The 61,183-nt window shown below is 39.8% G+C and overlaps 2 protein-coding genes across 2 annotated transcripts; both read left to right on the top strand.

Moving 5' to 3' along the window:
* The first annotated feature begins 23,644 nt into the window (after positions 1–23,644).
* Positions 23,645–29,363, top strand: LOC121135317 (killer cell immunoglobulin-like receptor 3DL1). The gene is made up of 4 exons (XM_040733841.1): positions 23,645–23,942; positions 25,060–25,365; positions 28,174–28,467; positions 29,317–29,363. The coding sequence occupies exons 1-4, from the start codon at positions 23,645–23,647 to the stop codon at positions 29,361–29,363; spliced, it is 945 nt and encodes a 314-aa protein (XP_040589775.1).
* Positions 29,364–44,137: 14,774 nt separating this feature from the next.
* On the top strand, positions 44,138–56,982 carry LOC101842560 (killer cell immunoglobulin-like receptor 3DL1). Its single transcript, XM_040733842.1, has 8 exons — positions 44,138–44,298; positions 47,922–48,202; positions 49,354–49,659; positions 51,650–51,943; positions 52,677–52,727; positions 53,867–54,037; positions 54,446–54,492; positions 54,595–56,982. The coding sequence occupies exons 1-8, from the start codon at positions 44,138–44,140 to the stop codon at positions 54,736–54,738; spliced, it is 1,455 nt and encodes a 484-aa protein (XP_040589776.1). The 3' UTR covers positions 54,739–56,982.
* Positions 56,983–61,183: the final 4,201 nt, after the last annotated feature.

Raw genomic sequence — 61,183 nt, forward strand, 5'->3', positions numbered from 1 at the left:
TTAAGTGGGCTGACGCCTTACTAACATCATGACCCCATGGGACACTGCCTTCCTGTATGTCAGTGAGTCCTGAAATGAAACTAGATTAGCAAGAAAGCAGGCTTCCCACAAGAGCTAGACCCTCTATTAACACGAACACTAGCTAATTTTACTAGGATCCAAGGACAGACTAACCTTCTTAGCATTCTGTTGAGGAGGTTGTAACTGGGACTTGAGCTTGGAGCTTGGGTAACACTATTGAATCCATGACTTACTGTCAGGGTTTCATACTGACTGCTGGAATTCTGGAAAAGAGAGACAGAAGGCCATGAAACTTAATGGTGACTCTCAATACTGTGCTTATTTGGAGGGGAAAGTTGCTTTTGGATATACAGACCAACGAGAGCTAGAAATAGATAAAAGAAAGGAGAGACAGACAGGCAAAAATAGATGGCCTACAATGGACAGGCAGAGAGTAGCAAGGCAGAAGTGTAGACAGGTCTTCCAGACTAACAGGTGTCTGGGAAGAGGAATGTAGAAAGTTTGTTGCCAAGGAGATGTCATGCAGCAACCAGAAAGGTGGAACAACAAAATATTCTTCACTAAGCCAAGGCTATGTGGAGATATATGGATTAATAAAAATGGGTTAAGCTGGGTGTTGGTGGCTCATGCCTTTAATCCCAGCACTTGGGAGGCAGAGGCAGGCAGATCACTGTGAGTTCGAAACCAACCTTGTCTACAGAGTGAGTTCCAGGACAGTTTGCAAAGCCACAGAGAAACCGTCTTGATAAACCAAAAAAGGGTTAATAATTAAGAGAGAGCTAGCCAATCAGAAACCTGAGACATTGGCCAAACAGTCAGTTTTTAATTTAAAAAATAAATGACTTATAAAGTAAATATAATTGATAAATACATTATTGAAATGTAATTTGATAATTACCAACACATAAATGACTGTATGCAGATTTGTAGATAGATTGAAGATGATACATAAAGCATGATCAACTGATAAAAATAGTTATATATGTAGGTAGAGAGACATGATAGATGGATAATATTTCAATCACTGAGCCATCTATCCAGTATCTCAGGAATTATTTTTAAAACAATTCACTGTGAGACACTGGACCTTTTATATGCAAGGAAAATTACCAGGAAGCTATTGCTGATGCTTCTGCATTTAGGAAGATGAATGTTTGAGAACTTGTGTAGTCTCTTCGTGTCCTGCATGACACAGTAACTCTAAGGATGGAAGCAAGGCAAATAAATATTAGGTGGATAACAGCTGTATAATTCAACTGAAGATTGACTCAAATACAAGGAAATATTGCCTGGTTCTGGAATCTAGCAAGCTATCCAAAGCTAATGAGATCATTGATTTTGGAGAAATCTACAACTGCCACTTTACTAAATAAGTATAATTCCAAATTCCACCTAAACACAGGTTACACAATGCTTTACTAACGTTGAATTTTCTTAATGCTGATGAAAAAGGACAAACTGCAGCAGAAAGACACTGGACTATAGAGAAGACTTCTGAACTGAACCAACCGGTGTATTTTAAGGATGTTATGACCTCAGTCTGGAAACCAGGATATGTGTTACGTTGGGGAAGGGGTTAGGCTTTTGTTTCCACAGGAGAAGAAAAGGTTGGGGTTCCATCAAAATTAATTAAAATTCGATCAGAACAGAAAACATCTCAGGAGGAGAAAGATAACAGCCCATCTACAAATTCATAGTCCACCATGGGTAAAGTGACCTCCTAAAAGGAAAGAGAAGTGTTTTGTTTTTTGTATTCACAGGTAAACTCAGCAAAGAATACTGGGCATATGGATTCCTGTAGAAGAATGAATAGCTACCCTGAGGACCATCAAACAAACAGTAACTCACTGTGTGGTATCAAAGTCTAAATCTCTCTATATTGTTTTTTCATAGTTCCCTTTTATCTTTATTTCTTCACATACCTCAGTCCCCATTCATTTAACTGAAGCTGGCTTTGGAGTTGGATTGGCTCTCCTACTCTAAACTCAAGCAGGCTTTTCTTTGCTAGCCGCTTTGGTTTATCACCCGCCAGTCGCCTGGGCTCTGCCGCTTTTTAGTCCCCAAATAAACACACAAGACACTGTATTAATTGTGAAGCTGTTGACCTTGCTTGTTTCTTACTAGCTAGCTCAGGCTTAAGTAATTACCCCATAATTGTTAATCTAAGTATGTTTCTTACCGGAGAATAGTTCCAGGCTTCCTACCCCCATGGCGTTACATGTTGACTCTCCTGTGTTTCTCCTTCCCAGAATCCTCCTGACTCCTAGCCCCACCTATCTAGATTACTATTGGCCAGCAGTAATTTATTGACATATACACAGGACTTCCCCAACTTCTCCTCTTTTCTGTTTAAACTAAAAGAAAGGTCTTAACTTTAACATAGTCAAATTGTATATGACAGAACAGTTATCAAGTAAGAACACAGTTACAACATTTTGTCTATTAACATTTAGCAAGATCTAAAGAAAATATCATCCATCCCATCCTGGTGAGTCCAAAGTCCTATATGTAGATTATCTTTTATCATAACTAAGGAAAACTATGATTATAACTATATGTCTTCAACTCCGTCAAAGACCACAGAAGGATAATATATAAACACTAGGATTGACAGAGACATCTTACTGCCTAGACAGTCACCCAAAGTTCCTCTGTAATGTTGGGGCATCCATCTTCAGCCCATAGGCCACAATGTGTCCAGAAGATTTCTCAGCAAAGCAGGAAATTTCAAACTGTCCATCTGCATTGGCAGTCTGTCAGTCATTTTTCTTTGTTCTGTAGAAAGTCTCTTAGACTCTTTCATGAAGCAGGAACCCTGTAAGACTGATTTCAGCAGTCACTTTCCTGTGAGTCCTGCATGTCCAGTTTATACAGCAACAGTCAAGCAGTACAGGCAAGAGCAATTTCTTGCCCAAATGGCTAATCTTGCCATGTTAAAAGCAAACTCCATAACAAGTTTCTTCGATGCCCAACTTCCTCTCAGACGTAATTGGTGCTGCCAGGAGCAGACATTTCTCATTGTCAAGAAAAACCCTAAACCCTTTTAAATGCCATTTTCTGAAGGTCTTTGAAAGGTTTGAAGACTATCTATCTCAAATATATTTCTGTATATCTAGAAAACCTAACTTACCTATCTATAAGTTCTATTATATCTAACTATCTATAGTCTGTATTTAATTATGCATTACGTTTTAAAAGATCAGTATAAGCACAATACTTAATCAAGAGGAAAAATACACATCAAAAAATTGACCTTGAATTTGTATCAATAAATGAAAAACAATACCCATACCATAATTCCCTTTTTTACCATTAAAAAAATATTGGCTGTGATCATTAGCCAATTATAAACAATCCCATTTAAATGAAAACAAAGATTTATAAACAAGATGGGAATTGGGATGTCGCTCATTCCAAACTGCTTCCTGCCGGAAGAGGGCACTGTTCATACCATGGGGATCATGACAAAACTCAGAAACCTGTATAAGTCCGTATTTTCGGGGTCTGTAAAGCTGCATCATCTTAGCTGTCTCAATTGTTGGAACACCTGGTCCACTGCTTCCGGGGGTCTTGGTTCTTCAAACCACAGTAGGCTGGAAGGAATCCTCAGCTTTCCATTTTCTGTAAAAACATAAATAAAAATTTCTTTCCCAAGTAACATATCCTTATACTTAAATTTTGAAGTCAAGGCATTTTTAAAAGATAGAAGTTGGATTAATTTAGCAGCATTTATAATCAAGTGTACTTTAGCAGCAGTTCCTTCCTGAGCAATGAAAAAACTGAAAAACACAATAGCATACAGTATCCAGACTCTCTGAGTATTTTCCATCTTTGCGTGGCTTATTTATTTATCTATTATTACTTTATTTTACTTTTATTTATTTTTCTTTGAGACAGGATTTCTCTTTGGAAATCCGCCTGCCTCTGCCTCTGGAGTAAATCCTACCAGCGTGCGCCACCACAATGCCGGCTTTTGTATTTATATACCACTTTGCCGTTTCATTTTCTCTCTCAATCTCACGTATATTTTTAAACACACTGTAAACCTTTAGAGATTTTCTTCATCCAAGTCTGACTTTACTGTAAATCTTTATGTTTTTCTGGCCACGTGTCTTAACTGTAAAACCGCGGCTGTTTTAAACTGCCATTTCAAGATGGCGGGAGTAAGGGTGATTCCAGCTTACCGCCTCAGTCCATGCCTACATCCAGCAAAAGCTGCCACTTCCAGCTGTACGTACACACTTTTCAATCGTTAGCAGAGTCTCTTAAAACAACCTTGTTGTCTTTGTATTTTTTTTTTGGAAGTAAAACTAAGTATTTATTGTAGAAATTACTCACAAGATACCAAACAAGTAACCCAGACAAGACAAGCAGTTTTCCTCTGCCGGAAAGCTGAACTCCAGGAAAAGAGACCGAGACATCCTGTGTGCTGTCTTTTATACCTTCCCCCGTAACGCCCCCTAGCCATGCCTAAAAGTGGGCCTGGCTAGTGACGTAGTTCTCCCTATGTACGTATACTTCTTTACGTCCAGCCATATATGTCTTTAGTCCTGCCTAAAGTGGGTGTGGTTAGCGGTGTGGTAAACCGCCCTTTTATTACCTCATCTGTATGCGCCTCTGATAAGTCACATGTTTAATGGCGGCATCAGACTTCCTCCTACAATTCCCCTTTTAGTCTAAAAAGGAACAAAATGTATCAAACATCTATTCTATCTAAACCTAAACTTATCTGAAAGAAACACCCAAATATGAACATCTTCCAATCCCAACTCTAAAATAATTGAAAACTAACACTAACAGGTGTAAACTATCTTATAATATCAATAGTAGGGAGAGGGGGCGTGGAATTCTCAAAACTACTTCCTGCTGAGATGGGACGATGATAATCTCATGGGGACCTGTGAAAAGAAAATGTTAGTATAACAAAATCTCAGTAGATCAGACAGTCTCAGTATGGCAGGAGATGCTTGATTGAAGTTCCTGACTGGGGTTCTTGTGTTGATTGAAGCTCTCATCTTGAAGCTCCTGCCAGATTGTAGAAGATGTGCTATTTCAGTTTCTTGGTCCGGAGTTGTGTAGAGTGATGTAGTTTCAAGCCAGTTTCAGGATAGTGCTTGTCAGGTGGAGGGCAGTTCAGATGCCTCCAGTCGACTCAGGTGAAGTCAAGGAAGTGGATCTTCATTCTCTTTCTGAAGCAGTTGAAGATTGCTGTCAGGAAATCCCTTGTTCTCTGGAAAACTCAAACATTAATGTTAACAAATATTTAACTTTCATATGTATGCATACAGAAGAGGTGACAATAGAGAAGATGGAAAACCTGGAGGAAATTAGACTGTTCAGAAAAAGAAATCCACAGATAACAGTCCCTCATTTTATTTCTTCTGTCTTATATCAGCTAATGAGATCATTGATTTTGGAGAAATCTACAACTGCCACTTTACTAAATAAGTATAATTCCGAATTCCATTTCAAATATCTAAATATTTTCCTTGTATCCAGAGACAAAAGTAGTTCTCACACCAAAAAAGAAACTTCAGTTAGTCTCAAACACCATTACAAAAACTGAAACCAATAAAAATACAGAGAACAAGAATTATGCAGTGTCCAACTCAAGATGACGCATCTACAACAAACGCATGCACCTATGGCTGTGAGAACATCATACAAGAAGGGGTGTGAGGATTGTAAGAACCAGAGGAAAAGGAAGTACGCTGTGAGATCGTAATCTCCTAGTATTGTGGTCAACTCTATAATTAGATACATAGGAATAGCATTATGCAGATTAATCAGATTGTGTTTATACTTAAGAATAAATGCGTGCAGATACATAGAGGTGATCAAAGATAAAGATGTATTTGATGAACAAAAGAGCTATACAGAAGAGACTGAATGAAGTAAAAACTAACAGAAATTGTATAAATGTAATTTATTTGAAAAACATATATAAGTAAAAGTTTAAGTTTAAAATATAGAGTAATATATAGGAAAAATGCTAACAATGCAATAAAATACAGAAGAAAATAACTGCATGTGTATATTACACGCCCTCAGTTTGTGCAGTCAGCAGTTATTCCTGTTTAAAGTGTTCCCAATTAATTGAGGAGTTTTTCAAGTTCTTGTTCTCTGAGTCTTCCACAAATACATCATAATATTGGTGTTTTTTATCTAGGTTAAATGTCTTATATTTAATGTGTCCTACTTAATTAAAATATAAGATCTATATAATCAGGAAACCACCTTGTAAAAAATAATATCTGAAAATGCAAAAACACAACTTGTCAAATTGCACATATCAAACATTCTCAGATAATTCAGTTAACCACTCAACTATGAAGGGAAATAAAGTGAAATATTAAATATATGTCTGGATTTTGGGGTAAATAATGTTAAGTATATAGAGTTGGAAAAATAACACAGTGGGTAAGAGTGTGTTCTTTATTGCAGAGGACTCAATATTAGCTCCCAGTGGCTGCACCAGAAGCTCACAACTGTCTGTGACTACACCTCCAGGGGACACAATTCATGCCCACTTTGGGCCTTACAACTCACCAAAACTAACATGCACATAAGCATACAGACATAGACATATTCACACATATTTTAAAATGAAAAATTTCAAAGAATCTGAATGATAGGTCTTGAAATAAATTTCAGTTAAAGCAAAACCCACTTACTTTATGTTTTTAGTTTTGAAAAGAAGTGGAATTTTATTATTCTAAAAAAGTACACAAATAATCACGTAAGAAATTGAATAATTATGCACTGACACTGGATTATCACACCATAACAATTTTGATTGACACACTAGTATTCATGTTATAACATAAATAATCATTGGACATGTTGCACAGAAAGCCAATACATGCATTGAGACTCAGATATTAAAAAGCAAAAATATGCAACTATTTAGCACAACAATCAAATTTGAATATTTGGAATAAAAGGTGTTGGGTCCAGCACTCAACACAGTTATAGTCATGGTGAATGCTGTGCCTGAAGAACTTAGGTGTGAACACTTTCCAAGAAGCTTTGGACCTCTACTGCCTTAGTAAGAGGATGTGCACATGTGATGCCTCCTTTGGGAAAACACACCCTTAAAACAAGCATATGGGGGGCAATCTACAGTAGACCATTGCAGCCAAAGCCAGCCTGGACTTTCCAGGCTAGCCAGGGCTCCAGAGAAACCCTGTGTGAAAAAGGGTCCATAAACATGGGGTGAGGGCAGATGTGCTCTGATGCTCAGCTTTCCGTGCTGTGGTCACGTAGATGCTTTAGCCTCTCAGGACATCCTGTAAGTTATTATTCTGACTCTGCCTCTTGTCAGCTGAAGCAGCACGATGCTGTCTGTGCTCCTAAACATTTTGTGCACTGGTGAGTCCTGCTGGGAATAAAGGGTGTGGAATAGCAAGGTGAATATATCATCTACGGAGGCTGTATTCATCCACAGCAGAAACACTGGATTCCATGGTGGGGTTGGTGCTTGAGTTCACCTTAACTTAAGTGATCTCCGATTCTACTGTACAGAGGCTCTACGAGGATGGGTAGGTCAGATCACCAGGTTATTGGAAGGAGATAGATCACTCATCATGAATTTTTCTTTCCAGGCTACTTCCTAGTCCAGGGGACATTGGTACAAGAAGGTGAGTCCATCCTTAAAACATTGATTTATACTACCCATTGCAATAGATAGGCTGGGTTCTAGCAGAAGAGGGGATATTATGGGTATTGGCTGGTGGCTTATGTGAGTGATTTGTTGGTGAGTCTTCTGAATTTTGAAGTTAGGAACCTGCAAGTCTCTCTCGCCCTTCTCTCCCAGACCATCACTGACTCTGCCCCTGGCTGAGTTAGACATCAACTTTGGTCAGATAAACATTTCGGTTTTTCAAGAGAAGGCTTCTCTGTGCAGCTATAACTATTCTAGAACTCACTTTTTAGACCAGGCTGCCCATGAACTCAGATATCCACCTGCTTCTGTAACCCAAATGCGGAGACTAAAATAGTGGGTCGTAACACCTGGAGGATAATCAGTATTTCAAATAAAACATACTCCTCCCCTTTGCTATACTCTTTCCTGACAACCCCCAAATATTTTGAGAGGATTTTGATAATATAATTTATGATTTTGTAAGTCTGTATTTCACTTGACAAACCACTGACATTGTTATTTTTGCCTTCAAACATCAACACTGAAGACATAATTTGTTTACCACCAGCACTCTATTGTAACCTCTTGTTTTGACTCACTTTTAGAGAACGATTTTTTCTTTTTCTACAAAATATTTCATGTAACTCATTAGTAACCTTCCCTTGAAGCGTGAAGTATGTACCATTTTTGTGCTTATGGTAAACTCTATCTGGGACTGTTTTCTGAGAAATTAATTATCTCCATTTCTGATGAACAGTGTTGCTGACATTTTAGTCAGGGTTTTTCTTTTTACCACTCACTTTATTGAATGCACCCTCCCGGGCTAATGTGTCTTTAGGTCTTTGCTCAGAAGTCTACCATTAACTGTGCTGGAAGTGCCCTTAGTGTTCTTTGCTTCCCTTATCATCCTGAATCAAGGAAGTCTTACTATAATAATATAGTGTGTATTCATGACTATGTGGAGTGAATTTGTTTTGTGTCATTTGACCCTCTTGGACCTGACCATGTTCATTTTATTACAAGTTTCAACGGTGTTTTATATATATATATATAAATCCATCTCTAAGGGACATTTTTAATCATTTTTTATTTTAATTTTAAATAGCTTGCTTTACATGTCAATCCCACTTCCCTCTCCCTCCCCTCCTCCAGCACTCCCCTTCCCCCACAGCCTCCCACCCTATTGCCAAATCCTTCCACATAGGGGATATCTAGAGTCTGTCATTTCACTCTGGGTAGGGTCCAGGCACTCCAGTAAGAGTCCAGGCTGAGAGTGTATCCCTCTTTGTGCTATGGGCACACGATGACTGTTTGTATTCCAGGGATAGACACTGATCCACAGCTCAGGGCCCCATAGGTTGCCCAGGCCTTCTCGCTGACACTCACATTTGGGGAATCCAGATCAGTCCCATGCTTTCCTCCCCGCTGTCAGTCTGGGGTCCAAGAGCTCTCCCCTGTTCAGATCAGCTGTCTCCGGTGGTTTTGCCAGCCCATTCTTTGCCAATTTGCTCATCACTCCTCTCTCTGTCACTGGGTTCCTTGGGTTCAGTTCAGTGATTAATTGTGTGTTTGCCTCTGCTTCCATCAGTCACAGGATGAAGGCTCCCGGATGGTTATAGACATCAAGTTCATTATTAGGAATGGGCATTCGAGGTGGTCCCTCCACTATTGTTTAGCTTGCCAATTGTTGTTATGCCTTTAGATCACTCGAGGTCACTCTGGTGCCTGATCTGTCTTCTAACCTATGATTCCCTCTTCCCCCTATTCTACACCCACCCTCTCAACTTCCTGCTCTCCCATGAACTACTCTCTCTTCCTCTTCTCCCCCTCTCTTCTTCCCAGCTCCCACTCCCCCCCAGCCCTCGCCGTGTTCCCCATTCATTCAGAGGTTCTTGTCTCAATCCTCTTCTCTTGGGTACTATGAATATATGCATATCTTTTAGGTTCTTTCCTATTTCCCAGACTCTCTATCAGTGGAAGTGCAGACTGGCACTATCCTGATCCATGTCTAAAATCCATATCTGAGTGAGTAAATACTCATTTCAAGATTCCATTGTTTTTTTCTGCTAAGTAATACTCCATTGTGTAAATGTACCACGTTTTCTCTATCCACTGTTCAGTTGAGGGGCATCTAGGTTGCTTCCAGGTTCTGGCTGTTACAAATAATGCTGCTAAGAACATTGTGGAGCAGATGCCCTTGTTGTATGAATTTGCCTCATTTGGATATATGCCTAAGAGTGGAATTGATGGGTCTTGTGGTAGATTTATTACATTTTCCTGAGGAATCTCCATACTGATTTCCAAGGAGGCTGTATGAGTCAGCACTCCCACCAGCAGTGGAGGACGGTTCCCCTCTCTCCACATCCTTTCCAGCAGAAATTGTCTTCGGTGTTTTTGACTTTAGCCATTCTGACAGGAGGAAGATGGTATCTCAGAGTTGTTTTGATTTGCAATTCCCTGATGGCTAAGGATGTTGAGCACTTTCTTAAGTGTCTCTTGGCCATTTTAGCATCCTCTATTGAGAATTCTCTGTTTAGTTCTGTACGCCACCTTTTAATTGGATCCTTTGGTGTTTTGGAGACTCGTTTCTTGAGTTCTTTGTAAATTTTGGAGATTAGCCCTCTGTCAGATGTAGGGTTAGTTAATACCTTTTCCCATTCTGCGGCCTGCCTTTTTGTCTTTTTGACTGTGTCCTTTGCCTTACAGAAGCTTTTTAGTTTCAGGAGGTCGCATTTGTTAATTGTCAATCTCAGTGTCTGTGCCACTGTTGTTATGTTCAGGAAGTGTTCTCCTGTACCAACTCGTTGAAGAGTATCTCCCACTTTCTCTTCTAAAAGTTTCAGTGTGGCTAGATTTATGTTGAGATCTTTGATCCATTTGAACTTAAGTTTTGTACATGGAGATAAACATGGATCTAACTGCAGTCTTCTGCATACCAGTACCCAGTTATGCCAGAACCATTTGTTGAAGATGCTTTCTTTTTTCCATTGTACAGTATTAGCTTCTTTGTCAAAAATCAAGTGTTCATAGGTGTGTGCGTTAAAATTAGTGCTTTCAATTCGGTTCCATTGGTCTACCTGCCTATTTTTGTGCCAATACCAAGCTGTTTTCAGGAATATAGCTTTATAATAGAACTTGAAGTCAGGTATGGTGATGCCTCCTGAAGTTCCTTTATTGTATAGGGTTGTTTTGGCTATCCTGGGCCTTTTGTTTGTACATATAAAGTTGATTAATGATCTTTCCAGGTCCTTGAAGAATTGTGATGGAATTTTGATAGTAATTGCGTTGAATCTGTAGACTGCTTTTGGCAAGATTGCCATTTTTATTCTGCTGATCCTACCAACCTAGAGCATGGCAGACCTTTCCATTTTCTGGTATCTTCTTTGATTTGTTTCTTTAAAGACACAAAGTTCTTGATATACAGGTCTTTCACTTCCTTGGTTAACGTTATCCCCAGATATTTGGGGCTGTTTTTGGCTATTGTAAAGGGTGATGTTTCCTGATTTCTTTCTCAGTCACTCCATCATCTGTATATAATAGGGCCACTGAGTTTTTTGAGTTTACCTTGTATCCTGCCACATTGCTGAAGGTGTTTATCAGCTGTAGGTGTAACCTTGCAGAGTTTTTGGGGTCACTTATGTAAACTCTCATATCATCTGCAAATAGTGAAATTTTGACTTCTTCTTTTCCTATTTGTATACTCTTTGTCTCCTTTTGTTGTCTTATTGCTGTAGCTAGAAATTCAAGTACAATATTGAAGAGATATGGAGAGAGTGGACAGCCTTGTCTTGTTCCTGATTTTAGAGGAATTGCTTTGAGTTTCTCTCCATTTAGTTTGATGTTAGCTGTTGGATTACTGTATATTGCTTTTATTATATTCAGCTAAGTTCCTGTTATCCCTGATCTCTCTAAGACCTTTATCATTAAGGGGTGCTGGATTTTATCAAAGGCTTTTTCAGCATCTAGTGAGAAGATCATGTGGTTTTTCTTTCGCAGTTTGTTTACATTGTGGATTACATTGATAGATTTTCTAATGTTGAACCATCCCTGCATTCCTGGGATGAAGCCTACTTGATCATGGTGGATGATTTTTCTGATGTGTTCTTGAATCCGGTTTGCGAGTATTTTATTGAGTATTTTTGCATCGATGTTCATGAGGGAAATTGGTCTATAGTTCTCTTTCTTAGTTGTGTCTTTGTGTCGCTTGGGTATCAAGGTAATTGTAGCCTCGTAAAAAGAGTTTGGCAGTGAGCCTCCTGCTTCTATTGTGTGGAATACTTTGAGGAGTATTGGAATTAGCTCTTCTTTGAATTTCTGGTAGAATTCTGCACTGAAGCCATCTGTGCCTGGGCTTTTTTTGTTTGGGAGACTTTTGATGACTGCTTCTATTTCATTAGGGGTTATAGGTCTGTTTACATTGTTTATCTGTTCTTGATTTAGTTTTGGCAAGTGATATCTATGCAGGAAATTGTCCATTTCCTTTAAATTTTCAAATGTTGTGAAGTACAGATTTTCAAAGTATGCCCTGATGATTCTCTGGATTTCCTCAGAGTCCGTTTTTATGTCCCCTTTTTCATTCCTGATTTTGTTAATTAGCATGCTCTGTCTCTCTTTTGGCTAGTTTGGACAGGGGTTTGTCTATTTTGTTGATTTTCTCAAAGAACCAGCTCTTTGTTTCATTGATTTTTCTCAGTGTTTTCCTGGTTTCTAAGTGATTGATTTCAGGCCTCAATTTGATTATTTCCTGGCGTTTGCTCCTCCTGGGTGAGTTTACTTCTTTTTGTTCTAGAACATTCAGCTGCGCTATTAATTCTCTAGTATGACTGTTCTCCAGTTTTTTCATGTGGGCACTTAATGCTATAAACTTTCCTCTCAGTACTGCTTTCAAAATGTCCCATAAGTTTGTTTATGTTGTGTCTTCATTCTCATTGAAATCGAGGAAGTCTTTAATTTCTTTTTTATTTCTTCCTTTACCCAGGGATAGTGCAATTGTGCATTGTTCAATCACCATGAGTTTGTAGGGTTTCTGCGATTTGTGTTATTGTTGAATTCTAATGTTAATGCATGGTGGTCTGATAAGATGCAGGGGGTTATTCCAATTTTTTGTATCTGTGGAGATTTGCTGTTTCCTATTATGTGGTCAATTTTAGAGAAGGTTCCATGTGGTGCCGAGAAGAAGGTATATCCCTTTGTATTTGGGTGGAATGTTCTATAGATGTCTGTTAAACCCAGTTGGGTCATAACTTCTATTAGTTCTTTTGTTTCTTTGTTAAGTTTCTGTCTGGAGGTCGTGTCTAGCGGTGAGAGCAGAGTATTGAAGTCTCCGACTATTAGTGTGTGAGATTTTATGTGCATGTTGAGCTTTAGTAATGTTTCTTTCACGAATGTAGGCGCCTTTGTATTTGGGGCATAGATATTTAAAATTGAGAATTCATCTTGATGTACTTTTCCTTGGATTAATATGAAGTGTCTTTCTTCATCTCTTTGGATTGATTTTAACTTGAAGTCTAATTTGTTAGATATTAGGATTGCTACACTCGCTTGTTTCTTGGGACCGTTTGATTGGAATGTCTTTTCCCAACCCTTTACTCTGAGATAACGTCTGTCTTTGATGTTGAGATGTGTTTCTTGTATGCAGCAAAAGGAGGGGATCTGTCTTCCTATCCATTCTGCTAGTCTGTGTCTTTTTATAGGCAAGTTGAGGCCACTGATATTGAGGGATATTAATGACCATTGATTGATGATTCTTGTTTGTGCTTAATTTATGGTTAGTGAAGTTAGTTTGTGTACTTTCACCTCCCTTTTTCTTTTGGTGTTTTGTAAAGTGGGATTATATTTTGCCTGTGTCTTTGTGAATGTAGTTATCTTCCTTGGATCTAGGTTTTCCTTCTAGCACTTTCTGTAGAGCTGGCTTCAAGGATACATATTGTTTAAATCTGGCTTTGTCATGGAATATTTTGTTTTCTCCATCTATGGTAATTGAGAGCTTTGCTGGATATAGTAGTCTGGGCTGGCATCCTTGTTCCCTTAGCGTTTGTAGGACATCTGTCCAGGATCTTCTGGCTTTCACCGTTTCCATTGAGAAGTCAGGTATAATTCGGATAGGTCTGCCTTTGTATGTTACTTGGCCTTTATCTTTAGCTGCTCTTAATATTTTCTCTTCACTCTGTACGTTTGATGTTTTGATTATTATATGGCGAAGTGACTCCTTTTTCTGGTCGAGCCTGTTTGGTGTTCTGTAAGATTCTTGTATTTTCATAGGCATATCTTTCTTTAGGTTAGGGAAGTTTTCTTGTATGATTTTGTTGAATATGTTTTCTCTACCTTTAAGTTGTATTTCTTCGCCTTCTTCTATACCTATTATTTTCAGGTTTGGCTTCTTCACGGTGTCCCATATTTCCTGGATATTTTGTGTTAAGGATTTATTGGTTTTGATATTTTCTTTGGTTGACGACTCTATATCCTCTAATGAGTCTTCAACACCTGAGATTCTCTCTTCTATCTCTTGTATTCTATTGGTGATACTGATCATTTACCCAGCTTTTCTATTTCCAGCATCCCTTCATTCTGTGTTTTCTTTATCTTTTCTATTTCAGCTTTCAATCCTTCAACAGTTTGAGTTCTTTCCTTCATTTTTTGGTTGTTTTTTTCTTGGTGATCTTTAGATTCTTTGAGAGATTTGTTTATTTCTTGAAGTTTAACCCCATTTCATGGATTTTTTGTTTGTTTTTTCTTCTATTTCTTTGAGGGATTTTCTGGTTTCTTTTTTGAGGGTCTCCATCATCTTCATGAAATAATTTTTAAGGTCTGTCTCCTCTTCTTCGTCTATGTAGTGCTTTTTGGGTCATGCTGGTGTTGGATCCCTAGATTCTGGTGGGGTCATGTTGGTCTTTCTATTGCTGAGTGAGCTCTTGTTCTGTCTTCTTCTCATCTCTTCTTCCAGTGGGTGCTGGTGGGGTCTTTCCGTCTCCACTGGTCTCCTTCCTTCCTAAAGCTGAAGCTGGGGATGCTGACACGGAGTTTGGGGCCTGGCAGGGCTGATGTCTTTCCTGAAGCTGTACTCGCTGGGGTTGGGGTCTTGGAAAGGCTGATGTCTTTCTTGTGTGGGCGGGTCCTCTGGATGCCAGGAGCAGCCCCGGAAGATCAAGGGGATGGGTGTTGGGCGGGGTGTCCCCACCTGAGACCCCATCTCACCTGAAGCTGTACTTGCTGGGGTTTGGGGCTTGAAAGGGCTGATGTCTTTCCTGTGTGGGCAGGTCTTCTGGATGCCAGGAGCGGCCCGGGAGATCAAGGGGATGGGTGTGGGGCAGGGGTCCTGCCTGAGACCCAATCTCAACTGAAGCTGGACTCGCTCTCCCTAGGGGATTTTTGCTTATTCTTATTACCTCTCTTATTTCTGTCTTATTGTTAATATTTTACTGATTCAGAATTTTATATTATGCATTTTAATTACATTCATTCCTCTGCCTAAAGTCATCCTAGTTCAAACACCTCCACTACAGACCCAAAGAAATCTCTATAATACTTTACTTTTTCATGAATTTTTATAACTGATAATTTGGTACTGGGGTGGTATCCAAATATTCTGTCGCACTCTGTTATTGTATTTCACACAGTTTCTGTATTTACCCATCAGGTTACAAAATGCCTGATATCAGCTCACTTATTGTTCTACTTAATCAAGCATTCTATCGAAACATTCTATTAACATTTTGAAATTTTGCATTCATATGAGGCACACATGTGTGCACATGCACATGTGTAAGTGTGTGTGTGTGTGTGTGTGTGGTGAGTGGAGTGGGTACATGTTCTATGACACAATGGTGAAGGTCAATGGACAACTTTCTGCATCAATTTTTTTTACTTTAACCACATGTGTCCTACTGATGGAGTCCAAAGAGTCATGCAGGGCAGCAAAAGCCTTTATCTAATTAGACAGCAAGATGATGCATACATTTTTCCAACTCAACAATTGTATTCTTAACAGTGATGTTGTCAAAATTTACTGTTATTCAATGATTAATTTTTAAAATTCATTGAATATTTAGAGAGTTTCTTTTTATGTGTAGATCGTTTGTTTTTCTTTGAACAAATAGACTTCTTTTTACATTTAGTTTCTTGAGACCTGCACTCATGAGTACTCTCATTGCTCACTATGAGGGTCCAGCTCTGTTTCAGCACCAGGCCATGTGAACAAAATTCAGGGATGTGACAATAGATTAGGAAAAGTACTTATCTAACAGTTATACCTTTTTATCTGATGGAAAAATAAGGAAGCACAGACACTTTTTGATGGCGATTTTTTCTATATTTAACCTAGAAGCAATTGTCTCTGAAATATTTCTCTTGTTCTCCTCCCAGTGATCTATTCAACAGCTTTCCTAGTTAGTTCTACATCTTTCTCTGTCTCCATTTCCACTGCTACACTGCTGTCTCGGCCATTCTCTCTACCTCCATACTTCATTAGCTCTATGTGGGTGAGGTTTCCCAGAAAGATGACATTGGAAATCAAGACTGAACAATAACAATTAGTTAGCTGAAGCTTGAGTGGTAAAGAGTATGTGAATACTAAAGTTGCTTCAAAATCTGACCATGAATCAATCAACAACACCTGGAAGAATGACCTTGTGTATTTGTCTCTAGGGGCAACCAGCCACCTAGCAATCAACTGAGGTCTTGGTTAAATATGTGTGTGAAAGGCTGGCTTTGTAGCTAAGAATTTTCCTATGTCAATCTGAGTTAGGAAAAATACCGCTGTATTATTTCTGTTCATCAATATTATATAACTTAGGTAGACTCATCCTCTCAATCATCCACAGCTATATATTAGACAAATAAGCTTGAAATACACCACCAAAGGGCTGTGTAAAGAACCCCACAGCTGTTGTTATTAGGGAGGCATAGCAATGGACCTGAGAATGTTAGACAGAAAACAACCAGTCATTCCATGCCAATAGTCCCACAGTTTTGTCAAGTGGGGGACCCAATAACAACTGATGAGTCAGCTTGGCAAAGAAGGATTCTCCAACAACTTCTAGTGGGCTGACTAGTTATCACTGATGTACAGTCCCATGGTCCTCTGCACACTATGTTTGTAACATTTTTACCCATTGGCATCCTATATCACAGATGCTTCCCCAGTCATTTTTTTGGCAACTCAATAGCTAGGATGAAGAAAAACCTGAATGTCCTTCACTTAAACAATGGATGATAAAAATGTGTTACATGTACACTGTGGGGGTACTACTCAGTGGTAAATGACAATGAGACCATGAAATTTTGAAAAAAAATGGAACTAGAAAATATTATCCTGAGGATGATAACCCAGAACCATAAAGAAAATGCCACATTTTCTCTCTCAGCTATGCTTCCTAGTTCCAAATATTTTTCATGGGTTCTTACTATCCTGTGGCATAATAAAAAAGACTACTGTGAACATATTACTTGTACACCATGGGCCTTCCTTTCCTCTGTGTTTACATACCACAGCCTCACCACTGTTTTCTGCTATGTTTTATCTTTCTGATTTTCGTGCTTAAGTTCTTACACAAAGACACATGCACATTGAAGAGAACCACATCTTCTGTCACATGAAAAAATTTTGGTTGCAGATGCACCTTTACCATTTAGTATAACGTGAGAATGAAGTCGGGCCAATTTATAACCACCCTACATTAGATTATCTTGGTGATGATTTCTCTTGTTTGACTAGCCTGCTTCCTCTGTTTTGATGATCAGATACTGTAGCTATCTCAGCTCCCTAAATCAATAATAAGACTGACCACACTCCACATATGGGACAATTTCATGCTAGGTCCCATGATGTTCTCTGTTTGGGCTGTGTTGCAAGATGTCCAAACTGGCTGGAGTCTATGTGGTCTTCACTGCAGTGTTTTTCTACTGTCCCTTTTCTCAGTAACATCCACCATTTGGATGCAAGATTCATGGTAGGGCAATCAAGAATCCAAATGCTTTTTCTCTCAAGTGAACCAAGTGGCAGAAAAATTCTACATTGTTAATGTTTCATATACAAGGAGCCTTGAAATGGTGGAGAAACTGTATGTCTGCCCATAACTTTTCACTATTAGTGTAGAAAATGAGCCAATAGGAATGCTGTGAATGAAGTTAAATGTATATCAAGAACTTTGAGTCTTTAAAGAAAGAAAACAAAGAGGATGCCAAAAAATAGAAAGATCTCCCATAAAATGGCAATATTGCCAAAAAGAGTCTACAGATTCAATGTAATCCCTATTGAAATTCAGGCATAATTCTTCACAGACCTGGAAAGAACAATAATCAACTTTATTTGGAAAAACAAAAGGCCCAGGGTAGCCAAAACAACCCTATACAATAAAGGAACTTCAGGAGGCATCACCATACCTCTCTCCAGGCTCTATTACAGAGCTGTAGTCCTGAAAACAGCTTGGTATTGGCACAAAAATAGGCAGGTAGAAAAATGGAACTGAATTGAAAACACTGATTTTAACCCACACACCTATGAACACTTGATTTTTGACGAAGATAAAACCATACAATGGAAACAAGAAACAATCTTCAACAAACGGTGCTGGCATAACTGGGTACTGGTATGCAGAAACTGCAGATAGATCGATGTTTATCTCCTTGTACAAAACTTAAGTCCAAATGGATCAAAGATCTCAACATAAACCCAACCACACTGAAAATATTAGAAGAGAAAGTGGGAGATACTCTTCAACGACTTGGCACAGGAGACCACTTCCTGAACATAACACAAGTGGCACAGAAACTGAGATCGACAATTAACAAATGGGACCTCCTGAAAGTAAAAAGATTCTGTAAGGCAAATAAACAGTCAACAACACACAAAAGCTGTCCACAGAATGGGAAAAAATATTCACTAAACCCACATCTGACAGAGGGCTAATCTCCAAAATTTACAAAGAACTCAAGAAACAAGTCTTCAAAACACCAAAGGATCCAATTAAAAGGTGGGGTACAGAACTAAATAGAGAATTCTCAATAGAGGAGGCTAAAATGGCCAAGGGATACTTAAGAAAGTACTGAACATCTTTAGCCATCAGGGAAATGCAAATCAAAACAACTTTGGGATACCATCTTTGTCCTGTCAGAATGGCTAAAATAAAAAACACCAATGGGAATAAACCTACCACAAGACCCAGCAACTCCACTCTTAGGCATATATCCAAAAGATGCCCATTCATACAACAAAGATGTCTGTTCCACTATGTTCATAGCAAGTTAATTGTAATAGCCAGAACTTGAAAGCAACCTAGATGTACCTCACCCGAAGACTGGATAGAGAAAATGTGGTACATCTACACAATGGAATACTATTCAGCAGAAAAAAATAATGGAATCATGAGATTCGCAGGCAAATGGATGACACTAGAAGAAATCATCCTGAATGAGGTAACCCAGTCACAAAAACAGAAACATGGCATGTACTCTCTCATATATGGATTTTAGACATAGATCTGGGGAGTGCCAGCCTACAATACTATGGCCAGAGAGTCTGGGAAACAGAAACTTCATTTAGTGGCTGATCGAAGAAGAGGCACACTCCCTTGGTTAAATACTGAGCTGAACTCAAGAAAGCCAGTAACAGAGAGGGAGGACTGATGATCAAAGGGATTAAGACTGGGCTGGTTTAACCCCCAGAAACAGCTGACCAGACAAAGGTTAACTCTTGAATCCCAGGCATCAACCTGGGAATCCAGCATGGGACTGATCAAGACCCCCTGAATCTGGGTGTCAGTGAGGAGGCCTAGGGAATCTATTGAGCCTTGGGCAGTAGATCAGTACCCATCCCAAGTATACACACGGACTTTGGACTCCCATAGAACAATGTGAGGTGCACTCTCACCCTGAAATCTTGGGGGAAGGGTCTAGGCCCTGCCCTATATGAAATGACAGACTATGGACACCCCCATGGAGGGCCTCACCCTCCCTGGGGGAATGAGGGGATAACGGGGGGGGGTTTGGGGGAGGGCACGGGAGGAGGGGAGGGAATGGGAGAGGGACCTGGAACTGACTTGTGAAGCAACCTCGTTTCTTATCTAAATTTAAACTGGAAAATAAAATAAAAAAAAACACCAATGACAATTTATGCTGGACAGGATGTGGAGAGAGGGGAACACTCTTCCACTGCTGGTGGGTGTACCAACACATACAGCCACTTTGGAAAGCAGTATGGAGATTCCTCAGGAAAATATGAATTAATCTACCACAAGACCCATCAATTCCACTCCTAGGCATATATCCAAATGAGGCAAATTCACACACCAAGGACATCTGCTCCACGACATTCATAGCAGCATTATTTGTAATAGCCAGAACCTGGAACAATCTAGATGTCCCTCAACTGAAGAGTGGATAGAGAAAATGTGGTACATGTACACATGGAGTATTAGCAGAAAAAAACAATGGAATCTTGAAATTCGCAGGAAGAAACCATCCTGAGTAAGGTAACCCAGTCACAAAAAGAAAATGATGGTTATGTACTCACTCATATATGGATTTTAGACATGGATGAGGATATTGCCAGTCTGCACTTCCACTGACAGAGAGTCTGGGAAACAGGAAAGAACCTAAAAGATATGCATGGTACCCCAGAGAAGAGGAATGAGGCAAGATGCTCTGAACAGATGGAGAACATGGCAAGGCGTGGAGGGGAGTGGGAGCTGGGAAGAAGAGTGGGGGAGAAGAGGAAGAGAGAGTAGGCCATGGGGGAATAGGAAGGTTGAGGCGGGAGTAGAATAGGGGGAAGATGGAATCATAGGTTAGAAGACAGATCCGGCACCAGTGTGACCTCTAGTGATTTGGCACGCTAAGCAAAAGTGCAGAGACCACCTCGAATGCCCATTCCTAATAATGAACTTGATGTCTATAACCATCCTGGAGCCTTCATCCAGTGACTGATGGAAACAGAAGCAAACACCCACAATTAAACCCTGAACTGAACCCAAGGAACCCAGTGACAGAGAGAGAGGAGCAATGAGCAAATTGGCAAAGTATGGGCTGGGAAAACCAGCAGAGACAGCTGAGCTGAACAAGGGGGAGCTTTTGCACCTCAGACCAACAGCTGGGAGGACAGCATGCGTCCAATCCAGACCCCCTGAATGTGAGAGTCAGTGAGGAGTCCTGGGAAAACTATGGGGCCCTGAGGAGTGGATCAGTGTTTATCCCTGGAATACAAACAGACATCCTATGGCCATAACAGAAAGAGGGACGCTCTCTCAGCCTGGGCTCTTAAGGGAGTGCATGGACCCTACCCTGAGTGAAATGACAGACTCTAGATATCCCCTATGTGCAAGGAATTGGCAATAGGGTAGGAGGCTGGGGGTATGTTGAAGGGGTGTGGGGAAGGGGAGGGAGAGGGAACTGGGATTGACATGTAAAACAAGCTATTTAAAATTAAAATAATAAAAAAGAGTACATAAAGGACAGAATAGTAAAAATGACTCATTCCTCCTGTTTCATTGTCCATTTTCTTAGTTCTTTGTTCCTATGGGCTGACACACCCTAAACCCTAAGGTCTGAAATATTCACAATGTCATTCTAATCTGAGTATTATTTTTACATTTCTAGAGTCAGTGAGTATGAATCAAAAGCATTGTGGAAAGCACAACTTTTTTTTCCGTGTGTAACTAAAAATTTAATGGTTTAATTGCTTATCATTCTTTTTGTTTTATCTTTACTCTTTTTTTTAGGTAACTTGTTAACTTTATTGGGAAAGCTAAAAGAACTTATATTATTTAAAAACAAACAAAGTCCTCTTAACAAACATTTTCAGAATCCCATCTGGGAAAAAAACAAAAAAACCTAACCATACTACAATTTACAAATTTGACCTTTTATTCATTATTACCTGTTTGACTTTCTAAATGAGGGTTCGTTTTTAGTTATTTTTTTTATCTTCCAGTTTATATTTAGATAAGAATCGAGGTTGCTACACAAGTCAGTTCCAGGTCCCTCTCCCATTCCCTCCACTCCTCCCGTGCCCTCCCCCTAACCCCCCTCGTTATCCCCTCATTTCGCCAAGGAAGGTGAGGCCCTCCTTGGGGGTGTGCATAGTCTGTCATTTCATATAGGGCAGCGCCTAGACCCTTCCCCAAGAGTTCAGGGTGAGAGTGCACCTCACATTGTTCTATGGGAGTCCAAAGTCCGTGTGTATACTTGGGATGGGTACAGATCTGCTGTCCAAGGCTCAATAGATTCCCTAGGCCTCCTCACTGACACCCAGATTCAGGGGGTCTTGATCAGTCCCATGCTGGATTCCCAGGTTGATGCCTGGGATTCAAGAGTTAACCTTTGTCTGGTCAGCTGTTTCTGGGGGTTAAACCAGCCCAGTCTTAATCCCTTTGATCATCAGTCCTCCCTCTCTGTTACTGGCTTTCTTGAGTTCAGCTCAGTACTTAACCAAGGGAGTGTGCCTTTTCTTCGATCAGCCACTAAATGAAGTTTCTGTTTCCCAGACTCTCTGGCCATAGTATTGTAGGCTGGCACTCCCCAGATCTATGTCTAAAATCCATATATGAGAGAGTACATGCCATGTTTCTGTTTGTGTGACTGGGTTACCTCACTCAGGATGGTTTCTTCTAGTGTCATCCATTTGCCTGCGAATCTCATGATTCCATTATTTTTTTCTGCTGAATAGTACTCCATTGTGTAGATGTACCACATTTTCTCTATCCAGTCTTCGGGTGAGGTACATCTAGGTTGCTTCCAAGTTCTGGCTATTACAAATAAAGCTGCTATGAACATAGTGGAACAGACATCTTTGTTGTATGAATGGGCATCTTTTGGATATATGCCTAAGAGTGGAGTTGCTGGGTCTTGTGGTAGGTTTATTCCCATTTTTCTGAGGAATCTCCATACTGATTTCCAAAGTGGCCGAACCAGTTGGCACTCCCACCAGCAATGGAGGAGTGTCCCCCTTTAACCACATCCTCTCCAGCATAAATTGTCATTGGTGTTTTTGATTTTAGCCATTCTGACAGAAGTGAGATGGTATCTCAGAGTTGTGTTGATTTGCATTTCCCGGATGGCTAAGGATGTTGAGCACTTTCTCAAGTGCCTCTCAGCCATTTTAGACTCCTCTATTGAAAACTCTCTATTTAGTTCTGCAGTCCACTTTTTAATAGGGTCCTTTGGTGTTTTGGAGACTTGCTTCTTGAGTTCTTTGTAAATTTTGTATATCAACCCTCTGTCAGATGTGGGATTAGTGAATATTTTTTCCCATTCTGTGGGCTGCCTTTTTGTCTTGCTGACTGTGTCCTTTGCCTTACAGAAGCTTCTCAGTTTCAGTAGGTCCCATTTATTAATTGTTGATCTCACTGTCTGTGCTACTGGTGTTATGTTCAGGAAGCTGTCTCCTGTACCAATTCGTTCAAGGGTACCAACCACTTTCTCTTCTAAGAGGTTCAGTGTGGCTGGATTTATGTTGAGGTCTTTGATCCGTTTGGACTTAAGTTTTGTGCATGGCGATAAACATGGATCGATCCGCATTCTTCTACATGCCAGTCTCCAATTATGCCAGCACCATTTGTTGAAGATGCTTTCTTTATTCCATTGTATATTTTTAGCTTCTTTGTCAAAGATCAGATGTTCATACGTGTGTGGGTTAATACCCGGATTTCCAATTCGATTGGAAAGCACAACTTAATGTGGTTGATTATCATTAAAGCCCCTAGAGCCCTCTGCTCTTCTTGTAGGCAGCTAGACAGGTCTCAGATATCTCATCTTGGAATTCAGAACGCCCAGTAGCTTAGTGTTTCTATAGAGCAGGAATCTGGTGAATTTTAGCTTCCTAGTACTTATGTTTGTTTACCTACTGATTGCCCTGAGCTTTCCAGCTTCTCACATTGAAACAGGGATGTTTCAATTCAGAGTAAATTGTTCTAAAGCTACCTGAAGAATTAAAAATTGGAAGCTTAACTCTCAGGAATGAAGGAAGATCATTAAATCATTTTCTGTATGATTTCTCAAGGAAGCCATCACAAATATTCACTGTCTGCCTGGCCAAGCCCTGTTGTTGCACTGGGACAGCATGTGGAGCTTCGATGTGACTCTCATAGAGAGTCTGACTTGTTCCAGCTGCACAAGGAACTTGGAGATTTTATTCCTCAGGTCCATGAAAGAATATTCCAGAAGAGCATTCTCTTGGGCCCTGTGACACCAGCACATGGAGGAACCTACAGATGCTATAATCCCTATCATCAAAACCCTAATGACCTCTCATTACACAGTAACCCTTTGAAAATCATAATCTCAGGTCAGTGATCATGTTTGAAGCGTAATTTCATTGTCCCAATTCTCCTCATGTTAGAATTTTCAGAACAGATTTTAGCCAGAGTCTCAATATTGTAAAGGAATATTCAACACAGAAAATTAGACATGCTCTTTCCATTCCTAAGACTTCATGGGTGTTAAGGAAGAGGTAATAAGGGTCAAGTCAGGGAAAAAGTGGATTTGAAAGGAGAATTCAGGTACTAACAGGATGACATCAGGATGGGAGAATGTCCTTATTTGTACTGGGTCTGCAGAATCACCAGGGTTCATATAACAAAATGAGGAAATTTCATTAGTGGCAGAACTAAGAATAATGGGGGTACACCCTATTTCTAATTCTGGCAATGGACGAACGACGCCAGTGCTGAAAAAATGCATGATGCCTCTAGAAGCTAAAAGGCAAAAAAGCAATGAACACTTACCTAGGAAATTTTCTAAGTAACATGTCACTGCCTATACCTGATTTATAATATTAGGCTTGTTTCAGAGTTCTGATGTCCATTGTGCCCTTTTGAAAGATCACATTTGTGACAATTTGTTATGGTACTCATTGGAAACTAATACAGGAATCTTTCTCAAAGGCAAATTAAGAACCAGGAAAGGACTGCACAGAGAGCAGTAAAGTCAGGTTGGTAATGAATCATGTTGTCAGGAAGCAAATCTGAAGTGTCGGATCACGAATGCCTTATAGAACTTTGATCCATGGAGAAGATCAGAAGAGTTTCACTAGTACCTACCTTCATTCCTAATTGTTTTATCATGCCATGGTTTATATTTATTCCAAAATGGGATTAAAAAGACACTTGAATGAGCATGGCATAAAGCTTGCCATACTATCTGCATTCCTCAAATTTTAAAAGGGGCATGGTGGCTATGGTAGACAGATTCAGAAGAAACATTCTCACAGCAAGTCAATGGGAAAATATCGTTCTGCTGCCAAAGCCCAATAAGCAGGATATAGTCAGAAAAAGATGGACGAGTCTGTGTATACAGAAAAGGACACTGGGACACAGACAGGAAGGACAATTTAAGTGGGAAAGCATTCGTTTTCAGGGATACATAGACTGGAGTCATGTTTCTTGCAATCTCTTTATTTCTAGGAGTCTACAGGAAGCCTTTCCTCTTTGTCCCACATACTAACCTGGTAAATTCAGGAGAGAAGATGACCCTGAAGTGTCACTCAGAGATTGTGTTTGACATCTTCATTTTGACTTTACAAAGCAAGAAAATAATCAATGAATCCTTCCAGCATTCTGCAGAATCCCATCATGGGGGGTCCCATGCCAGCTTCTCAATAGGACCCACAACACCTGCTCACGCTGGGACTTACACCTGTTATGGTTCTTACAATCACACACCGTATGAGTGGTCTGAATCCAGTGACCCTGTTGACATCGTGATCACAGGTAAGAGGGTGTCACCTGCTCATCATCTTCTCTGTGATGCAGAGCAGTTATTATACAGAAATACTGGGAGGTCATAGGGAAGATGACTGTGGAGATCAGAAAGGTAGTCTTCATGAGTACATTACTGACATAGACAATGAAAGTGTAGACACAAGGACAAATCATTTGTTTTAATGTAAATCACTGATACAGGGAGGTAAAAGGAATCTTAACTAGAGGTAAAGAGAAAGGGTGACTTCATGAGCTTGATAATAATCAGACAATGAAGCCCTTGCTAGTATTCGGTATCGAAAGAAGGTCAGAATTTTGTTTGCTTCTAACTCTAAAAGACATCTACCAGAGAAAAATTGATATCATGTGTGGCCAGAATGTATCTGCTGAGTTAGACTGGTTCTTCATGAGTCCCGAAGCCTTGCTGTAGTTGGCACACACAGAGTTTCTGTCCTTTTGACAGTTTTACATTCTTGTCTTTGACCATTTTTTATTAAAGAATAGAATAGCCCTGGGAAATTGAGTAGAGCACCAATCACTGTACATCTTCTACATTTCCAAACAATTGTAAATACTTGTTCCAAAATTATTCAGACATTCCACGATGGAAGAAAAACACCCTACAGCGGTTCCCCCTGGGATTGGCAGGCATAAGTATTGCAGAGATATGAAAAAATATACAAATATTGAGTCATACAGGGTGACTGCAAGAAAGACTTGGAGACAGAAATACCTGTGGAAACACTAAGCATGGCATAGGTGGGAAGGGAAAAATTGCAAAAAGTCTTTAGCTTGAATGGAAGATTTGAAATTAGAGATGGGCAAATAATGGCAATTATTGGATATTTAGAAGCAAAGATAGGGAGACAGATGACAGATTACACTTGAGCAGTACACACACTAAGAGGAACAAGGGAAGGAAGACCATCATTGCCCGTGTTCTTGGGAACATACACGTTCATGGAATATTCTGCGCTTTGAAAAGAGACATTCACTAGCATAGATATGAATGAAAAAGAGGCAAGTTAGAAAATGAATGACTTAGAAGTAAGATTCTAGATTTTTAATATACATAGGATGGTGGAGATATAAGTTGTCGAATCAGAAACTGATCAGGAAGGGAAGGAGATTAACATGGAGGGTGTTGAAAGCGGTGGGATAGATATGCCAAGAAAGAGAGAATGAAGCATGGAGTAAGGACCAGCAAAGGTGGTACAATGTAGGGGATTCAGCACCAACCAGTGTGCTGCTCCGCACACCCTGTTCCTGCTTCTTAATTTGCCCTTGACACAGATTCCTGTGCTGGCTTCCAATAACTACCATAAAAAAATTACCATGAGCAAAATGAAGAGAATAAGGATCTCTTAATGAAGTCATTTACTTTGTATTCCAATTTAAAAAATAAATATCTCTTTGTGTTATGGACATACGAAGTCCATTTGTTTTTTTTTTCATTTTCTTTTTTTTATTATTTTCCATTTTAAATTTAGATAAGAAACAAGGTTGCTTCACAAGTCAGTTCCAGGTCCCTCTCCCTTTCCCTCCCCCTCCCCTCCTCCCGTGCCCTCCCCCCATCCCCCCCGTTATCCCTTCATTCCCCCAGGGAGGGTGAGGCCCTCCATGGGGGTGTCCATAGTCTGTCATTTCATATAGGGCAGGGCCTAGACCCTTCCCCAAGAGTTCAGGGTGAGAGTGCACCTCACATTGTTCTATGGGAGTCCAAAGTCCGTGTTTATACTTGGGATGGGTACTGATCTGCTGCCCAAGGCTCAATAGATTACCTAGGCCCCCTCACTGACACCCAGATTCAGGGGGTCTTGATCAGTCCCATGCTGGAGTCCCAGGCTGATGCCTGGGATTCAAGAGTTAACCTTTGTCTGGTCAGCTGTTTCTGGGGGTTAAACCAGCCCAGTCTTAATCCCTTTGATCATCAGTCCTCCCTCTCTGTTACTGGCTTTCTTGAATTCAGCTCAGTACTTAACCAAGGGAGTCTGTCTCTTCTTCGATCAGCCACTAAATGAAGTTTCTGTTTCCCAGTGAAATGACAGACTCTAGATATCCCCTATGTGGAAGGAAGTGGCAATTGGGTGGGATGCTGGGGGGAATGGTGGGGAGTGCGGGAGGAGGGGAGGGATGAGGACCTGGTATTGGCATGTGAAGCAGGCTATTTAAAATTAAAACAATAAAGTGAAAAATATAAAAAGGAAACGTTTCCTTGCAAAAAAAATAAAAATAAATAAATATCTCTAACTAAGCACGCCGATTGGCAAAACATTTGGACTGAATGAAAAGATAAAGAAGAAAAATTGGGTAAAAGAACGAAATCAGTGGAGGATGATGGACAAGAGAGAATAACAGCATAATATGATCATGATTAAACATATAAATACATATGTCACAACACTTAAAGAAAATGAGGCAATAAAATGTTGCAACTGGACTTTTATTTCAAAATGTTTAATAAAAATACATTATACATGCAACTTTATATTTCATAATGAATTTAACTGCTGTATAAATATAGTATATGTTAATAAAAACAAACTTAAAGAGGCAGGTGGAATGAACCAATTCATAGAGAGCCATTACTGTCAAAAAGCAAAACTGGGGTAAAATGCATGGTTACAGAACTGTGCTCTGAGACTCGGTAAGAGAGAAGGAAAGAGGGAGGGAAGACATAAGGAGGTAGGCAAAGTAGAGGTAACGGTGGGGCAGAGAGAAATATCACAGCAATGTAAGCATGGAGAAAGAACTCTGAGACGTGAATGAACACCAGTAAGGAACTGCCCCCTAATTGTCTCTGCTCTTTTTTTCCAGGCTTATACAAGAAACCTTCTCTGGCAGTCCTGATGGGCACTGTGGTGATGTCAGGGGAAAACATGACCTTGGCTTGCATCTCTGATCATCAGTTTGACATGTTCCATCTGTCCAGGGAGCAGGTGTCTCAGGGACATGGGCTGCCTGCCGTGGAGAATCACAATGGGCTATTTCAGGCCAATTTCTTTCTTGGGCCTGTGATCCAGGCAGGCAACTATAGGTGCTATGGCTCTTTCAGGAATTCTTCCCATGTTTGGTCATCCCCAAGTGACTCTTTGTACCTTCCTGCCACAGGTATACATATCTCATGTCTTGTGACTTAAAAAAACCTAAAGCCATGACTGAGAACCATCTTACTAATGAGAGTGAGATAGAGGCAAGTATTGCCATGTGTCCATTTGAAGTAAATAAATATATTTTATATATACATATGTATATATTTGTGTGTGTGCATAACATATATTGCACACATATACCTGTATACACAAATATGTGGGTATTAAAAGAACGTACTCAAAACAACCGTATACGTAAAATATTGTATGTATCGATATATACACAACCTATATCACATACAATAATAATAGTCAATGTAAAAGATGCTATTGACTTAAGAGTGGGGTGGGTGTGGGAAAATGTAGAGGAAGGATATCTGGGAGGATCCAGAGAAATGAACTGGAGAGGGAAGGGATATCATTACATTCAGTTAAAATTTCTTTTAAAACAGATGGAGTGAGTTTATCAGATGATAAAATGATACAGAGGAGTTTCCCAAACAATCTTTACCTAGCTTGGCCAGACCCACATAAATATCTTGTATACAGGCAGTTATAGAAAATGGTCAGCAGAGCCCCATAATGGATGAAGTTGGGGTCAGTTGGGCAGAGCAGACATGGAGCAGCCCAACTGATATCTCTATCCCATAGATCTCTCCACAGTATTCCTATTGTCTGATCACAACTTGACATCCAAGGACAGTAACATCTACTAAGAAAACCAAATAAAGGTATCCTATAACACAGGCACGCAGAAGTAAGGGGTTAAATAGATGCTGGTCACTGACAACCTGATAGGACTGTCCATTAGAGGAAGACAGACAATATCTTTGACCACCTCTGTCCTTCTTTTGTTTCCATTCTCTAGGAAATTACACTTCATGTCCAGAACCAGACTCCAAAACTAGTAAGTAAATTATTCCTCTTCTTTATTTAAAACTGTTGGCACTAAAGTCTACTGAAGTCATGTGCTGTGCAAGCTTCCTCACACATCTTTAATCTTAGCCTCATCAAGCATCTTCTCTCATTCTAAATATATGCAAAATCAGAAGATATTTAGGGGCAGCATGAATCCTGTAGGGACTCCTCATATCTTGGGAGTAATGAAGTCCTAATATATGAGAACCACCATCGTTATGATGGACAGGAAGTCTCATAAGAAGCTACCAGAGGACATCAGGGACCTTTTGACGTGTGTGTGTGTGTGTGTGTGTGTGTGTGTGTGTGTGTGTGTGTGTGTCCTGCAATTTCCTGATAGAGGCAGGATGGTGATGAGACAGAACAATCCTGTACAAGTCACATGAAATAGAAGGTGTTAGAGATAAAATTTAAGAATTCATGGTGATCCCACCAGGCAGTATTCAGGAAGGCTGCAGATTAACAATGAATTTGTAATAGTACCATCCCCTGCATTGTGAATCATAGAATATGAAGGAATTGTCCATCCTGGATTTTATTCCCTGGAGCCATAGAAAGTCTAGCTGTATGTACTACAGACAGTAGAAGAGCCTAGGATATTTTGGAAGGATTCCTTACCTCCATTCCTACCATGTATAGTACATATTAAATGTATTCTATGAATTTCACTTGAGAAAATAAAGAACACATAGTCATATGACATATGCCTTCCAAGTTCCTATTCTTATTAATGTATTGTATCAGTTCTTTCAGAATCTCAAACAATGTGATTTGATAACCTCCATCACTTCCCCATCTCCTCCGGGGCCCATCCACCAAACTGTGTGGTCTTCTTTATCCATTAAGTTGAATTTGTGATGCACATCTATTCAGGAATGTGTGTCTTCCCACTAGAGAGTAGCAACTCTCTTACAAATAAGTCTCCATCTCCCAGATATCACATGCTGATGGCATGCTAGTTGAGGGTATAGATAACTGTTTATTGTACAAATTGCTCACAAGAGAAAAACAAGCAACCCAGATGAGTTGAATAGTTTTCTGCCACTGAACAGGAAGCCGAAAGAGAGTGAGAAATCTGCTGTTCAGTCTTTTATTCCTCCCTCTGTACATGCCCCAGCCATGCACAATAGTGGGCCAAACTATATGTTACAATGTGCCTATAGAGTCTTGGATAGTGTATTACTTCATGTCCAACTCCCATCTGCATGTTGGCATTTAGTCTGATTTGAATTTTATTAGTATTGTTCCTGCTGTCACAAATGGTTGGGAGTTCATAGATGCAAATGCAGAGTTGTGTCCAGGGAACACTGTTTGTAGTTTGCTTTAGCTTCTTTAAGCCGTTATGGCCCATGCCTTTCACAATGAACACTGAGACTGTGAAGAAGAGAATTTGATACTAATATCCCATTTAGACCTATTCATTACATAGTCTCATTCTTTGCATTGTTGCTAAGCATGGGAACATGCATTCATAACCAACTATTGGAAATAAAATCTTTCCTGCTGGGGTTGAGCGAAGAATTAACATATGGGTCTCAGAAAAAAAACATTAGGAGTCACTTTAATACAGTGATCATTTAGCATAAAATAGTAATAATACTATATTACATGGTAGGATTATATTATATTGCATAGTATAATCTTTTTCTAAAGAAATATTATATTGATTATTTATCAATCAATAAAGCAATTTACTGCAGTGTGCCTAACTTGTCTTATTAAATTCACATCTTCCATCAGATAACCAAGTGTTCCTGCATATTCTTATGAGACTGTCACTTTTCATTATAACTTTTTTCCTCATCATCATTGTTTATTCTTGGTATTATGCCAAAAGAAATAAGTATAGAGAAGAAGACACTGAGTGTCATCTGAAGAGAGAGACAATAAACATGAAGGAATAGAGGTATGTGGTATCCTTTTACTTACTCCGGACAAGACCACTGGTGGAAGGGGGCCTTCTAGAGAGAACAATGGAGCCATTGAACTTTCCCTCAGCATGCAGAGCAGTAATTAATTATTCATCATATATTCATACTCAAAGCAGATTAAATTTAGGAGAACATTTTATAAGAAATACTTGCGGGCAGAGAGAGAGAATGGTGAAAAGAAAATAATATCCTAGAGTAAGGATGAGATGGGATTTGGAACATAGAGATGCAGAACAACTGGCTATGCTGTGTACTAGAAGAGAAACCTTGGGTTTTATCATCTCTCTCGTTAATATGTTGTTATTTAGGATGAGACAGCTGACGTGATTCCGTGAATGTTTTTAATTATTCTTGTTCCCTACAAATACAGCACCTGTGGACCAAGAGATTGTCGTTCAAATAACCCAGAAAAGACAGGTCCTTCTGAGCCCACCCTGTCTCATTCAGTCTACTGCCCTCATACTCTGCAAGAATATGTGCATGCAACATGACCTAATATGTACCACTTTTTAGAATCCTGAAGACATAAATGCAGGAGGTGACACACACAGAACTAGACCAAATGATTTTCAAATATTGAATCACTCCCACTTCATATATGCCCAAGGAATTTTCCATGGAAACCATATAGTGCACGGAACTTATGAAATGATAAGCTGAAATGGAAGATTGTCTGTACCTCACAAGTTCTCAAAGAAAGATCTGAGAATGGCTTTTTTGGAGACTATGACCCTTTATTCAGAAAAGACTGATGGATGCAGAGAAAAAACAGCTGGAATCTGGAGACAATGTCTATAATTTTGGTACAGTTTTTCAATACTCAAAGATAAATCTGAATGAGGTTTTCCATTATATCCTAAATTTTAATGTCTTCTATAGCTTTTATATCATCCAGAGCTGTATGGTTTCTGACAATAGGCATTAGTTTCTTTAATTGCTCTGGGAAGGAGTTTCCTCCATGGTTACAGGAAACTACTGAACTGAATTTGACATGGGAGCCTGTATGTGAACACTCAAGGAGTCTACTGACAGTAAAATGTAACTTTGAATGTCTCTTGTTGATCTACATTCATTAGTCCAATGCCTGCCTTTGTCACAGCTTCTGCATAATACAGAAGGGAGGTGTTTTCTGTTCAAATTATGCTGAGAAAAAACATTGTCTGTAGCAATGCTTCCCCTGGACCCTCTCTGTTTGGGCAACCACTGTCAGCTCATAGGTACACACAGCTGAAGTTGTCCTCAGCAATGCTATTCATTTCCTGTGTTCTTTGACCGGACCTGTACAACTCACTTTTCACTGTAGTTATCAGCAGTTTGATGAGACAACTGGGAATTCTTAAATGGAAGAATTAGCTAAAAAACAGAGTTTTTCTCATTAATCTAATTAATAACTGATAGGTCAGCATGATACTGATCCAGACACCATGAATATGGCTGTCAGTGAGGAGACCTCAGTATTCTTTGGGGCCTAAGGCAACAGATAAACATTTAGCCCTGTCATCCAGATGGAATTTGGGAGCCCATTATATGTGGAGGGATGCTGTCTCTGCCTGGACACATGTGGGAGAGCTAAACTACTGTATCCAGCAAACAGTTCATTATCATAGATGGAGACAACCAGATATTCAATGATAAAGTCATAATTAAAAAATAGCTATCCACAAATCCAGGCCTATAGAAAACATTAGAAAGAAAACTCCAACAAAACAGGGTTAGATGTACCCAGGAAAGCACAGGCAGTAAATAATCCCACATCAGCAAATCTTAAAGAAAGGAACCACACACACATACCGCCACCACCAAAAACATAACGGTAATCAACAATCACTTGTCAATGATATCCCTTAATATCAATGTACTCAACTAGCCTTTAAAAAGACACAAGCTAACAGAATGAATACAAAATAGGATCCACCCTTCTGATAAATAGAAGAAACTCACTTCAACTTCAAAGATAGGCATTTTCTTAGAGCAAAGGGATGCAAAAACATTTTCCATTCAAATGGACCTATGAATCAAGCTGTGGTACTTATCATAACATGTAACAACAAAGACATAAAGCTAAAGGTAATCAAAAGAGATGAAGGATATTTCATATTCATCACAGGAGAAATACAGCAAGAAGAAGTCTCAATACTAAATATATATGCCCCAAATATAAGTGCTCCCACATCCATGGAAGGAATACCATTAAAGCTTAAATTGCACATTAAACTATACACACTAATTGTGGAAGATTATAATATGCCACAGTCGCCACTGGACAGGAATACCAGACAATTAAAAGAAAAGAGATAGAATAGACGGTTTAACTCATTGGGTTTAAAGGAATATATGAAATATTCGACCCAAAAACAAAAGATTACACCTTCTTCTCAGCACCCAATGGAGCATTCTCTAAAAATGACCACAGACTCAGTTACAAAGCAAATATCTACAGATGCAGAAAAATTGGACTAACAGGCTATATCTTGTTGGATCACCAGGACTTAAAGTTAAAATTCAACAACACAAATTGCAGAAAGGTTATTGTGCATTTTCTTTATAATACCACTAATATATTTTCCAAATAATTCTTTAGTTTATGGCTTGTTTCTGAGATTAGAGGAATGGTAATCTGTGATTTCCATTGCTTAAATAAATCTCATCATCATAAATGAATTGCTATGTCAGCCACGTATGAATTTAAGTTTCCTATATGTCTTTCTTGTCATTATATAAATAAGCCATATTGTACATTGTTTTACCTGAGATAAAGTTCCAATCTCTAGAAGTAGAATATGGACTGCCTGGAGACACCAAACAAGATTTCAAGATTTTGGTGAAACTATTTTACATTTTCACCTGTGTCCAATAAACCTATAATTTCAATGCTTTTTATTTGTATTTTTACCTTGGGTCTCTCCTCATTTAAAGAAGTTTGCCAAAGTGCTTCTTTTCTGGTCTCTCCTGAAATTTTTTTCTTTGTCTACTGAAGATATCTTTGATCACATACAAAGTAGTGTTGTTTTTAACAACAGGAATTAAGAATTTTAATTGTTCTATGGATGAGTTACTCCAATGCTGGCAGGGAATGATTCAACTGAATTTGATATTGGGGCCCACGAGAGGCTCCCAAGACATTTCCCAATGTCAAGGGGTTACATTGCCGGCCCCGTGTTGACCTGCATGCATTAGTCCTATGTTGACCTTTCTCGCACTTTCTATGTACATGAGAAGCCAGAGGCCTTCTGTTTAAATTATCTCTAGGAAAAAAATTGTTTCTACAAGGTAGAGATCATAGACCACAGACTGGTAACTGAGAGGTCAGCATGAGACTGATCCAGACACCATGAATATGGGTGTCAGTGAGAAGGCCTCAGTATTCTTTGGGGCCTAAGGCAACAGATAAGCATTTAGCCCTGTCATCCAGATGTACTTTGGGAGCCCGTTCTATGTGGAGGGATGATATCTCTGCCTGGATACATGGGAAAGAGCTAAGGCCCTGCCCTGGATCATGTGACAGATTTTTGAGAGCCCCCATGAAGGGCCTCACCCTTCTTGGAGAGTGAAATAGGGATTGGGGAAGGGTTTAGGGGATGGTTGAAGGGGAGCAGGAAAGGAAGGGAGGGAGCGGGATCTGGGATTGACGTGTGAAGCAAACTTGTTTCTGATTTAAATTAAAAAAAAGAGGAAAAAGGCAAAAAATAATTTGTTTCTTGGAACACTCTTCCTACATACACTTTAAAAATGACATTGTTTATTTGAAATACTGGTAAATGGAAATGATTGATAATGGATGATTTGATGAAAGGTAGAAAAATTATTACTTAGCATTTCTATTGCTGAAATGAAATACCATAACCAAGAAGGAATTTGAGGAGAAAGGGCATATTTGACTTAAAATATCATATTGGTGTTCATCAAAGGAGGTCAGGACAAGAACTCATACAGAACAGGAACATAGAGAAAGGACAGATGCAGACACCATGGATGGGTGATGCTTACTGACTTGTTCCTCATCACTTACTCAACCTTATTTCTTATACAACCGATGGCCAACAGCTCAAGCATGGCACCACCAAAAATGGGCTGAATGTGTCCCATCCATATGTAATGAAATCACAGCTAGATATCATGGAGGTATTTCCTCAATCAAGGTTCCCTCCCTTGAGATAAAACTAGTATTTTATGTGAAGTTGACATAACACTTTGCAGAATAGAAGATGAGAGATATTAGAGGGATGATAGTTAAGTAGATGATAGATAAATGGATGATAGATGGATAGACAGATAGATAGATTGATTGATTGATTGATTGATTGATTTGATAGTATTATAAGTACAGAGGTAAATAAATGACAGATAAATAGATGAATAGATGACAGGCAGATGATAGATGACAAATGGATAAGTTGATGATAGAAAAATACAAGATAGATAGAGAGACAGACAGACAGACAAACAGATAGATAGAACACTAGAGAAATAAAACAGCCAAATGCACATTTTGATCAAAACTCTGAGTTCTATACTTATTTTTTCACAAAAACTGGCCTAACATCCCTGGGAGATACAGTGTCATACATAAGGTAGGACTGAGGTGACTTGAGTTCTACTTCAATAGCTTCACTATTAGCTTGGTGAAGTGTTGTAGCAATGTCAAAAGACCCATTAAGACCCAGGATTCTCTACAATTTGCTTTGAAACAAGATACCCAGCCATTAAAAGAGAGGCTGCCCTGCTCTTTATGTCTTAGGTTTTCTACGAATCAGGCACTCCTGATACATTTGTCCATCTGAATTCTATCAGTTACTATTGAATTAATTTGATAAATCAATGATGTACTTAAATGACAGTAGAGTAAAATGACATGAAAAATACCACCTACGTATTAATTTTTCTTGGTGACTAATTTCTTTTCACACATACCATATTTGACCTAATGATTTGACCTCTAAATTGTCTTCAAAAAACAGAAAATATTCTCAGGCATTGTGGGGTACAAAAGTTGACATATGTAAACTGGCCAGGTTTCAAAGACAGATTGTGTCTTCTTAAAGGGTTGTGGATTTGGTAGAAAATCCAGACGACCTAAATAAGACCCAGGTCTGACTATCCACCCTGTGAAAATACAGACTGACAGTGATGGGTTCCAAAAGCGCTAAGAATAAAGCTGGCAGTTAAGAGTGCTTTGCTGGGAGACAGCTGATCTGAACAGGGGAGAGCTCTTGGACCCCAGACCGACAGCGGGGAGGCCAGCATGGGACTGATCTGGACCCCCCCAAATGTGAGTGTTAGCGAGAAGGCCTGGGCAACCTATGGGGCCCTGAGCAGTGGATCAGTGACTATCCCTGGAATAAAAAACAGTCATCGTGTGCCCATAGCACAAAGAGGGATGCTCTCTCAGCCTGGACTCTTAGGGGAGTGCCTGGACCCTACCCGGAGTGAAATGGCAGACTCTAGATATCCCCTATGTGGAAGGAATTGGCAATAGGGTGGGAGGCTGTAGGGGGAAGGGGAGTACAGGAGGAGGGGAGGGAGAGGGAACTGGGATTGACATGTAAAACAAGCTATTTAAAATTAAAATAAAAAATGATAAAAGAAAAAAGAGTGCTTTGCTGGAGCTGGGTGGTGGTGACCCACGCCTTTAATCACAGCACTCGGGAGGCAGAGGCAGGCAGATCTGTGTGAGTTCGAGGCCAGGCTGGACCAACAGCCTCCAAAACGATACAGAGAAACCCTGTCTCATAAACACCAAAAAACAAAAAACAAAAAAAAGAGAGCTTTGCTGTAAATCAACAACAAACCAATGGACCAAGCTCCTGGAGTACAATCGATGTGAGGGAGGAGCAAAAATATGATCAAAGGAGTCAAGACATCTATGCCCCAAATACAAAGGCATCCACATTTGTAAAAGAAACATTACTAAAACTTAAATCACATATAAAGCCTCACAGACTTATAGTGGGAGACTTCAACACACCACTCTCACCACTAGACAGGAATACCAGACAGAAAGTCAACAAAGAAGCAAAGGGTCTAATAGAAGTAATGACACAACTGGGATTAACAGACATCTATAGAACATTTCATCCACATAAAAAAGAATATACCTTCTTATCACCACCACATGGAACCTTCTAAAAAATCGACTACACACTTGGCAACATTTCCAACCTCAACAGCTTCAAAAAATTGGAATAACTCCATGCATCTCATCAGACTACCATGCTTTAAAATTAGAATTCAACAACAACACAAATTGCAGAAAACCTACAAACTCATGGAAATTGAATAAGCAAAACTGCACAATTCGTGGGTCAAAGAATAAAAAAAGAAATTAAATACTTCCTAGAATTCAATGAGAATGAAGACACAACATACCCAAACCTATGGGACATTTTGAAAGCAGTTCTACGGGGGAAGTTCGTAGCACTAAGTGCCCACATGAAGAAACTGGAGTATAGTTATAGTAGAGAATTAACAGCACAGCTGAAAGCTCTAGAACACAAAGAAGCAAACTCCCCCAGGAAGAGTAGATGCCAGGAAATAATCAAATTGAGGGCTGAAATCAATAAAGTAGGATCTAGGAAAACAATACAAAGAATCAATGCAAAGAAAACTTGGTTCTTTGAGAAAATTAACAAGATAGACAAACCTTTGTCAAACTTAACAAACAGCAGAGAGTGAACATGCAAATTAACAAAATCAGAAATGAAAAGAGGGACATAACGGACTCTGAGGTAATTCAGAGAATCATCAGGTCATACTTTGAAAACCTGTACTCCACAAAATTCCAAAATTTAAAGGAAATGGACGATTTCCTGGATAGATTTCACTTGCCAAAACTAAATCAAGAACAGATAAGCAATTTAAATAGACCTACAACCCCTATGGAAATAGAAGCAGTCATCAAAAGTCTCCGAACCAAAAAAAGGCCAGGTCCAGATAGCCTCAGTGCAGAATTCTACCAGAAATACAAAGAACAGCATATACCAATTCTTCTCAAAGTATTCCATGTAATAGAAGCAAAAGGGTCTTTGCCGAACTCTTTCTATGAGGCTTCAATAACCTTGATCCCCAAGCCACACAAAGACACAACTAAGAAAGTGAACTTCAGAACAATATCCCTCATGAACATTGATGCAAAAATACTCAATAAAATACTGGCAAATCAGATCCAAGAACACATCAAAACAATCATTCACCACGATCAAGTAGGTTTCACCCCAGGGATGCAGGGATGGTTCAACATACGAAAATCCCACAATGTAATACACCATATAAACAAGCTGAATAACAAGTCACATGATCATCCAACTAGATGCTGAAAAGGCCTTTGACAAAATCCAACACCCCTTCATGATAAAGGGCTTAGAGAGATCTGGGATACCAGGAACATACTTAAACATAATAAAAGCTATATACAGTAAACCAACAGCCATCATCAAACTAAATGGACAGAAACTCAATGAAATTCCTCTAAAATCAGGAACAAGACAAGGCTGTCCACTCTTTCCATACCTTTTCAACATTGTACTTTAAGTTCTAGCCGTTGCCATATGACAACAAAAGGGGATAAATGGGATACAAATTGGGAAGGAAGAGGTCAAACTTTCACTGCTTGCAGATGATATGATAGTTTACATCAATGACCCAACGAACTCTACCAGCAAGCTCTTACACCTGATTAACACCTTCAGCAAAGTGGCAGGATACAAGATCAACTCAAGAAAATCAGTAGCCCTACTATATACAGATGATAAAAGGGCTGAGAAAGAAATCAGAGAAACGTCGCACTTTACAATTGCCACAAACAACATAAAATACCTTGGGGTAATGCTAACCAAACAAGTTAAAGACCTGTATCTCAAGAACTTTGAATCTTTAAAGAAAGAAATTAAAGAAGCCCTCAGAAAATGGAAAGATCTCCCATGCTCTTGGATAGGTAGGATCAATGTAGTAAAAATGGCAATCCTGCCAAAAGTAGTCTACAGATTCAATGCAAGCCCCATTAAAACCCCAGCACAATTCTAAACAGACCTTGAAAGAACAATAATCAATTTTGTATGGAAAAACAAAAGACCCAGGATAGCCAAAACAACCCTTTTCAACAAGGCAATGTCCGGAGGCATCACCATCCCTGACCTCAAGCTCTATTATAGAGCTATAGTCCTTAAAACAGCTTGGTATTGGCACAAAAATAGACAGGTAGACCAATGGAATCGAAATAAAAATCCGGATATTAACCCACACACGTACTAGTCATCAGAAAAAAAACAATGGAATCCTGAGATTTGTAGGCAAATGGATGACACTACAAGAAACCATCCTGAGTGAGGTAACACAGTCACAAAAAGAGAAACATGGCATGTACTCTCTCATATATGGATTTTAGACATAGATCTGGGGAGTGCCAGCCTACAATGCCATGGCCAGAGAGTCTGGGAAACAGAAACTTCATTCAGTTGGTGATAGAAGAAGAGGCACATTCTCATGGCTAAGCAGTGAGCTGAACTCAAGGAAGCCAGTAAGAGACAGAGGACAGATGACAAAAGGGATAAAGATTGGGCTGGTTTAACCCCTAGAAACAGCTGACCTGACAAGGGTTAACTCTTGAATCCAAGGCTGATGAAGACGCCCTGAATGTGGGTCTCAGTGAGGAGGCCTAGGAAATCTATTGAGCCTCAGGTAGTAGATCAGTATTCATCCCGATTATACACATGCACTTTGGACTCCCATCCAACAATGTGAGATGCAATCTCACCCTGGACTCTTGGGGGAGCATCTGGGCCCTGCCCGGGATGAATGACAGACTGTGGACACCCCATGGAGGGCAACAACCTACCTGGCAAAACTAGGGGATATTGGGGAGGTTGGAGGGAGGGCACAGGAGGAGGGAAGGGAAACGGAGAGGGGCCTGGACTGACTTGTGAAGCAACCTTGTTTCTAATATAAATTTAAACTTAAAAATAAATAATGATAAAAATATGAGCAAAGGAGTCAAGAAACCCACAGAATCAACTGAGAGATCACTGACTTGGGTCTGACAAAAGGGAATCTGCATAAGACCAAACTAGACAATGGTTTGACTGGGAAAATACATGAGGCCACAGGCAGTGTGTCCAAGACCTAACGCTAATGCATAAAACTAGTGGAGCCTATTGTGTATGCAGAAATACCTTGCCCAGCCTGCACACTGGGGTATGGAGGTGGTAAGGTACCTTGGTCCTGCCTTAACATAATTATGTGAAAGACTTAGTACACTTCTAGGGGAGGCCTTTCACTCTCGTTGAAGCAGAATAAAGGATAGGGGGAATTAAGTGAGTGGGAGGAAAGGATGTATGGGTAACTGGGATTGCTTTCTTGTGCAATTTAGGATATACTGAGAGTCTGAGGATAATAAACAGGGAATGAAATGAACTGCATAACAAAACAAACCAGGAAAAAAATAAAATTTAAGGTAAAACTAGAATGAGAACTTTGAGCAGTAAACACTGCAGGACATACTTTGAAGCAAACCTTCCTCAATATCAGAAATACAAACAGAAGGACTCTTCTGTCTATTGTAAGGGTCCAGCCGAGAATGATTTAGAACTAAGCATTTCAAAAAGAACAGTTCTTCTGTATTTAAAGTAAAAGATATAGAAATATGTGGTCAGGATGTCAGAGCTCACCATCCTGTGGGTCCTACTCTGACAGTGCACACAGACAGGAAACTAACTGGGCTGAGGCCATATCAACATCATGACCACAGAGGACACTGCCTTCCTGTATGTCCGTGAGTCCTGAAATGAAAGTAGATTAACAAGAAAGCAGGCTTCCCACAAAAGCTAGACCCTCTATTAACATGAACACTAGCTAATTTTACTAGAACCCAAGGAGAGTCTAATCTCCTTAGCATTCTGTTGAGGAGGTTGTAACTGGGTCTTAAGCTTAGACCTTGGGTAACACTATTGAATCCATGACTTATGGTCCGGGTTTCATGTTGACTGCTGGAATTCTGGAAAGGAGAGACAGAAGGCCATAAAACTTAACGGTGACTCTCAATACTGTGCTTATTTGGAGGGGAACGTTGCTTTTGGATATACAGACCAACGAGAGCTAGAAATAGATAAAAGAAAGGAGAGACAGACAGGCAAAAATAGATGGCCTACAATGGACAGGCAGAGAGTAGCGAGGCAGAAGTGTAGACAGGTCTTCCAGGGTAGCAGGTGTCTGGGAAGAGGAATGTAGAGAGTGAGTTGCCAAGGAGATGTCATGCAGCAACCAGAAAGGTGGAACAACAAAGTATTCTCCACTAAGCCAAGGCTATGTGGAGATGTATGGATTAATAAAAATGGGTTATGCTGGGTGTTTGTGGCTCACACATTTAATCCCAGCACTTGGGAGGCAGAGGCAGGCAGATCATTGTGAGTTCTAGACCAACCTGGTCTACAGAGCGAGTTCCAGGACAGTCTCCAAAGCAACAGAGAAACCGTCTTGAAAAACAAAAAAAGGGGTTAATAATTAAGAGAGAGCTAGCCAATAAGAAACCTGAGATATTGGCCAAACAGTCAGTTTATAATTTAAAAAATAAATGGCCTATAGAGCAAATATAATTGATAAATACATTATTGAAATGTAGTTTGATAATTACCAATACATAAATGACTGAATGGCAGATTTGTAAATAGATTGAAGATGATAAATAAAACATGATCAACTGATAAAAATAGTTCTATAGGTAGGTACAGAGACATGATATATGGATAACGTTTCAATCAATGAGCCATCTCCCCAATAGCTCAGGAATTTTTTTAAAACAATTCACTGTGAGACACTGCAAGGATAATTACTAGGAAGCTATTGCTGGTGATTCAGCATTTAGGAAGATGAATGTTTGAGAACTTGTGTAGTCTCTTCATGTCCTGCATGACACAGTAACTCTAAGGATGGAAGCATGGCACATAAATATTAGGTAGATAACAGCTGTCTAAGTGGACTGAAGACTGACTCAAAAACAAGGAAATATTGCCTGGTTCTGGAAATCTAGCAAGCTATCCAAAGCTAGTGAGGTCATTGATTTTGGAGAAATCTACAACTGCCACTTTACTAAATAAGTGTAATTCCAAATTCCATTTCAAATATCTAAATATTTTCCTTGTATCCACAGACAAAAGTAGTTCTCATACCAAAAAGAAACTTCAGTTAGTCTCAAACACCATTACAAAAACTGATACCAATAAAAATACAGAGAACAAGAATTATGCAGTGTCCAACCCATCTACAACAAACGCCTGCACCTATGGCTGTGAGAACATCATACAAGAAGGGGTGGGAGGATTGTAAGAACCAGAGGAAAAGGAAGTATGCTGTGAGATCATAATCTCCTAGTATTGTGGTCAACTCTAAAATTAGATACATAGGAATAGCATTATGCAGATTAATCAGATTGTGTTTATACTTAAGAATAAATGTGTGTAGATACATAGAGGTGATCAAAGATAAAGATGTATTTGATGAACAAAAGAGCCATACAGAAGAGACTGAATGATGTAAAAATTAAAAGAAATTTTATAAATGTAATTTATTTGAAAAACATATATAATTAAAAAGTTTAAGTTTAAAATATAGAGTAATATATAGGAAAAAAGGATAACAATTCAATAAAATACAGAAGAAAATCACTGCATGTGTATATTACACTCCCTGAGTTTGTGCAGTCAGCGGTTATTCCTGTTTCAAGTGTCCCTATTTAATTGTAGTGTTTTTTCAAGTTCTAGCTCTCTGATTCTTCCTTAAATACATCATAATATTGGTGATTCTTATCTAGGTTAAATGTCTTATATTTAATGTGTCCTACTGAATTAAAAAATAAGTGCTATATAGTCAAGAACCCACCTTGTAAAATATAATATTTGAAAATGCAAAAAAACAGCTTGTAAAATTGCACCTATCAAATATTCTCAGATATTCCTATGTCAACCACTCAACTATGAGAGGAAATAAAGTGAAATAATAAATATATGTCTGGAATTTTTGGTAAATAATGTTAAGTATATAGAGCTGGAAAGATCACACAGTGGGTAAGAGTGTGTTCTTTATTGCAGAGGACTCAATGTTAGTTCCCAATACCTGCACCAGAGGCAAACAACTGACTGTCACTACAGCTCCAGGGGACACAATCAATGCCCACTTTGGGCCTTACAACTCACCAAAACTAACATGTACATAAGCATATAGACATAGACATATTTGCACATATTTTAAAATGAAAAATTTCAAAGAATCAGAATGCTAGGTCTTGAAATAAATTTCAGTTAAAGCAAAACCCACTTACTTTATGTTTTTAGTTTTGAAAAGAATTGGAATTTTATTATTCTAAAAAAGTACACAATTAATCACATAAGAAATTGAATAATTATGCCCTGACACTGGATTATCACACCATAATAATTTTAATTGACATACTAGTATTCATGTTATAACATAAATAATCATTGGATACGTTGCACAGAAAGCCAATACATGCATTGAGACTCAGATTTTAAAAAGCAAAAATATGCAAATATTTAGCATAACAATCAAATTTGAATATTTGGAATAAAAGGTGTTGGGTCCAGTACTCAACCCAGTTATAGTCATGGTGAATGCTGTGTCTGAAGAACTTAGGTGTGAAGACTTTCCAAGAAGCTTTGGACCTCTAATGCCTTAGTAAAAGGATGAGCATATTTGATGCCTCCCATGGGAAAACACACCCTTAAAACAAGCATATGTGGGGCACTCTATGGTAGACCATTGAAGTCAAAGCCAGCCTGGACCTTCCAGGCTAGCCAGGGCTCCAGAGAAACCCTGTGTGGAAAAGGGTCCATAAACATGTGGCGAGAGCGGATGTGCTCTGATGCTCAGCTTTCCGTGCTGTGGTCAAGTAGACGCTTTAGCCTCTCAGGACATCCTGTAAGTTTTTATTCTGACTCTGCCTCTTGTCAGCTGAAGCAGCACGATGCTGTCTGTGCCCCTAAACATTTTGTGCACTGGTGAGTCCTGCTGGGAATGAAGGGTGTGGAATACCAAGGTGAATATATCATCTAGGGAGGCTGGATTCATCCACAGCAGAAACACTGGATTCCATGGTGGGGTTGGTGCATGAGTTCACCTTACCTTAAGTGATCTCTGATTCTGCTGTTCAGAGGTTCTACAGCGATGGGGAGGTCAGATCACCAGGTTATTGGAAGGAGATAGATCACCCATCATGAATTTTTCTTTCCAGGCTTATTCCTAGTCCAGGGGACATTGGTACAAGAAGGTGAGTCCATCCTTAAAACCTTGAGTTATACTACCCATTGCAATAGATAGGCTGGGTAATAGCAGAAGAGCAGATATTATGGGTGTTAGCTGGTGGCTTATGTGAGTGATTTGTTGGTGAGTCTTCTGAACTTCAAAGTTAGGAACCTGCAAGACTCTCTCTCCCTTCTCTCCCAGACCATCCCAGACTCCGCCCCTGGCTGAGTTAGACATCAACTTTGGTCAGAGAAACATTATTTCGGTTTTTCAAGACAAGGCTTCTCTGTGCAGCTCTAACTATTCTAGAACTCACTATTTAGAGCAGGCTGCCCATGGACTCTGCTTCTGTAACCCAAATGCTAAGACTAAAAGAGTGGGTCATAACACCTGGAGGATAATCAGTATTTTAAATAAAACATGCTCCTCCCCTTTGCTATACTCTTGCCTGACAACCTGCAAATATTTTGAGAGGATTTTGATAATATAATTTATGATTTCTTAAGTTTCTTTGTCACTTGACAAACCACTGACATTGTTATTTTTGCCTTCAAACATCAACGCTGCAGACATAATTTGTTTATCACCAGAGAACCATTTTTCCTTTTTCTACAAGATATTTCATGTAGCTTATTATCAACCTTCCCTTCCAGAGTGAAGTATGTATCATTTCTTGTGCTTATAGTGAACTCTATCTGGGACTGTTTTCTGAGAAATTAATTATCTCCATTTCTGATGGACAGTGTTGCTGACATTTATAGTCAGGTTTTCCTTTTTATCACTCACTTTATTGAATGCATCCTCCCGGGCTATTGTGTCCTTAGGTCTTTGCTCAGAGTCAGCTGTTAGATGTCCTGGAAGTCTCTTTTGTGTCCTTTGCTTCTCTTGTCATCCTGAACCCAGGAACTCTTACAATAATAATGTACTCTGTGATCATGACTACGTGGGGTGAATTTGCTTTGTGTCATTTGACCCTCTTAGATCTGACCATATTCATTATATTACAAGTTTCAACGGTGTTATATAGATATAGATATATATAGATAGATATAGATATAGATATAGATATAGATATATAGATATATATATTTCCAACTCTAGGGGATTTTTTGCTTATTCTTATTATCTCTCTTATTTCTGTCTTCTTGTTATTTTACTAATTCAGAATTTTATATGATGTATTTTTTACTTTATCATTTTTATTTTAATTTTAAATAGATTGTTTTACATGTCAATCCCAGTTCGCTCTCCCTCCCCTCCTACCGCACTCCCCTTCCCCCCCAGCCTCCTACCCTATTGCCAAATTCTTCCACATAGGGTATATCTAGAGTCTGTCATTTCACTCTGGGTAGGGTCTAGGCACTCCCCTAAGAGTCCAGGCTGAGAGAGCATCCCTCTTTGTGCTATGGGAACACGATGACTGTTTGTATTCCAGGGATAGACACTGATCCACAGCTCAGGGCCCCATAGGTTGCCCAGGCCTTCTCGCTGACACTCACATTTGGGGAGTCCAGATCAGTCCCATGCTGGCCTCTCCGCTGTCAGTCTGGGGTCCAAGAGCTGTCCCCTGTTCAGATCAGCTGTCTCTGCTGGTTTTACCAGCCCATTCTTTGCCAATTTGCTCATCACTCCTCTCTCTGTCACTGGGTTCCTTAGGTTCAGTTCAGTGCTTAATTGTGTGTTTGCCTCTGCTTCCATTAATCACTGGATGAAGGCTCCTGGATGGCTATAGACATCAAGTTCATTATCAGGAATGGGCAATCGAGGTGGTCTCTCCACTATTGCTTAGCTTGCCAATTGGTGTTATCCCTTTAGATCACTCGAGGTCACTCTGGTGCCTGATCTGTCTTCTAACTTATGATTCCCTCTTCCCCCTATTCTGCTCCCACCCACTCAACTTCCTGTTCCCCCATGATCTACTCTCTCTTCCTCTTCTCCCCATCTCTTCTTCCCAGCTCCCACTCCCCCCCACCCCTCGCCGTGTTCCCCATCCATTCACAGGATCTTGTCTCAATCCTCTTCTTTTGGGTACTATGCATATATGCATATCTTTTAGGTTCTTTCCTGTTTCCCAGACTCTCTATCAGTGGAAGTACAGACTGGCACTATCCTGATCCATGTCTAAAATCCATATATGAGTGAGTACATACCATGTTTGTCTTTTGTGACTGGGTTACCTCACTCAGGATGGTTTCTTCCAGTGCTATCCATTTACCTGCAAATTTCAAGATTCCATTGTTTTTTTCTGCTGAGTAATACTCCATTGTGTAAATGTACCACATTTTCTCTATCCACTCTTCAGTTGAGGGGCATCTAGGTTTCTTCCAGGTTCTGGCTATTACAAATAATGCTGCTATGAACATAGTGGAGCAGATGCCCTTGTTGTATGAATTTGCCACATTTGGATATATGCCTAAGAGTGGAATTGCTGGGTCTTGTGGTAGATTAATTCCCATTTTCCTGAGGAATTTCCAAAGAGGCTGTACGAATTGGCACTCCCACCAGCAGTGCAGTAGTGTTCCCCTCTCTCCACATCCTCTCCAGCATAAATTGTCTTCGGTGTTTTCGGTTTTAGCCATTCTGACAGGAGTAAGATGGTATCTCAGAGTTGTTTTGATTTGCATTTCCCTGATGGCTAAGGATGTTGAGCACTTTCTTATGTGTCTCTTGGCCATTTTAGCCTCCTCTATTGAGAATTCTCTATTTAGTTCTGTACCCCACTTTTAATTGGATCCTTTGGTGTTTTGGAGACTTGTTTCTTGAGTTCTTTGTAAATTTTGGAGATTAGCCCTCTGTCAGATGTAGGGTTAATGAATATCTTTTCCCATTCTGTGGACTGCCTTTTTGTCTTGTTGACTGTGTCTTTTGCCTTACAGAAGCTTTTTAGGTTCAGGAGGTCCCATTTGTTAATTGCCGATATCAGTGTCTGTGCAGCTGGTGTTATATTTATGAAGTGGTCTCCTGTACCAACTCGTTGAAGAGTTTCTCCCACTTTCTCTTCTAAAAGTTTCAGTGTGGTTGGACTTATGTTGAGATCTTTGATCCATTTGGACTTAAGTTTTGTACAAGGCGATAAACATGGATCTATCTGCAGTCTTCTGCATACCAGTACTCAGATATCTCATCTTGGAATTCAGAAGACCCAGTAGCTTACTGTTTTTATAGAGCAGGTATGCGATGAATTTTAGCTTCCTAGTACTTATGTATGCTTACCTATTGATTGACCTGAGCTTTTCATCTTCTCACATTGAAACAGGGATGTTTCAATTCAGAGAAAATTGTTGTTCTAAAGCTACCTGCAGAATTAATAATTGGAAGCTCAACTCTCAGGAATGAAGGGAGATCATTAAATTATTTTCTGTATGATTTCTCCAGGAAGTTATCACAAATATTTACTGACTGCCTGGCCAAGCCCTGTTGTTGCACTGGGACAGCATGTGGAGCTTCGATGTGACTCTCATAGAGAGTCTGACTTGTTCCAGCTGTACAAGGAACTTGGAGATTTTATTCCTCAGGTCCATGAAAGAATATTCCAGAAGAGCATGCTCTTGGGCCCTGTGACACCAGCACATGGAGGAACCTACAGATGCTATAATCACTATCATCAGAACCCTAATGACCTCTCATTACACAGTAACCCTTTGAAAATCATAATCTCAGGTCAGCAATCATGTTGGAAGTGTCATTTCATTCCCACAAGTCTCCTCATGCTAGAATTTTCAGAACCGGTTTTAGTCAGAGTCTCAGTATTATAAAGGAATATTCAACACAGAAAATTAGATAGTATGGTGGGCATAGCATAAACCCAAGGACATGCTCTTTCCATTCCTAAGACTTCATGGGTGTTAAGGAAGAGGTAAGAAGGGTCAAGTCAGGGAAAAAGTGGACCTGAAAGGGGAATTCAGGTACTAACAGGACAACACCAGGATGGGAGAATGTGCTGATTTGTTCTGGGTCAGCAGAATCACCAGAGTTCATATAACAATATAAGGAAATTTCCTTAGTGGGAGAACTAAGAATAATGGGGGATACACCCTGTTGCTAATTCTGGGAATGGAAAAATGACCAAAGTGCCGAAGAATGAATGAGGTCTCTGGAAGCTGAAAGGCAAAAAGCAATGAACACTTGTCTAGGAAATTTTCTAAGTAACATGTCACTGCCTATACCTGATTTATACTATTTGGCTTGTTTCAGAATTCGGATGTCCCTTGTACCCTTTTTAAAAATCACATTTGTGATAGTTTGTTATGGTACTGACTAGAAACTAATACAGGAATCTTTGTCAAGGGCAAATTACGAACCAGGAAAGGACTGCACAGAGAGCAGTAAAGTCAGGGTGGTAACGAATCATGTTGTCAGGAAACAAATCTGATGTGTCCGATCACGAATGCCTTACAGAACTTTGATCCATAGAGAAGGCCAGAAGAGTTTCACTGGTACCTACCTTCACTCTTAAATCTTTTAGCATACCATGGTTTTTATTTATTCCAAAATAGCATTAAAAAGACACATGAATGAACGTGGCATAAATCTTTCCATACTATCTGCATTCCTCAAATATTAAAAGGGGCAATAGTGGCTATTGTAGACAGATTCAGAAGAAATATTCTCACAGCAAGTCAATGGGAAAATATTGTGCTGCTGCCAAAGCCAAATAAGCAGAAAATCGTCAGAGAAAGAAGGAGGAGTCTGTGTACACAGAAAAGGACACTGGAACACTGACAAGAAGGACACATTAACGGGGAATGCATAGGTTTTCAGGGATACATAGACTGGAGTCATGTTCAACCTTGCAATCTCTTTATTTCTAGGAATCTACAGGAAGCCTTTCCTCTTTGTCCCACATACTTACCTGGTAAATTCAGGAGAGAAGATGACCCTGAAGTGTCACTCACAGATTGTGTTTGACATCTTCATTTTGACTTTACAAAGTAACAAAATAATCAATGAATCCTTCCAGCATTCTGCAGAATCCCATCGTGGGGGGTCCCATGCCAGCTTCTCAATAGGACCCACAACACCTGCTCACGCTGGGACTTACACCTGTTATGGTTCTTACAATCACACACCATATGAGTGGTCTGAATCCAGTGACCCTGTTGACATAGTGATCACAGGTAAGAGGGTATCACCTGATCATCATCCTCTCTGTGATGCAGAGCAGTTATTCTATAGAAATACTGGGAAGTCATAGGGAAGATGACTGTGGGGATCAGAAAGGTAGCCTTCAAGAGTACATTACTGACATAGACAATGAAAGTGTAGACACAAGGACAAATCATTCGTTTTAATGTAAATCACTGATACAGGTAGATAAAAGGAATCTTAACTAGAGGTAAAGAGAAAGGGTGACTTCATGAGCTTGATAAGAATCAGAGACAATGAAGTCCTTTTGCTAGTTTTCAGTATCCAAAACAGGTCACAATTTTGTTTGCTTCTACCTCTAAAAGACATCTGCTAGAGACAAATTGACATCATGTGTGACCTGAATGTATGTGCTGAATTGGACTGGTTCTACATGAGTCCTTAGGTGTTGGTACAGTTTGCACACACAGAGTTTCTTTCTAGGTTGACAGTTCTTCCATTCTTGTGTTTGACCAATTATTTATGAAAGAATAGCATAACCCTGGGTCATTGAGTAGAGCACCAATCATTGTCTCTTCTTTACATCTCCAAACAGTTGAAAATCCATGTTCCAAAATTATTCAGACATTCCAGATGGAGGAAAAACATCCTATAGTGGTTTCCCCTGGGATTGGCTTACAAATGTATTGCAGAGATACGGAAAAATATACAAATAGTAAGGCAGACAGGGAGACTGCAAGAAAGACTTGGAGACAGGAAAAGCTGAGGAAATACTAAGCATGGCATATGTGGGAAGGAAAGACTTGCAAAAAGCCTTAAGCTTGAATGGAAGATTTGAAATTAGAGATGGGCAAATAATGGCAATTATTGGATATTTCAAAGCAAAGATAGGGAAACAGATGACAGATTACATCTGAGAAGTACACACACTAAGAGGAACAAGGGAAGGAAGACCATCATGGGCCCTGTTCTTGGGAAACATACACGTTCATGGAATATCCTGTGCTTTGAAAAGAGACATTCACTAGCATAGATGTGAACGAAAAAGAGACAAGTTAGAAAATGAATGACTTGGAAGTAAGATTCTAGATTTTTAATATACATAGGATGGGGGAGCTATAAGTCATCGAATAGGAAACTGATCAGGAAGGGAAGGAGATTAACATGGAGGGGTGTTGAAAGAGGTGGGATAGATATGCCAAGAAAGAGAGAATGAAGCATGGAGTAAGGACCAGCAAAGGTGGTACAATGGAGGGGATTCAGAACCAACCATTGTACTGCTCTGCACACCCTTTTCCTGCTTCTAAATTTGCCCTTGACATGGATTCCTGTTCTGGTTTCCAATAACTACCGTAAAAAATTACCATGAGCAAAATGATGTGAATGAGGATCTCTTAATGAAGTCATTTACTTTGTATGCTAATTTAAAAAAATAAATATCTCTAACTAAACACACCGATTGGCAAAACATCTGGATGGAATGAAAGGATAAAGAAGAAAAATTGGGTAAAGGAGTGAAATCAGTTGAGGTTGATGGACAAGAGGGAATAATAGCATAATATGATCAAGATTAAACATATAAATACATATGTCACAACACTTAAAGAAAATGAGGCCATAAAATGATGCAACTTGACTTTAATTTCAAAATTTTAATAAAAAACATAAAAATACATTATATATATAAGTTTATATTTCATAATGAATCCAACTGCTGTATAAATCTAATATATATTAATAAAAACAAACTTAGGCAGGTGGAATGAACCAATGCATATAGGGCCAGAAACTGTCAAAAAACAAAACTGTGGTAAAATGCATGGTTACAGAACTGTGGTCAGAGACCAGGTAAGATTGAAGGAAAGAGGGAGAGGAAGAGATGGGGAGGTAGGAAAAGGAGAGGTAAGGATGGGGCAGAGAGAGAGAGGGATCACAGCAATGTAAACATGGAGAGAGAACTCTGAGACGTTAATGAAACCGGTAAGGAAGTGCCCCCTAATTGTCTCTGCTCTTTCCTTCCAGGTTTACACAGGAAACCTTCTCTGGCAGTCCTGATGGGCCCCGTGGTGATGTCAGGAGAGAACATGACCTTGGCTTGCATCTCTGATCATCAGTTTGATATGTTCCATCTGTCCAGGGAGCAGGTGCCTCAGGGACATGGGCTGCCTGCCATGCAGAGTCACAATGGGACATTCCAGGCCAATTTCATTCTTGGGCCTGTGATCCAGAAAGGGAACTATAGATGCTATGGCTCTTTCAGAAACTCCTCCTTTGTGTGGTCATCCCCAAGTGACCCCTTGTACCTTCCTGTTTCAGGTAAGAGAGTCTCATATATACCTCGTGTTTTGTGAGTAATTAAATCCTAAAGTGAATTCTGAGAAGCATCTGATGATAGAGAAAAAGTATCTTAGGCAACTACAGAGAAGGATTATCTGGAGTCATATATATACATATATCTATACATGTATATATGTGAGTGTATATACACACTTAGCAATGTTACTCAAGGAAAAAGAGGCTTACAACTTAAGGGAGTGTGTAGAAAAGCTTGGGGGAAGTTTACCTGGAAGGGGCTGGAGAGATGAAAGGGAGAAAGAAAGAGATAATTAAATTTCAGTGAAGTTTTTTTAAAGGATGTCAAGTTTGAGAATGTATGTCAGATTATAAAACAATAGACAAGAAGCCTCACAAACAATCTTTATCCTAGTTGGCCAGCCACACTGGGGCGTGTATGTACCCAGGGAAAATAAGAAACAGGTCAGGACAGACTCATTAGGTATAAGCTTGCAATCTGTTTGGTCATATCAGAGACAGAGCAGTACTCCTGATCTCTCCCTCACATAGATCTCTCCACAGCATTCCTATTGACTCATCACAACTAGAAATCAACACCTCAAAGCAAAATATCTAGTTGCATCCTATGACTCTGAATGGGCAGCACTAAGAGATGGAGTGGATGCTGCTTAGTGTCCAAATTCAAAGGACTTTCCATACAGGGAAGCCAGATAGGCTTTTGATAAACTTTCTCCCTCTCTTCTCTCCTTTCTAGTAAATTCATCAGGAAACTGCACTTTGTGTACAGAATCAGAGTCCAAAACTTGTGAGTAATTGATTCCTCTTCTCTGTTGTAGAAACTTGGGTACAAAAGCTCTTGGGTTCATGTTTGGGCTCAGGTCCCTCACAGCTCAGTTGTCTTAAGATAATCATCTTTTTCCTCTTTGATTCTTAAATTCTGAAACATCAGAAGATTTTTAAGAGACGTGTGGGAACTATACCTGAAAACTCCTACATGTGAAAAGGAGAGTAACTTTCACTCCCTTCCCAGGAAAAAATGAACTGCTCATTCTAGCTGTGCTCCTTCTGGAGAGGAGATAATGGGGCATGAAAAAGGGTGCAAGGAAGCAGAAGAAAAGATTTTATACAAATATTACCTGTAATGGAATAGACTTGACTTTGATTTCTCACTTTGGGGAAATTTGGGTGTTTTAGACTTGGAAGTTGCTAAGCAGATTAACTGGGCAATGGTATCAAGCTCAGATTGGGACACTGATTACACAACCTGCAGTTTTCTGCCACTGGCAGAATGTCCATATATTCTTGGACATGTGGACTTCTGCTTAAGCATGGTCATCTCACTAGTGACAATGCTCCTAAAACTGATACTCATTCTCCCAACACTTAGAAATTGCCTATAGCCGCTTGACAAGGGGCAGGACTTCATGTCCATCTCCACTCTCCATGCTGGGTATTTCCTTAGCTTGATCTTGTATTGTTCTTGGGTATGCTATGACATCTTCTTACGAAGTTCACATACTTGACTGCCCTTGGTGAACAGAACACAGTTTCCTTATACTTATCCATGGCTTATTTTTGTAATCTCTTCTTTCATCTCTTTCACAATGATGCTGAATATTTGGAGAGGGATATGAGATGTAATCATCTCATTTAGAGCCAAGAATTCTATAGTCTCTTATTCCCCACAACTTGCCCTGTTGCGGACATCTGTATTAATCACCATCTATCACATATATAAACTCCTATGCTAAAAGTTGAGAAATGTATTAACATATGGATATAACCATAAGTCATGAGGAGTCACTATTTCCATTGAGCAGAATATTATTAATAGGTTATCCATATAGAATCGGCATCAATCATCCTTTAATCAATAAATATTATACAATCTATCAAAATGAGGATCCTAAGATTTACCTCTTCTGGGTTGCTATCTTCCCCCAGATAACCACAGGAACCTGCGTGTTGTGATTGGGCTTTCCATAACCATGGTCCTCGTGCTCCTCCTCATCATCCTCCTTTACTCTTGCTGCTATGCCAAAAAGAGTAAGTCCCAGGAACAAGCCAGTGAGTGTCATCTGTGTAGTGTGAGAATCCAAGACTGGAGAAATACAGGTGTGTGTTCTTCATTTAGTAAAAGACACTTGGGCCAACAGGGAAAACTGAGGTAGGGATTTCTAGAGAGGAACCAGAGCCCATGCTTCTCCCTTCACCTCTCAGGCCTCTGACTAATTCCTCAATGCATCCTCTGCATATTTACATCCAAAGCATGCACTAACATACAGAAGAAGGTTTTATAAGAGAGATGTGGAGGGAAGGGATGGAGGGAGAAAGAATTACTAGGGTGCAGCATGTGTAGGGCAGGGCTGTAAATACAGAGTAACATAATTGAATCTAATTTGCCAATGGTGAACAACCTTGGGCTTCAGCATATTTCTCACTAGTGCTTTGGATTTGAAATAATGAGAGTGAAGAAGTACTTTATTCTATGTGTTTGTTTATTTCTGTCCCCTAAAAATGCAGCCAACAGGGATCAAGAGTCAAAGACGAGAACAACACTGAATAGACAGGTAGGACCTCCTGAGTCTGCCCTCTTCCATACAGTAGAATATCCCTTTGTTCTCTGCAAGATCATGTGCATACAAAATCGCTAAACATTTACCTCTTTCTAGGACCCTGAAAGAGAAGAAGGGCAGGAGGTGACATACTTAGAATTCGATCAGAGGACCTTCAAACAAAAATTGACCACTCCCATTTCCCAGATTCCCAAGGAATTTTCCACAGATCCCAGTGTCTACATGGAAATCAGGAAATGATAAACTGAGATGAAATACATTCTTTGCCCCATGAGTCCTCAAAGAAATACCTGAGGAAGTTTTCTGTGTAGACCACAGCCCTTTCTCCAGTGAAGACTGATAGATGCGGTGAAATCAGAGCTGAAATCTGAAGACAGAGTCTCTAACTTTGGGACCACCCTTCATTATTCTAATACGGTTCTCAACGTGGCTTTCCCTTATGTGCAAATGTTATGCTCCTCACTAGGCACTCAACAGAAATCAAACTCTATTTCATTTCACTCTAGCAGACCTCTGCAACCTCACTAGCTATAAATTCGAGGCGCATTTAAACTTTAACTGCAAGTATTATATCTCTGAAGGGAAAGGCATCCTTAATGTTGAGAGCCAGGCTGTACCTACAGCTGTGAAGGAAAGTTATCCTGGACACCTGTACCTGTGAAGGGAACCAGGCTGTACCTACAACTCTGAAGAGAAAGGCATCCTGTTGAGTCTCAGGCTATACCAATAGTTGTGAAGGGAAGATATCCTGGACATCTATAGCTGTGAAAAGAAAGGTATCCTGACTGTATGGAGCCAGGATATACCTATAACTCTGTAGAGAAAGGTATCCTAACTGTCAGTATCCAGGCTATACCTATACCTGTGGAGGTAATGTGTCCTGGTTACCTATAGCTGTGTAGGATAAGGTTTCCTGACTGTTGGGGTCCAGGTTATCCATATAACTTTGAGGAGAAGGTATCCTGATTCTCAGAAGCAAGGCGATCCCTATAGCTGTGTTCTGTGGTGATCCTGCTCCTTCCTGAGACAGCCTTTACAGACCAGCTCTGCTCTGCTCCACTAAGGGAGTTTCCCAGCACAGATGTCCATTGTTTATCTGCTCTGGCAAAAGTTGTTATTGCTCTACTTCACTCTGCTAAGGGGAAACCCCCACACACAGAAATGTCCCAGTTTGATCCAGCTCTGACAAACACTGTTACTTTTCTGCTCCACTCTCCCATCAGAGATGCCCACTGCTTCTCTGCTCTGCTCCACTCCAGAAAAAGAATGTCTTCACCAAAAACTCATTCAAGTGATTTATTGAGAGGGAGAAATTCAGAAGAGTGACTGCCTCTGCCAGGGTGGAAAAAGGTAGCTCCCAACTAAACAGGCACAGGGCTTTTATAGAACTTCTTATGGGCAGAGTTTTCCAGGGAGGAGAGCTTGAGGGTTGGAATTGATAGAGTTTGCAGCCCTGAGCTTGAACAAACTCAGAGATTGACTGGATTTTGTGCTCAGGAATTATTTGGTTTTGTGCTCAAGAACTGATTGGGTTTCCTGCTGAGGGATTGGTTGGTGTTTGTACTGAGGTAGTCAGGGACAGAGTGTGTTCCTTTACTCTGGATTGAGAGCCAAAGTGTGTTTCTTTTACCCAACCTTTTTAAACTTTAGTTCTGGTTTCAGGGCCAAAGTATGCTTCTCTGGCTCTGGTTTCAAGGAACAGAGTGTGTTTCTTTTGCTGGCCTTTTGCCCTACAGTAACCATGATGAGTATTTCACAACTCCATATCAATAAGAAGATCACCTTTTTAATAGTGTATATGTCTAGTAGATAGTAGTTGTATAACATACTGGGTCTCATGACAGTTTCTTACATGTATATGCATTTTAATCATATTCACACCCCATTACCCTTCTTTACTTTCTAACACTCCTGATGATATCATTCAAGAAGACCACACTTAACACTGGGCATTATCATATGCTGTTCTGTGTACCCCTAATGCTGTTTTTCAAAGTTTCTCTCACGAGGAGATCTACATATTTCTTTAATATATCAATATTGACTTCCCCTATGTAAAGAAGCATTTTCTACAATGAAGTAGAAGTGAGATATTGCCTCCTTAACACATGTTTCCTTTACTATGCTGTTGAAAAGTTACTTCATCTGAATTGAAGCCTTGTCTTTTGGAAGAGAACTCATTAAGTCTCAGCAAGTAAACAATACCTCATGAGTCTCAGAAACATCCTAAAACATACAACACTGACAAGGACCCTCCCCAAGGTTCTATGAGCAATAAAAACAGTTAAGAAGAAGAAATCCTCCCATTAAGTAAGCTGCCAGCAACTCATTGAGATATGCCCAGGGACACAGCTTTTATGAGTCATCATCCATGTTGGCATGGGCTTTTGGGGGCACAGCCACCTTGAGTCACTCATGCTCCAATATATATCCACTAATCTAGGATCCTGTAATTAATCCTAATAAACTCATTAATCCAATGAAGTATGCCTCAGTGAATCACTTTTCTGGCCTGTCATTGGTGCCCTTTCTGGGATCAACAGATGTTTGCTAATACCTCCTGAGAAAGTCACACAATCTATAGACACACTACCAAACATCGAATTGTTTAAAACTGATATGTTAAAACTCCACAGGCAAAAGCTAACTGGAGTAAAGGGTTTATTTGGATTGCATACCTTATATAATTCCAGAACAAAATCCACTGAGGGGAGCAAAGTCAGGAAACTGGAGACTGGACCATGGAGATTCACCACACATGTATTGTTCCTTATTCCTTGTTCATCCTGCATTTATACACTTTAGAATGACCTGCCAAGAATTGCTACTACCCACAGTGGTCTAGGCCTTGCCACATCAACCATGAATCAAGAACATGCCCAACAAACTTGCCTATAGGCAATCACATGAATAAATTTTGTCATTTCAGAGTCCCACTTCTCCAATGATTTTCTATTGTGTCAGGTTGACCAAAAAACAACTATTACACTACCCATGTGTACTCTTTTGCATTTTGCTGAATGGACTGTAAGAAGCATCTTTGTTTGTCTATCTGTCTGTTTGCAGTTTTGAAACAGGGTCATGCTAGGTATCTGCCATCTTGTGATCTTCCTGCCTGAGCCTCCCAAATTTTAAGATTACAGAGACTGTGGGCATCCTGCAGATGAAATCTTTTTTTTTTGGTTTTTACGAGACAGGGTTTCTCTGTATTGTTTTGGAGGCTATTGGTCCAGCCTGGCCTCGAACTCACAGAGATCCACCTGCCTCTGCCTCCCGAGTGCTGGGATTAAAGGCGTGCGCCACCAATGCCCGGCTGCAGATGAAATCTTATTTGAAGTCTCTTTAATCTAAGTTCTCTTCCAAGAGTGCAGAAGAGAGATGCATTTAGGTCTAAGTGACAAATTTTTTTCTGCTTTAATAAAAATCAAAGCTCCTCTACCCATCCCAGTCCCAGCATCTGGCCAGCAGGGAAGTCTCCTGCAGGCAGGCTGCTCCAGCACCACACCAGCTACATCAGAGGGCCACAGAGGCACAGCCGCCACCTACACTGGCTGTAGGAATGGGGGAGTGGCTGTTCTCCAGGGTGGACAGCCCCACTATTTAGACCTATTGCAACTGCTCTACCACCATCTGCAGCTGCAATAGAGGTCCCCAGAGGCATCCCCCACCTGTACCAACTGGAGAAAGAGTAGAATCATAGGGCCCTGGAAGCACAGCACCCACCCACACCAATTAGAGGCAGAGGCCATTCTACCACCATCCCCAGCCTCATTAGAGAACCCTGGAAGCACAACCCCCACAAGCAGTGATTGGAGGAAGAGCCCCAACAGCCAGTCAACAGGCAAGACTACGGTGGCCTGGCCATTCCACCACCAGCCCCGGTGGCATCAGAAGCTGCATGGAGGCACAGGCTCTACCTGCACTGACTGGAGGAAAAGTTGACCCCAGGATGTAGACACAACCTGCTCCAACTGGAGGAAGCATCAATGCCAGCATCTATAGTTACCCCAAACCCATATGGGTAAAAGACAGTGTGAGAATGCTGTCAATAACATAAAGAGCAATACTGTACCACCATAACCTAGTGGTTCTGCAGCTTCAAGACTGAGACATCCCAACACAGATGAAGCAGAAGGAAACAATCTTAAAAATAACTTTATGATGATGATAGAGTCCCTTATGGAGGAAATGAAAATTTCCCTTAAAAATGGAGGAAAAGACAAAATAAGGAAGGAAATCAATAAATCCCTTAAAGAAAGTCAAGAAAAAAACAATCAAACAGGTGAAGGAAACAGTTCAAACCTAAAAAATTGAAATAAAGGCGACAAAGAAAGCACAAACTGAGGGAATTCTGGAAATGGAAAATCCGAATAAATGAACACGAACCAGAAATGCAAGCATAGCCAGAAGAATACAAGAGATGGAAGAAGGATTCTCAGTTGTTAAACATAAAACAGAGGAAATATGTGCATCAGTCAAAGAAACTGTACAATCCAACAAATACATGATATAAAACATCCAGGAAATCTTAAAAATAGGGATATCTATTCGTTATGTATAGTGTTGTGTCTGCATGAACACCTGCAGGCCAAAAGAGGGCACCAGATCTCATTACAGATGGTTGTGAGCTACCATACACTTACTGGAAATTGAACTCAGGACCTCTGGAAGGGTAGCCCATGCTCTGAAACACTAAGCCATGTCTAAGGGGTCAATACCAGGCTGGGGAAACCCACAGAAGCTGCTGAGCTGAGCAATTGGGAGCTCACAGACTCCAGACTAACAGTTGGGGAACGAGCATAAGATCAAACCAGGTCCCTTGAATATGGATGTCAGTTGGGAGACCTGGGCAGTCTATGAGGCCACTAGCAGTGGAAACAGTATTTATCCCTAGTGTATGAATGGGCTTTTGGAGACCATTCCCAATGGAGGGTTACTCTCTCAGCCTAGATGCAGTGAGGAAGGCCTCGCTCCTGCCACAAATCATGTGAGAGATTTTGATGATTCCCCCATGGGAGGCTTCACTCTCGCTGAGGAGTGAATGTGGGGTGGGATGGGGAGATGGTGAGGCGAATGAGAGGACAGGAAGGAGAAGGAACTAGGATTGATATGTAAAATAAGATGGTTTTTAATTTAAATAAAATTTTATTTTAAAAAATAATGATAGGGATAAAAGCAGACAAACTCAAAGGAACAGAAAATACATTCAACAAAATCTTAGAGGGAAACTTTCCCAACCTAAAGAAGGATATGTCTATGAAAGTGCAAGAAGCATCTAAACCACCAAATAGACTGAACAAAAAAATGTTCCCTCACCACACGATAATCAAAACGTTAAACATGCAGAATAAAGAAAGAATATTAAGAACTGCAACAGAAGAAGGTCAGGTAACGTGCAAAGGCAGACCTATCAGAATTATGCCCAACCTCTCGATGGAGACTATGAAGGCCAGAAGGTCCAATACAGATATTTTGCAGACATTAAGAGACCATGGATGCCAGCGCAGACTACTATACCCAGCAAAGCTGGAAAGGAGGGAGAAGGAACTGGAATTGGTATGTCAAATAAGATTGTATTTAATTTGAATATAAATTTGATATAAAAAAGAAACAAACTCACCCAGAAGGAGTAGATGACAATACAATACAAAAATCAATGAAAGCAAGAGTTGGTTCTTTAAGAAAATCAACATGATAAACAAATCCTTATCCAACTAACCTAAAAGTAGAGAGAATATTCAAATTAATAAATCAGAAAAGAAAAGGGGACATAGCAACAGACACTGAGGAAATCCAGAGAATCATCAGATCATACTTCAAAAACATGTGCTTCACAAATCTGGAAAACCTACAAAGAAATTACCCGTTTTCTGGATAGCTACCTAATACCAAAACTAAAGTCCAGGCAAACACCTTAGATAGACCTAAACTCTAAGAAAATAGAAGTAATCATTAAAAGTCTCCTAACCAAAAAGAGTCCAGGGCCAGATGATTTCAATGCAAAATTCTATGAGAATTTCAAAGAACTAATACCAATACTCCTCAAATTGTTCCACACAATAGAAGCAAAAGGAATATTGCCAGACTCTTTTTATGAGTCTACAAAGAACTCAAGAAGCAAGTCTCCAAAACACCAAAGGACCCAATTAAAAAGTGGGGAACTGAACTAAATAGAAATTTCTCAAAAGAGGAGTCTACAATGGCTGAGATGCACTTGAGAAAGTGTTCAACATCCCTAGCCATCCAGGAAATGCAAATCAAAACAACTGAGATACCATCTTACTCCTGTCAGAATGGCTAAAATCAAAAACACCAATGACAGTTTATGTTGGATAGGATGTGGAGAAAGGGGAACACTCCTCTACTGCTGGTGGGAGTACCAACTCATACAGTCACTTTGGAAATCGGTATGGAGATTCCTCAGGAAAATGGGAATCAGCCTACCACAAGATCCAGCAATTCCACTCTTAGGCATATACACAGAAGATACACACTCATATATCAAGGGCATCTGTTCCACTATGTTCATAGCAGAATTATTTATAATATCCAGAACCTGGAAACAACCTAGATGCCCCTCAACTGGGTAATGGCTAGGAAAAGTGATACAATTACACAATGGAGCACTACTTAGTGGGAAAAGCAATGGAATCTTGAAATTAACAGGCAAATGGGTGAAACTAAA

Source organism: Mesocricetus auratus, unplaced genomic scaffold (genome assembly GCF_017639785.1).
Source record: "Mesocricetus auratus isolate SY011 unplaced genomic scaffold, BCM_Maur_2.0 Super-Scaffold_100037, whole genome shotgun sequence".
NCBI lineage: Eukaryota > Metazoa > Chordata > Mammalia > Rodentia > Cricetidae > Mesocricetus > Mesocricetus auratus.

Excerpts from the sequence above, each read along its gene's own strand:
- LOC121135317 (XM_040733841.1), top strand. The coding sequence starts at position 23,645 with ATGATTTCTCAAGGAAGCCATCACAAATATTCACTGTCTGCCTGGCCA. Across the intron at positions 23,943-25,059 it reads TTTGAAAATCATAATCTCAG|GAGTCTACAGGAAGCCTTTC; the intron begins GTCAGTGATCAT and ends CTTTATTTCTAG. Across the intron at positions 25,366-28,173 it reads TGTTGACATCGTGATCACAG|GCTTATACAAGAAACCTTCT; the intron begins GTAAGAGGGTGT and ends CTTTTTTTCCAG.
- LOC101842560 (XM_040733842.1), top strand. The coding sequence starts at position 44,138 with ATGTGGCGAGAGCGGATGTGCTCTGATGCTCAGCTTTCCGTGCTGTGG. Across the intron at positions 44,299-47,921 it reads CCTAAACATTTTGTGCACTG|TTATCACAAATATTTACTGA; the intron begins GTGAGTCCTGCT and ends TTCTCCAGGAAG. Across the intron at positions 54,493-54,594 it reads GAACAACACTGAATAGACAG|GACCCTGAAAGAGAAGAAGG; the intron begins GTAGGACCTCCT and ends ACCTCTTTCTAG.